We start from the raw sequence: 72089 nt of genomic DNA, 5'->3' as shown, positions 1-72089 counted from the left end.
AGACGTGCTAAAACCCCATCCTTCAGCTTGATGGCTAGCATCAACTTGTCAGCTCTCTTGGGATCTGATACCCCAATTTCTAGTCAAGACACTCCAGCTAATAACACATAGACCAGGGATGAGCTTTTTCCACAGTGACCTACTCCAATTAAAGATTTGTGAGCAAAATAAGTGATTGCTATTGCCTTGAATCACTGTTTGGAGTGATTTGCTACACAGCAATGGATAGCCAAAAAATTGTTATAAATCAAAATAATAAGCAGTCCTGAAGAACAATCTGGTCAATATGGGATAAGCTTGAAATACAAATAACACATGAAAACCTTAGAATGGTCAAATTCTAGACAATATCTTCAAAGGTCCTTGCTGGGAAATAGGTTTTTTTAATGGGGTATTTTGTCACTTAAATATACATAAGACATCTGTTTCTTACTTAAACTTGGATAAAAGTCCACACATTCCAAAAGCAAAAACTAAGAAGATATATAAGTTGGCCTACCTGGGGCTCTGCCTAGCTCTGCACATGGCCCAGGAGATAAAAAGTGTAAACCTCTCAGTTGTCTCAGAAGTAGCTGAGTTATTACCATGGGAATATTTTGATCATCTGAGAATACCTATCTGATATTTGATCCTGCCCTTCGGTGAATCTCTTCGGGGTCAGCAAACAGTGGCTTGTAGGTCACATTTAGGTCATTGCCGGTTTCAGTAAATAAACTTGTACCAGAACACCCATTCATTTACTTTTGGCCATGGCTGCTTTCACACTAAAACAATGATGTTGCTTTATTATGATATAGGCCATACAGCCTACAAAGTGAGAATATTTACTATCTCACCCGTCACAGAAAAGGTTTGCTGACTTCTGTCTCAGATGAATGGTTTGGGAGCTGTATGGAGGTCAGGCAGCTAGTTTGGTCTGAGGAGAACTCATTTCCATCATATCCAAAATTCTGCCTCAGAAAAATTCACACTTCTGGTGAGTCCTGTTGTGAGTTGTTTCCTGTCCCCAGGACTGAGGGACAGAGAGGAAGGTCAGGAGAAGGCAGAAAAGGCAGGATACATAGGCCTGGATGGCAGAAGGGTCTGATTTAACGGGCAAGCTAGGAAGGGATTGACATATCTCAGAATGTGAATCAGAAATTTTGTGGCTGCAAGTGACAAAATCCCAACTTCAATACCTAGGGCATGTACTTGGATGTAAGTCCATCTGGAACCAGAGAGGCTCAAATAATTGCACAAGCACTCTGTTTTCCTGCTACATCTCCTTTTCTTAGAGCTGGCATTATTTTCGGAATCCCCCCAGGCAGTTCTAAATTTATGTTGTCCTTCCCCCCCACTCATGTCCCCTCTGGCAACCACCAGTTTGTTCTCCGTATTTAGGAGTCTGTTTTTTGGTTCATTGTTTGCTTGCTCATTTGTTTTCTTACTTAGATTCTACATATCAGTGAAATCATATTTGTCTTCCTCTGTCTGACTTATTTTACCAAGAATAGTACCCTCTTGCTGCATCCATGTTGTTGTAGGTAGCAAGGCCTCATTCTTTTTTTATGACTGAGTAATATTCCACTGTATATATATATACCACATCTTTAACCATTCATCTCTCAGTGGACTCTTGAATTGCTTCCATTATTTTTTCTTCAATTAAAAAAAAAACACCTTGCATTATCCTGGTTTTATCAATCCAATGAGAGATGAGAAAATTTCACGAATATCTTGGGGGGAAGGGGAGGGGTTCTTCATTTGGTCCAGCTTGGATCACATGTTTATCACTGAGTAATTACTCAGGCCAAGATGATGAAACCCTCTGACTGGCTAGGTCTTAGCCATGCCCAGCCTTTGATCTTAATCAAACTAATTAGGAATGAAGAAGGGCATTCTACTAAAGACATATGGGGCAAATATTTTCTTTTTTTTAAATATATTTACCACATCTGTTCATTGGTTGTAGCTGAAGGCTGCCCAATCAATAGAGAATGCCTTGTTAAAATTGAATTTCAGCAACAAATACAAAACATTTTTACTATGGATATGTCCCAAATATTATATGAGACATACTTATACCAAAAAAGTGCTTATTAGTTACCCAAATTAAATTTAAATGCATATCTTATATATTCATTTGCTGTATTTTTATTTCCTATATTTCATTGGCAATGCTATAACCACTTCAGATTTTTCTTCATTGATACTGACCTAATTTAGGGAGTTCTAGATTGAGCTCACAAGATTCTTTTGATGATTAATGAAGGTAATGGTGGCAAAACACTTAATAAGTTTTAATGTACTATAGAAATATAGGAAATTAGTAGTTTTTCTAAGTTGGATTCCCAGGATTTATTTCAACCTTGGTGCTATTGGAAAGTAATCATGTACCATAATCACATAATTCTAAACTGGAAGGCACTTCCTCTCTTTGACAATTAAGTAGATGAATAGAATTAAGCTTACATATATGATTTAAAATAATCATAGCTGAAATGATTGTACCTTAGAGTCAATAAAACACATTTCTTGAAGACACACATAGATCTTCTCTCCATAATTCCAGGGCAAGGGGTGCCTGGGTGGCTCAGTCAGTTGAGTGTCTGACTCTTGATTTCAGCTCAGGTCATGATCTCAGGGTTGTGGGATCAAGCCCCCATGGGGTTCTGCCCTGAGTGTGGAGCCTGCTTGGGAGTCTCTCTCTCAATCTCTCTCTCTCTGCCCCTCTTCCCTGCTCACACACACCCTCTCTCTCAAATTAAAAAAAAAAATTAGGGGTGCCTGGGTGGCTAAGTCGGTTGAGCATCCAACTTCAGCTCAGGTCATGATCTCACATTCAGTGGGTTCGAGCCTTGTGTTGAGCTCTGTGTTGACAGCTGGGAGCCTGGAGCCTGCTTCGGATTCTGTGTGTGTGTGTCTCTCTCTCTGCCCCTCCCCTGCTCACACTCTGTCTCTCTCTCTCTCTCTCAAACATAAATAAACATTAAAAAAAAAGTTAAAAATTTTTAAATGATAATAATTCCAGAGAGAATCAAATGTAATATTGACTACTACAAATTATAGTGAATCTTAGCCTCTGTCTCAACTTACTTCCAAGAGATTTGGCCCACAATTCTGGTTTGGAGTTTTTAAAGTCTGCCTCTATCCCTACTGCCAAGTTTTAATTACTTCCTGCAGGGGGATCCTTCTTTTCTTGGTCCCTGAGATTATTCAGAAGAGAGACATCTGCTTCCTGCTAAACTAAAATGCCACTTCCAGCCACAAAGGTTTTTTTTCTCTCATTTTATTCACCAACCAGTGAAGAACCAGGTCTATTTTCTTTGGGGGGGGGGGGATAGTCATCTGCTCTACCACTGAAGCAATTAAAGGCCTTTACCTAGCTTCACTAATCCCCAAGTGGACTCTTTTCTTTATTCTCTTAGAAAAGTGGAAGGTTTAATCTGCATATAATGGCCAAGGTTAATTAAATAAAACCTCATGGCCAGATTTCCCTGGAAAGCTGAAAACATGGTATCTTTTCCAGCCTGGATCAGTTGAAGAAGTAAAGTGATGGACTCTATTGCAATAGAATTACTAATTAAACTCAAAATACACTACTTGAACCCCAACATTGTATGCAGGCATGACAAAGAACTGAGTTCTGCACAGGCAATTAGGAAACAGGGCACTACATAATGTGTTAATTATTTCAGAAGTATAATCAGTGCAAGAAAATTAGAAAAGGAGAGGCGAGCATGGGATAGAGTCATAAAGCAGAATTCAGAGAGCTTTGGGGTGAGGAACTGAAGTCCCCTCTCTAATGACTTTGGCCGATGACTGTGGGCAAGTCATTTAAAACCCTATGTCTTGGTCTCCTTATCGCTAGATGGGTGTGAAGAGATGGGCGCAAGTTTCTTGCAAAAATAAGAGCTACACAGTCTTGATAGCTCTTTGAAAACTGCCTAGTACCCAGCCGATCTGAGTTCTGGATTAGACACAGTTCTCCATCTCTGTTTGCTTTGGATTCTTTCTCCTCTGTCAAAGACTTTCTTCAAATGGTTGACAGTCATTCTTACTTAAGAGCCAGGCACTAAAAAGCTGTTTGGAAGCATTGAGTACAGACATGGTTTTCAAAATAAGGTGATTGCTTTGCATCAGCTTTTGGCTGAGAGACATTCAAAGGTCAGTCTGAAGGTCTTTATTCAGGGACCTTTCTCGTTTTCCAGATGGTGCTACCAGTTCCTGCTCGAGTGGCATATGCCTAGCAGCTTGTAATGTGGCCTCAGAACACTTATTATTCATGTTCTTATGAACATGCACGTGTTCTGTTCCAGGTCCATTCTCCATTTTCCCACATGTCTCAACTCCAGAACATCTTTAGTTCAACTGCTCCAGAGAATAAATGTGGAGTCTCTTTTGAGGGAGGAGGAGGGTAATAACCTGGCTGATTGGGGTCAGAAAAGGATCTAAGGTTATAAATGATTTATATAATGTCTTAACCAATGATTTCATCCAGTTTGGATTGATGCACAGCCTACTCTTACACATGGGAAATATAATTGCTTCCCCCCCCCCATAGTTACCATTTTAAGAAAATTGGGTTCTAGATTCTTATAATTGCACATCATTTTTATAATTTTAGTATGGGGAGGCAAGAGGAAGAGGGATTTCCAATATCTGTGGAAAATGAAGAGAATAATCACAAATTAGCTCAAAACACTTGTAGAAATTTGAAGAGCATATTTACTTTAGGGTAGAATCCAAGTAGATACGCTCTCAAAATCCTTTTTTTTTTTCATAGAAAGACACCTCTTTATTGCTGTCTTTTACTTGGCTCAAATATGTGTTATGGTGGTTTTGTCTGTACAATATTTGACATTCTTCCAGTTAAGAAGTGGAGTGTAATTTCCCTCCCCTTAAATAAGAGCTGGCATTATTGACATGGCTCTCACAAACGTAGGAAATAACACTTGATGACTTCAGAGGCTAGGTTATAACAGGTGGGTCTAGGTCTCCTCGCTCACTTCTCTCTGAGACATGCACATTTGGAGGGTGGAACTATTCTGGAAGAAGTCCGGCTACTGAAGCTGCATGTTTGCAAGACCATGCGGGGAGACCATGTAGAGACAAATATAGAGAGGTGTTCGGGGAGCCCCAGCTATTCTGACCTTCATCTATTTATGTCTTCTCAGTTGAAGTGCCATACATGCAAGTAAAGAAGTTTTGAAGATGACTCCAACATCAGCCATTCTGTGACACCCAATCAACTTACAGAAACATGAGAAATAATACTAGTAAGCAATGGTGGCTGTTTTACATCGCTCGGTTTGGGAGGCCTGTTATGCAGGAGTAGGTAACTAAATACTTAGAGTGTTGGTCCAAGTACTCACCCTGTGAAGAATAGGACATAGCCATGGAAACCAGTTTTCTCTCAGGTGGGCTCAACTCTGCCCCCATTCACTTTGCAATCTTAGAGAAGACACCTTACAAATTCTTCAAATCACAGGTTTTTCATTTGTAAAACGTGAATTATGATACCCTGTGAGCAGGGACTTAGTGTGGATTTACTGAGAGAAAAAATATGGGGAAATGCTAGATACTATAAAACAAGACATAAAATTGTGACTTGTTGAAATTTTTAAGGTGAGAAGCACTTCCCATGAGTGAGTTCCCTGAAGGTTTTCAAAAAAACTTGGCCAAGGCTGTATCTTTGGATGGTTAAGGTTTGGGGGAAGGGAGGTAACTTCGGTCCATGTAATCAAATTAATAACTTAATACTTGATTGCATTTTTCTAAATGCTTTTTTTTCTAAATGCATTGACATGTAAATCACAAGGGGAAATAATTATATCTTCTCCATACTAAGGAAAATGTCAGTAAGACCCAAGAGTGGGGACAGTGGACATGTTGTTACATTTAAACTGAAAGCCCAGTAAAGATTTGTAGTTGAGGATTGGATGTGTTTTTAATGAAATATCCGCATTTATGTCACCATGATAGGCATTCCTAATGATCAGGTCACTTACTCACCATCATATTCACACATTGTTGTGTTGTTTTGTTTTGCAGCAGTAAGATGGGATTTGCAATGATTTAATGACAAGTTCCAGGGCTCAGCAGATTTAATGACCAATAAATAGGAGTGGCAATACAGTGTGACAGGTACAATCTCAAACTACAAAATTAGATGTGCAAAGAGCGATATTTTATTTTTCTCCCACTCAATTTAATTTTCCTTTGAGCACCCATTCTACCCTGCACATGGTGGTGGAAAGTTCATCACAGTTCGTTTGTGGTTTCCCCTATCTGGGATTGTATCTGATGTCTGGATTACTTAAAATATTGGGAGAATAATTTGTTCCTTTATGTCATCTGTGGTTGATAGACTTTGTCCCTCACTTTTGGAAGATGACATCATTGCATAAAATGCAGTGATCTTAAACTTTAGTGGACATCAGAATCACCTGGATTGCTGGGCTTCACCCACAGAGCTTCTGATTTAATAGATGTGGTAAGGGAAAAAAGATTTGAGAATTTGCCTATCTAACGGGGTTCCTAAGAATGTTGATGTTGATGATCCTAGACCACACTTTGAGGACCACTGACCTCAATATGAAAAATGTCAGATTTGCCTTTTTTTTTTTTTTTAATTTGAGAGGGAGAGAAAGAGCATGCTCGAGTGGGGTTGGGGCAGAGGGAGAGGAAGCTAAAAGTAAAGTGTTATGTTGTGAATTCAATCCAATGTGGAAATTGTATGTGCCTACTTCATGAAGAGCCTAACTTGTCTTAGGAAAAATCTCCACCACAAGAAACTCCATTGCTCTGTATCAAACACTAGCAAAATGAGAAAGGTGATTCCAGGAGGATATCCAGGAAAGGAGTAAGTACATTTCAGGATTTTAGCTTTAATGTACCTTAGGTCATTCATTCATTCATTCATTTGCTAGTTTCAGAAGCTATCAAACAAATCAATAAAGTTTCATGTGGATAGAGAGAAAAGCTTTGTTCCCCCTTTATCTCCCTACTTACTCACAGAATGGATTATCACATGCCCCATACTGCGTTAAGAAAAAATAGAGGTTTTGCCGATGATTTGAACAAATGAAATCTATCTCATCTTTCTCTCCTGAATCTGAAGCAACCACCATCACATGTGCCCTATCATTTTGCTTTGTGTCTGCAAATTGGATACAAATCATGAACAATCTACGTAAAAATATAGATGGAGGATAGATAGATATATAGATAGATATGTAGATGTAGATATATAGATTTTTTATTAAAAATTTTTAAATATTTATTTACTTTTGAGAGAGAGAGAGAGACAGCGTGTGAGTGGGGGTAGGGCAGAGAGACAGGGAGACACAGAATCTGAAGCAGGCTCTAGGCTCTGAGCTGTCAGCACAGAACCCGATGTAGGGCTTGAACCCACGAACTGCAAGATCATAACCTGAGCCGAAGTCGGTCCCTTAACTGACTGAGTTACCCAGGGTTCCCTAGATTTTTTAACTCTGATTCTTTGGGGGTGGGGAACACTGGCCACCCCATCTGTCTGTGAGTGCTTTCTCTCTCTTTCATTCTTTGCAGTCCATGAGCTGCATATTTTATGATTCCATTCTGCACACCCAACCCCCTTATTTATTGAGGTTTCTGTGGAATCTCTTAGGCCTACATGTGTGCTTTATTGGTTTGAAATGTACTCTATTTTAAGGTGTTCTATTTGGGAGACAAATCAAAGAAAGAGGAACAAATACTATAATTGATCATGAAAATTGACAAAGTGTAATTTTGAAATAAAGAACAAGACCCTGCCTTGGACACACACACACACACACACACACACACACGTGTGCGCACGCACACACACGTGTGCGCACGCACACACACACACACACACACACGGGTTAGAATTCCTTGGTGCTCAGCTTTATGTCCTCTTCCCACTCTATTTGGTCTTACTGCTAAACCTGGTGACTGACGTGTCATAAGACTTGATTACAGAAAAGATCACAGAATGGCATCCATGTGTTCCAGAGGCAAACTTATTAATGAAGCAGAGCTCTGGTTTTGCAGTCACATACTTGGGTTAAAATTCTGGCTATGCCACATGCAAACTATGTAAACTTGGGCAAGTCACACAGGTTAGCCTTGTGACTTACCTTCTCTTTGCTTCAGTAAGACGGCGTGATGGGAATGACGATTCTTGTCTCCCAGATATGGACCTCGGTAATGTATATAAAACAGCACAATATCTGCACAAATACTTAACAAATCATAGTTGCTGTTACTCTGCGTGCTCTGTTGCCTTTTCTGTCCGGCCATGTTTTGTCTCCAAAGAGATTAAAATCTCCTTTTCCTGGCCACTAGGTGGAGAAAGCAAGCCTTCTATAGTAATTGAATTAAACACAACGCCAAATCATCCTGACCTAAATAGTACAGACATGTAAGGGGGAGACAATTTTTTTCTTTTTTTTCTTCCTCTTTTGCAGAACTTCATAAGGCATGAACAGAGAATCTGGAGAGATGTTTGGGGAATTCCTGAGGAAGTCACAATGAAAGTGTTGGACTTTTGGTGCGATTCTGCCTTCAGGCACTGGATTTCACTTAAGGATGGTCTTAGGCAAATCACGAAGAAGTTCACAGCTTTCCAGCACCTTCCTATCCTCCATGCCCTGATAATCTCTTTTCACTTGCATTTCAAACAAGCACCTGTCCAGTGTTCTTTTCTTTCTTAAGATTCCTGGAGACATTTGCATTTTAAAACGAATTTCCTTGACAGGTTACCTTTCTTTAATCTATTGTATACTAGTAATGAGAATCCATTGTACTTACTGAGAGCTGCAGTGAGGATCATTTAGTTAATACATTTGAAATCACTTGTGAACTTTAGTTCTATACAAATAAAAAAAATTCTACTCATATTGGAGATAGAAATTCTACCTTGAAGGAAAAAAAGATGAGAAAGTCAAAAGATTCTTGAGAAGAAAGTCCGAGTTGCAAGGGGAAGAAGTGATATGAAAGCATATGGTTGAAATCCTGCTGTTAAACAGCTCTAGGTCCGGGGCGGGGGCGGGAGGGGGGGGTGGGCGGTAAGAGGAAAGGCGTCTGTATTTTTGGAGATTTACGTGCATTTCAAAGTATTGCTGAAGATCATCCACATTCATCCCAGTTTCCACCCGATACTGAGTCTACAGGAATTTCTAGGCAAAGCCATTGTAGCCTCTTGCTGCACAGGCTCAGGCACCGAGGCAAGATTCATATTTCTTGGCTTCTGTTCCTTGTCTTCTCCACTTGTTCTGAAAGTCTTCTCACTTGTTTCCACTCCTACATTTACCCTCTCGGCGTTGACCCTTCGGATGATCAACCATTTGCAATGTTAACCCATTCGGGTCATTCGCATCTCCCTAAGAACGATCTCATCATCTCCAAAAACTGCAGTGACTACCCACCTCCTTGACTCAACTTTTAATAATCCTTACTATTCCGGCAAGAAACACATGATTGCCTTGTATATATAAGGATGCTCAGGGCAGGAAGCACCCAAAGATTTTTCATTTTTTAAAATGTTTTACTTATTTGCTTTGTGTGTATGAGTGAGAAAGTGAGGGAGAGAGAAAAAAAAAAAAAGAGGGAGAGGGGAGAGGGCCAGGGAGAGAAGGAGAGAGAGAATCCCAAGCAGGCTCCACATAGTCAAGCGCAGAGCCCAATGTGGGGCTTGAACTCATGAACTGTGAGGTCAGGACCTGAGCCAAAATCAAGCGTCGGATGCTTAACAGACTGAACCACCCAGGTGCCCCAAGAATTTTCATTTTTATCCATACTTTCACTTATGGTAAAACATTTTCTATTTTCTATAATGGAAAATAACCAAGTTGCATACCAAGTTTCCAGTCTGTAATCCATGTAATTTTAGTGCAGAAATAAAAGCAAAACCAAAAAAAAACAAAAAAAAACAAACCAAAAACCAAAAAACTAATGTCTTACACTTTTTTTTTAAGCAGCAGTCTCATTGCCTTTCCACTAGTGCTCTTTATTGGTACTTTTGTTGTTCTTTTGATTTTCCTATGCGATCTAAGGAGGAAGGAAAAAGACTACAGAGAAATTTTAGTTTAATGTTCAGTAAATTTCCACTCTAGGACCTGCACAAAAGTTCCCAAAGGCAGCCAAGAGCATAGCTGGAGCCCTGGAATGATATTCCATTTAAATGTGATTTGAAATAGCACACTATTTCCACTAAATTTACTTTTAATGCATCTCATAGAATGGTCATTTTTGCATAATACACACACACACATACATACACAAAAGCATCTAGGGCCTAAAATATAAGATATTAATATAAATTCCATAGTTTTTCCTTATAAGGTTTTCTTGTTCTCAATTTATAGTGTCAGTTTGCAATCATTATGTTCTGTATGCATGAAACATTCACATATCATATCAAGTATCTTATGAAGGGCTTCCCCCAAAACAGATTCTGAGGCAAACAGATTCTGTTCAGATTTGGACATAAGCATTTTGTCAGAATTACAAGTAACATGGGTGGATGAGGGGAAAAGAGATACAGAGAAGGAAAGCAGACAATAAAGGCTATGTTAGAAAGCTGGCTCCCATATGGACAACTGGGGCTTAATCTTGTGGACGGTCTCTGGAAATGATGCAAAATGCAATCCTCAGTTTTTATCTGGTGCATTTTTGCCCCTAGAGCTGTCAGTCATTGATTGGTCAAGGACTTCCAAGGGAAGGGACGTATAAATTCTCAGCTCTTCCTATCAGATTTACACGCAGGCCGAGTGGATTTACAGCAGTTCACCAACAAAAATGCAGGTGCGGGCCATGGCAAGACAGGCTGCCAAGAGCAGAAATGGTAAGGTGGTCGAAAATAAAAGGGGTGGAACATTGATGTGTCTGCTATCCCAACCTGAGGCAAAACATTGCCTCATGTATCACACTCCATTCTCGTGCCTACATTTGTATCAAATCCCCAAACTAAACCACACATAGTCAATTCTATCTCAATAAAGCTGGGAAAAAATTAATACAGAATGTTCTCTCTCCAAAAATCTCCAGACCCACCCAAACAGCTTCATTGGAGATTTCTACAAAACACTGTAAAGAGAACGAATAACAATTTTGCAAAATCTCCTCCAGAAAATAGGAGGAAACAGTTCCGAATGCATTTTATGAGGCCATTATTATGCTAATACCAAAATCAGATGCAGAAGGTTCAGAGACAACTACAGGCCAACATATCTCAAGAACTTAGATTTTAAAATTTCTTAACAAAAAGTTATTAAACTAAATCTAATAGTGCAGTCAAATGCTCCTCCCCTGAGCTATACCCCCTTTATCTAATAATGAATAAAAGTTATACACCATTACCAAGTGGCATGCAAAACTGGCTCAACATTTGAAAATCGGGGTGCCTGGGTGGCTCAGTTGGTTAAGCGGCCGACTGCGGCTCAGGTCATGATCTCACAGTTTGTGGGTTCGAGCCCCGCATCAGGCTCTGTGCTTACAGCTGGGAGCCTGGAGCCTGCTTCAGATTCTGTGTCTCCCTTTCTCTTTGCCCCTTCCCCACTCCTGCTCTGTCTCTCTGTCTTTCTCTCAAAATTAAATAAATATTTAAAAAATTAAAAAAAAAAAGAAAATCAAACAATGTACAGGCTAAGGAGAAAAATCATATAAACGTATCAGTCAGTACATAAAAAGCATGTGACAAAATCAAACATTGATTCATGATAAAAACTCTCAGCAAGTTAGTAAGGGAAGAAATTATCTCAACTTGACAGAAAATATCTACAAAACCCCTATAGTTAACATCGGATTTGGTAGTCAAAGACTGCTTTCGCCTAAGCACAGACACCAGGCAATGATATCTGTTCTCATAATTTGTTAAATATAGTATTGGAAGTTCTACCCACTGCAATAAGGAAAGAAAAAAATTTAAAAAGCATAAAGACTGAAAAGGAAGAGGTAAATCTGTTTGCAGACGATATGATGATCTACGTAGAAAATTCCAAGAAAGCTACAACCCCCAAACCTGAGAACTAACAAGTGGGATCAGTAAACTTGCCAAATAGAAGATCAACACACAAAGATTAATCATTCTATATACTAACAATGGAATGCAGAACTTGAAATGAAAACACAATACAATTATAATTGTTCTAATACTTAAGCATGCCCTAAAATAGGTCCAGATACTGTATGCTGAAAATTGCAAATTTCTGTTGAAGAAGAGAGCATTCGTGTTCATAGACTGGAAGGTTCAACATATTAACGATGTCAATTCCCCAAACTGATCTATAGGCTTAGTGCAATTCCTTCCAAATCCTAGCAAGAGATAGTTAAGATTATTGCCAAATTTACACAGAAAGGAATAGGTCCTAGAATATCTAAAACATTCTTGACAAAGAATAAGGTGGGACTTACTGTACAGCTACAGTAATCCAGAGTATGTGGCACTGGTGGAGAAGTAGACACCTAGATCAATAGAACAGAGTTGACAAAACATAAACGGCCAAAACAAAGCGTCCAATTGATTTTTAAATGTAAGCGAAAGAGGGGCGCCTGGGTGGCTCAACGCTTAAGCGTCCGACTTTGGCTCAGGTTTTGGCTCAGATCGTGATCTCACGTTTGTGGATTCGAGCCCCGCATCGAATTCTGCGCTGACAGTTCAGAGTCTGGAACCTGCTTCGGATTCTGTGTTTCCCTCTCTCTCTCTCTGCCCTTCCCCCTTTCACGCTCTGTCTGTCTCTCTCTCAAATACATAAAAAAAAATTTTTTTAATAAATGAAAATGAAAGAAATTAATTGGAAGCAGAATAGCTTTTAGTTGGGAGAGTTAAAAAAATGATTTCTCCATTTTATCTTGTGTAACTAAAGCATGTCACTTTCCTGCCTCTTGACAACATCTGATTCGATTCCATTTCCTTTGAGAAGCATGATAGAGTCGTGGGTGACAGTGCAGTCTGCGGAGTTCAAGTACGTGGGTGTGCATTTGACTCTTCCACATATCACTTCTGTGACTCTGAGCATATAAGTCTTCCTCAGTTTTCTAATCCATGAATGGGAATAATAATAACATCTCTGATCGCAAAGGACAGTCAGAAGGATTATGTCAGTCAACCCGAAAGCTTGTAGAATAGTCCTCACTACATGGAAAGAACACTATAAGCATTAGCTGCTTTCTAATACCTAATTTTTAATATTTTCTTACATATATTTATTAGGAAGATGTTTCCCAAACCCATATGTTAAAGATCTATTGATTGAAAAACATAAGAATGCCGCTTTTTGATCACTTGCACACACAAGGAGGTGATGAAACACAGGTGCATGCTTTTGGAATTTTTTTTTCCCCAAGGGAAGCTGCTTCCAATACCATTTTGCCCATGAAATAACATATTTGGCTTATTGGAAGAAAACAATAGGCATCCATCTGAGATCTCAGCTTGGCACAAAGGGCAGAATTGGTTTGCAACAGAAATCAGAGTGGAGATATAAAGTGAATAAAAGATTAAATATAGATAATACAATTATGCACTAGGATGAGAATAATACCAACAACAATAGTGCCTTAGAGTACAGATTTTTCCCATTCATATTAGAATTCATTTCTAAAGCTCATAATGCAAGACATGTAGCCCCCAAATTAAATATTTCTTTCCTGGTTCTGAGAAATAGTGTTTTTAAACTAGGAATTTTCCTGAAATAAACTGTTCTTTTCAGCATCCAGCAAAAACCAGGAGAAAATGTAATTTATTTGCATCACATGGTCACTTTCAAATTATTCTTCAGTCAATACATTTAAGAGTTTTATTTTTCATTTCCTTTGGCATCTATTCAAACTGTATGCCTTGATTTTATGCATACTCTAAAAGTTAAAGTTAAATTTCTATTTGTATTTTGCATAATCAACCTAATGCTTAATCCTTTGTGGTCTTTTTGGCATTTCTATAGTATTTCTTTAAAATCCTGATCGATTTCAAAATTATCTTTGATTGTTTTCCAACTTATAAATTTACTCTACTCACCTATACTGTTATCATTGCTAGATAACAACAAGACTATTTTGTCTTTTTTTTTTTTTTTAAGTTTGTTCTTCTATATAAGTGATCTCGGCTTCTCCCAGAGACTTTAGAACTGGCATTGTATTAACACTAACTGGGGTGCCTGGGTGGCTCAGTCGGTTAAGCATCCCACTCTCGATTTCAATTCAGCTCATGATCTCATGGTTCTGAGATCGACCCTCCATCAGGCTCTGCTCTGGGCATGGAGGCTGCTTGAGATTATCTTTCCCTCTCTCTCAGCCTTGTCCTGCTTGTGTTCTCTCTCTCTCAAAGCAAAACAAAACAACAGTTATTAACTAGTTTGTTGAGTCTCGTTGCTATTGCAATTCCAAGACTAAGCTAGCTTTCCTCTTGTTAATTTGGTACCATCACCACTACCCTCTAAGAGTAGGAACTGTATTTCCTGGATTCTTCTTCAATTTATGGTCTCAGGTTGGTGTTTGCTGGTGAAAGGAACTCTTGTCTGATTTGAAAAGTGGAAGGAAAGCTGAAGGCATTTTTGGAGGCGGGTATAGCCAGATATGTACGGAGATGCAATTCATAACAGCTTCCTGGTGAGCTCCAGAATATGAGCCACTTTTCAACTAAAGAAAACGGTAGGAGCTTCTCAGTGATTCTCAAGAAAAATGTTGAGGAATTACCAAATGTGGTGCTTCAGTCTGAGATTTTCAGTGTCAATTTCTCTGATAGCTCCCCTGTCCTTTCTGAGTAGTTTTGCTGACTCTCATACTTCTCACTACCACATGAACCCCTGTTATGCCTGGAATGCATAGTCATTCTTGTTTTCTTGACTGAAACCTGAGATTTGAATGTAACATCCCAAATATATCCACGAGTCCTCATCAAGTAATCCAAGTGAGATCATTAAAAAATATTTTCTGCCTTATGGTACTTGCCATGCTGGTCTTCTCTTAATGTTACCATATGACTTCCAAGGTTTCCAGTGCCCATGAGGATGCTCCTGAACCCCAGTGATGCCCATGCAAAGTTTGCCATCTCCAGATTGCTCCAAACTTCTGAGGATGACATCTTGAGGACCTCTTGGGGGCCAAAGCTGAATAGTAATCCATGTAGAAGTAGGAGAATGCCACTGTTCCTGCTTTTAATGTATTGTATTCTTAGCCTTCTCTCTTTAGCAGACTCCCCACCTTGATTCTTTTATTCTTGAAAGCCCCCATGTATGGTGCCATTAGTCAGCTCAGCCACATAAGTTGCCTAGCATTGGGCAGAACTTCAGCTAACGTAGTGACTTCACTAAGTGAATATAGATTATTAATTATTTTGAATTCAGTGTTTAGAAAATTCAGGAGCAGTAGTAAAAAGAAAGCTGAAACCTGCCTCTTGGGAAGAGCATAATGGTAAGGCTAGAAACTTAGAGCAGACTGCCAAGGCTTATATGTCACTTAAACCACTTACTCACTGTGTGTCTTGGATAAGTTACTTAACATCTCTGTGTTTGTCTGTGAAATGCATAGAGTAACAGTATTCATATAATAGGGTTGTTATGAGAACTATTCATATAATAGTGCTTGTGTTCAAACTAAGTAACTTTGGCAAAATCCCTTTGCATGACTTTGTTTCAGGATCCTCAGTGGAAGTTGTATTAGCCCTTCTAACTCTAATATTTCATGGATCTGTGTGTACTTTCTCTGTCAATTAGGGCTGTGATCAAATTGGAAAACAACAACAACAAGAAGCCAGACTGATTTTACCCCTGGCCATGGCAAGCTGTATTGAAACCACTAACCCCGTCACTGAACTGCATGCTGGGCAGTAAATTTTGAGAGTAGATATTAAATAATGGGGGGACAAAAAGAAAAGAAAATACTTTCCCAGTTAAAAACGTCCTCTAGAACTAAGTGGTGTAAAAACTGATCACTGAAAATCATCATCAAACCTTTCCTACCATCATTCCAAGTAGAACCTATGAATTTACCCTCTAACCAACTCCCAGGTGATGCAAATGCTACAGGTTCCTGGACCACAAGTTCAGTATCGCTGCCTTAGACTATTTGCTTGGATTCTTATCTGTCAAGGAGAATGACATCAAACAACGCCTTACACACACAGGTGGAGAATATTGGTCTTCGTTGGTTGATCATAAACAAAATTCATAGCATTGTCTTTGTGAAAATACATGGGAGAAATTTTTACTGAATCTTGAATGGGATGTGGAATTTCAAACAATGGAAGAAGGGATGATAAAGGAGAAGTGGTGGAATAAAGAGTACCTCAGACTCACTGAAAGGGAGAACTCAGGCATGGAAGCATGGCGGAAATCAGCTGTTGGTCCTGGTTGACAGAGTGGAGCGTGCTTGTATTAACACAGCCTACTACTTATTTTCCACACTAATTGTGTGCTAGTCAGAGAATCACTTCCATGGCCATATTCCACATTTATAAACAGAAAGAGAATTTCCATTATTTAAAGATTTAGGTTTTACTTTTAGCCTTAATTTTAAACATGGATTATCATACTGGGAGTTCCAAAGACAAACCATTCCTATCTTCTTATTTTCATGCAGAGTCACTCATAAACATGAGGGGCAAGCACCATTGTTTAATATTCAATTTCAAGAGCATCACCCTGGTTATAAAGTATGTCGTCATCTGGGAAGCTTTCTTCTGTCTTCAATATTCAATAACACAAATACATTTTTGTTACTATTACTATAAAAATGTATGTGGATGGTAATGCATTGAGGTCTCAGTTTATTTTTGTTCACCTCACAAATTCCTTTTTTTGTGTGTGTTCCAAGGCCCTTTTGTAGTCGACCTAGGTTACCCACTGTGAACTTAGAACAAAGGCTAAAAAGTACTCAGTTATTGAGACACAAACTACTGGCTGAAATGAAAAACAAAAGTTTGGATGCAAGTTTGCTTAGAAAAATTACTTTCTCTCAGAGGTGAGTGAAAAATGACCTGGGTTTGAGAAGGCGGGTGGGGGTTGGGGTAGGGAAGAGGGATACATGGAGAGGAAAGCATGACACTGAGACACTTCCAGAGCAAGCACTGACCATTGCCAAGAGGCTTTAGTAGCTAAGTGACCTCTAAATTGTCCTCCGTATTGCCTTCCTGTGAAAATGCCAATCACAATCAGTAGGTCTCATGTGTCAATAATTCAATTTGGAATGATTCTACCAGTCTCAGTCTTTTTCATTCCAGTCTTTTTCCAGTCCAGAACAGAAGTAAGCACCCCTCAATGGAGGATGTGTATACTAGATATTTCCTATTTGCCCCTCCAGATCCAATCTTCAACCTTCTTCATCTTGATGCTTGTCCACGGAGGCTGACATGAAAGGTGCATGCACAATGGCTCCTTTGACTTCTGTTTCTTCATTGGGTATGCAGGTAACAGCAGAAAATCAGAGAGTGTTCAGGTGTGTATTCCTGTGTGTTTTAGTAGAGTGGCTGGGGGTATCTACTAAACATCACATCTCTGGTTGACAGCCTGTCTTAGCCCATTAGGGCCTCTATAACATTATACCATAGACTGGGTGGCCTATAAACAACAGAAATTTACTTCTCACAGCTCTGGTGGATAGGAAGTCCAAGATTGAGGCACTGGCAGATTCCATGTCTGGTGATATCCCACTTCCTGGTTCATAGATGGCCATCTATCTATGTGTCCTCACATGGCAGGAGAGGGTAGGGAGCTCTCTAGAGTTTCTTTTAAAGGACACTAATCCCATTCATGATGGCTCAAACCTCATGATTTAATAAACTCCTGAAAGTTTCACCTCAAAACATAATCACATTAAGGACAAGATTTCAACATATAAATTTGAGGGGATCCGCATACTCAGTCCATACTCTCTCTATGGTCTGAAAACATCTTTCTCTTTCTCCTTTTGGTAATGGCTTTCCACTGTCACTAGTTTTGGGGAAACTGCAAGATTCCCTACTAGTTTCTTTTTACCCTGTATACACGTTTGACTAATACTATTAGGGATTTAGGATTCTTTAAAGGGGATGGTAGTATGAAGAGATAGTCTCTACCATGATCAAGGTGGAAATAGTCCCTTGCAGTCTGACAGCCCTGAGTCAGTGGAGACAATAGTTGGGCAAGACCTTGATTTATTTACAGTTCATTAGATGGACACATTTCTTCAGAATAAAATATATGCAAAGCATTTTCTAGGCTTATAGGTATAGGGAATATTGAGGATGGATGGAATTTTAAAAACCATAGTATGTTTCTAAAGGCCTTGAAATTTAGAGGAGGATAAGTATGCATGCACAGAATGATGTCTGTATGGCACAATGCAAGGAATGAATCTAGCAGAATGGGACTGTTGCACCAGGGAAGGACAGGTACACTGCTGAATATGCACCAACCAAATCTAAGATACCAAACAGGACAACAGTTACATATTGGGTTCTATTTAAAAATCCCACCCTCCAGATGCTATTGGTGGTGTTTAATGGGTCTTTCCACAGGCAGTGAACTGTGGAACAGAGCAAACAGAAGTGACATTTCTTAGTTTCATTCCAGGAGGGTGGCTGATGGGAACCCTTTTACAAAGGTTGGGGAAAAAACAGCATCGAGTTTCCAGACTACTTGCAGAAAAAGGAGAGATGAAAGAGAGAGAGAACCCAAGAGCACCTGCTAGTTTTTTTTTTTTAATATGGAATTTATTGTCAAATTGGTTTCCATTCAACATCTAGTGCACATCCCAACAGGTCCCCTCCTCAGTGCCCATCACCCACCCTCCCCTCCCTCCCACCCCCCATCAACCCTCAGTTTGTTCTCAGTTTTTAAGAGTCTCTTATGGTTTGGCTCCCTCCCTCTCTAACTTTTTTTTTCCCCTTCCTCTCCCCCATGTCTTCCGTCAAGTTTCTCAGGATCCACATAAGAGTGAAAACATATGGTATCTGTCTTTCTCTGTATGACTTATTTCACTTAGCATAACACTCTCCAGTTCCATCCACATTGCTACAAAGGGCCATATTTCATTCTTTCTCATTGCCAAGTAGTATTCCTTTGTGTATATAAACCACAATTTCTTTATCCATTCATCAGTTGATGGACATTTAGGCTCTTTCCATAATTTGCCTATTGTTGAAAATGCTGCTGTAAACATTGGGGTACAAGTGCCCCTATGCATCAGCACTCCTGTATCCCTTGGGTAGATTCCTAATAGTGCTATTGCTGGGTCATAGGGCAGATCTATGTTTAATTTTTTGAGGAACCTCCACACTGTTTTCCAGAGCAGCTGCACCAGTTTGCATTCCCACCAACAGAGCAAGAGGGTTCCTGTTTTCTCCACATCCTATGAATATCGACCCCAATTACTACACAGCTCCTTTCCTAAAGGAAGAACATAAAAACTATTCGAGGTGAGGTGTTACAACAATAAAAAAATTTTTTTAACTGTTCAAATTCCCTCTTTCTTACAATTTCTCCAGTATCTCACTCCCCTTACCTCAGACCTGATCTAATCTTTATTTTCACCCTCATTCTCATCAGTTCCTCGGGTTGAATAAGTTTACTTCTTTCTTCTAAAGCTAACCCAGTCCTCTTGTTCTCACTGTATCAGGTACCTTTTATCCTCAGTATATTCTTTTTCATCTATAACATATCCCATTCTCTTCTATAATAGAAAGACTATTCTCTCAACTCCCCCCAGCATCATCCCATAATCCCAACTCGTTTAACAATTATTTCCTGACACTTCCTATGTTCCAGACGCTGTCAGAGACACAGGAGACACAGAGAGAAAGACACTATAAATAAAAAAGAATGAATAAGAAAATTTCAGAAGATGAAAGCATTCAGAAATGCTCCAAGGAGGTGACATTTGGGCTGATGCCCAAGTGGAGAAAAGGGATTAGTCCTGCAGAATTCTTGAGGAAGAATCTTCTAAGCAGAACAGGTCTGTGTACATGTACAGAGACATACACCTGCATATACACGTGTATTTTTACCTACATAAGGAAAGATAAATTTCATTTGACTTCATTTCCTAACACTGCCTATTAAAGGACTTCCTTTTCAGTGCCCATTGCTGGGGTACTATGTTTCCATGGTAATTTGACATAAGACAGAGACTAGCCTGGCTTATATCGTTTTAGAATTATCTGATTTTATGTTGCCCAGAGGGAGTCTGTGGGAGCTGGGATAATGTATGTCCTTGGCCAGCCTCCAAATGGGCACTCTAGACAAGGTTAAAAGGGAAATTGAAATCTTCCCTGACCCCCAAATTTACAATCTCTTGCCAACTCCATCTCCCTAACTCCTCACTACTGTTGAAAACTTACACTGTTGAATGGGAAAATAGAAGCCTTTACGAGAAAAATCAACCTGATAGTCTAAACTTGCTCTTAACTCTGCTATTCCTGGAAAATACCCTCCTGTTCTCGCCTCTTGAGTTCTTGCATCTTGTGATATGTACCCTAGAAGCACTGAAACCTCGAGCTATTTCATCACCTTGGCAGGAATGGTGTTCCTTGAGTCTTCCACCTTCTTTCACGTCCTGGTTCAATAGATCAGATGTTATTTTTAAATGCGTTGGTCTTACCTTTCAACCAAACTAAAGGTGAAGTCAATTATTCTAAGGCCAAAAAAAAAAAAATGTGTTTCAGGAAAATGAAGGAGGGCATCGGTTGCCAAGAAATATGAACTAGAATAGCTTGGACTTTTGATCTCTGCCTGCTGATTAAGCCGGAAGCCCAAAATAGATTCTCTTAATACCATCTGTGACCTCCTCAATCCCTTAGCTTTTTCCTTCTATTCAAGTCATGTTACTCAAATTTTCTCTTTGAAAGTCACTAGTGGCAAATGACCTTTCAGTTAGCAATGCCCAATGGTCATTTAACAATCTCATCTTCAACCTTCCAACAGTATTTGATGTTGTCAACTACCCCCAGCTACCTGCAGTTCTACTTCACTTCATGCAGTAAATGGTGTTATTCTGTTTGTCCCTTTATCTCCCAGAATCCTCCTGTTAAGTCTCATTCACTGATTTGTCTACTATACCCCATTCATTTGAGGGAACGCCTTTTCCTCGTTGTGTTTCACCATCAGTGATGTCAAATATCATCTCAATGAGAACAGCCCCAAAGTCTAAATCTGTAACCTTAACCACTAATGACTCAGCATTGCATTGTCAATAGTTTTCCGGTATTTCCTTCAAGGTATTTCTACTAGCACCTTGTCCATTTCTAGCTCCCTTATGGCCATCAGCCTGGACAAAACCACCAATGTCCTTCTAAAACAAGTGTCCTGGCTTTAGTCTCATATTTCCTCCCTTAGGTTTCAATGACCACCTCCCTCCCCACCTCACTTCCTTGCATTCTGTTTGATTGCCTCCATGCTTTAGCATATGCTTCTGTTTAATGTGACTTCTTCCCCTCCTCTCTTTTCCTAGAATTCTGGTTACTGGTCTTATTCTCTTTTCTTTAGGTGAGCAGCGGCATGGTAATTTTTTTTTTTTAAGATTCTATTGTTAAGTAATGTCTATACTCAATGTGGGGCTCAAACTCATAATCCTGAGATCAAGAGTTGAACAATTCACTGACTGACCCAGCCACGCACCCCACATGGTAAGTCTTTTGGTTAATATTTCCAATTGGCTCAACTCCTTTCACCACTCTAATGAAAAACTCTGTCCTGTTTAACAGAACCTGGACTTTAATTAACATGTTAAAGTCAGGTTTATTATCTTCATCTCAAACTTAGATGTATGTCTGTATTCCTCATTTTCTTCATGGAATCAATATTTCCCTATGTCTCAAGAGCAAAATTCAGTTCATCGTTGACTGCTCCCTTAACTCTCTACCTCTTAGAAGCATTCAGTCAGCCAATTTCTGTTATTTTCCTTTCTAACTTCTGATCCCTAACCTCACTTCCAACCATGAAAATCCCTAAGTATTAATCCTCTATACCACTTATTCTGGTACAGACTTCTTGATAACTGTAGCCAGAATTTTGTTTATTCTAATTGCAAATATATATCATTATTTGCATTTTAGCTGCTTAGAAGACAGCCAGATAATTAGGTTTTTGAGGTAAAAAAGAAATAGGAATTTATATGTATTCTTTTCTCTCTTCAATATTGTTTGCTTATGAAATAGTAACTCTGCAAGAAGTTATAAACTGATTTAAGTGGTATTCCGCCACTTTGGGTATGTTGGGCTTCGGCTGCACAAAACATGGGCCTCTGTTGCTATGTTAAGCAGAAAGTGGTTAATCAAGAGAATGAGGTGAATAAAAAATTAGTAGAAGAGCTTGTGTCTTGGGCTGTGCCACGAATGCCTTTCAGAGAAACACTGTGGAATTAGTTCACTAGGGGAACTGTAACCTCAATCAGGAAGTCACTAATGGAAATGTGAGCTCCAAAAACAAACCAGTTTGATCAAATTCCAGGGACCAGGAAGCCCCTGCCATGTCTCTAGAGCTAACTCATGCCTACTACATATTTACTTGGGGAAAAAATGTACTTTGCCTCTTGGCACCTATAAAGACATTGAACCATAATGCTGTGACAAAAAAAAAATTATTTCAACCATGTATATGCCTCATTTTTATGTTCCAAGTCTCACAAAATGAGTCTTATTGGTCGAACCTAAAGATATGGAATTCTAGTAAGAAAAAAGCAGAGAAATGTAATTATTAGCTAGTCATGCTCTGGAGTACACTGGAGCATACTAAAAAGAGAGAAAGACTCTTGTTAAAAGCCAATCCATCATAAAGATAGTATGGCGGTTCTTCAAAAAATTAAAAATAGAGTTACCATATGATCTCATAATTCCACTACTGGGTATTTAGAAATGAAAATGAAAACACTAATTCAAAAAGATAGATGCATCCCTATGTTTATTACAACATTATTTATAATAGCCAAGATATGGAAGCAAACTAAGTATGTATGTGTGTATAAATATATATAGATATAAATATATATAATGGAATAGTATTCAGTCATAACAAATAAAATTCTGCCGTTTGCCATAATATGGATGAACCTAGAGGGTTTTATGCTAAGTGAAATAAGTCAAACAGAGAAAGAAAGTACCATATGATTTCATTCATATGAGGAACTTAAGAAACAAAACAAAAAAAATAAAAAATAGACAAACAAGAAAAGACTCTTAACTGTAGAGAACAAACTGGTGGTTGCTATAGGGGAGGGGGGTGAAGGATGGGTGAAAGAGATAAAGGGGATTAAGGGTACACTTATTGTGATGAGAACCAGGTGCTGTATAGAATTGTTAAATCATTTTTTGTACACTTGAAACTAATATAACACTGTATGTTAATTATACTTTTATAAATAAATTAATAGCAAGCCAATCTATCATAGCCATGGCAAGCATTCTGGAGGACATTTTTTTTCCTGATTGCAAAATTAACACAATCTTATTATTGAAAATGGTAAACCGGGAAAAGCATAATAATGGAGAAAAAAATTTAAATCTCTAATTAGTACAATTAAAGAAAATTACTAGAAGATTGTATAATTAATCATAATTCTATAATTATTAGAAAATTGTAATGTATATTTTTCCATGAATAAGTTTCTCAAAACTTTGTCATTAAGGGATCTTACATTCATTTGTTGTTTTTGAGACCTTTGCCATTTGAGAATTTCTGTTACGATTGGAAAATGATTTTGGTGCCCCTTTGCAATCAATGTATATTGTATTTCAAAATGTCATTAAAAAAAAGTTCAATTTTTAATTGACTTGGAACTTCCAGATAGGAGTCAGGACAACAATAACCCAATGCTCATCAACTTCTTAAAATTTCCACAATGGATTTAATTCATAACCTAACACTTTTCTTTACTTTTAACTTTGCTTTGCAAAGTGCTACAAAATACAAAAAAATATTAAATGATCTAAAGAGTATCATACATTTTTAATTAGCATATGTAATAAATAGATAACATGTGATATATTAAAAAATTAATATAAGAAAATCTCTTGCCTAAAGGAGAATTGGTCGGGATTTTTAAAATAAAATTCTATAAGTAAAGTTCAAGAATTTCATCATAATCAAATCCTATCTCCTGATATTTTGATTGATATTCCAAAATTGCTGCGAATATTTGTGAAAGCAAATGTTCCTATTTCACCAGTACAAACTCCAAGAAAAAGAATATATTTGAAGAACTTAGCATGAGTAAATATCTCCAGATAATCACGTCTCAAACTGATTCTGCCACAATCAATGCAAAAAACCTGATCTATAATTAAAAGCAGTTGAAACAATGAAACACATTCATTAGTTGGTTGTACCACAGGTCTAAAGCGGTTGGCCGGGGGAGGTGGGCTGAGAAAGCAAAGAATATAATACTAGCTTTCTCAGACTATCTTCCCATTCTTCTTCAGAAACTGAATTGCTTGCCACTGGGATACTCAAACGCTACTTGATTGCTCAGGGTAGAGGTGTTATGGACTGAACTGTGCCCGCAAACCTGCAAATTCATATGTTGACACTCTAACTCTTGGGATCTCAGAATGTGACCATATTTGGGGATAGGACCTTTAAAGACATAATTGAGTTAAAGTGAGGTGGTTAGCATGGGCTCTAATCCAATCTAACTGGTGTCCTTATAGGAATAGGAGATTAGGACACAAAGAGAAACATGAGGGATACTAATGCACAGACAAAGGCCAAGCGAGGACACAGCAAAAATGTGCCCATCTGCAAACTAAGGAGAGAGGCTTTTGAAGAAATTAGGCATGCCAACACCTTCACTTTAGTCTTATCTCCAGGGCTATGACAAAGAAATGTCGTTGAAGCCATCTATTCTGCGCTATTTTGTTAGGGCAGCCCTCGCAGTCTAATACAGGGAGAAAAAAAAGTAAAAACTCACAATTTAAACACATAAATTTGATTCTTCTTTTGGTGTAGAAAAGTTCTTTTCAAATGGAGGCAATTTTGCTCCTGCTAGGGGACAATGGGCAATTCTGGAGACGTTTTGATTGTCACATTTGAAGGGGGTGGTGGTTTTCTACTGACATACGGTGGATAGAGGCTATGGATGCTGCTACCCACAATGTACAGAACAGTCCCCTGCTTCCATAATAAGGACGTATCCTGCCTGAGATGTCAATAATGCTGAGGTTTAGAAACCTTTCTGTAATGGCACAAACTTACGACAGGTTTGTGATTTGGGAATGAGGAGTTTAACTATTTTCTTGCTTGTTGAACCTGCAAACTAATTTCTGCAACAGTTAGCTATCTTGTGTCAGATACTTTGAACAGTTAGATACAGGATGCTTTCATAATGATCTCCCATCAGGCCAGTTGGCCCTACCTGTGATGAACACACTAGACTGGGAACTGTCCATTTTACAATTAGCGGGATGGAAACATTTCTGCCATTTCTGTTCTCACAAAACATAGAAGACAGAAACTAATTCCATATGTCAGATGTGTCCCCCTTTAAAGATGAATGACAAATAGACCCATTCTTTTTGCCCATTATTTACTGGACATAAACTTATTAAACCAATTAATCATTGAAGCAAATTAAAAAATGCTTTCTTTAGTGGCAAGGAATACTGAAATTGAGTTAGAACAGTTTTTTTTTAAGACAAAGATTATGCAGTTGCTTGAAGCTTAATTTCTATCACTTATGTCATCTGATGTTATTTTCCTGTTCTCTTCCTCCTTTACCTTTATCTGTATTTGTTCACCAAGAAGAGCAAGAAATGAAATGATGTTCAAACTTGAAAAGCTTAATTAACACACGGATGCTTTGCTCCCTCCTTAGGTGAAGTTGGACCTTTGCTTCTGAGACAGGCAGGGAACCAACAGATGGAAACAAGCATTTTCTCTAATTGAAGCTAGAAGACAGAGGCAGCCAGCGCTGAAATTGCCATGTCTCATCTGCTTCCAATTTACCAAATTGGGTCTTAACTGGGGACATGGCATCATTTGGCCAACCTCTCTCTGAAATTCAGCTGAACACAGTATAAACCCTGAAACTTTTGAGGTCTGGAATGGCCACTGACTTGATTTAGTAGTGGAAATGGGGGCTATGATAGCTGCTTGTCTCATGCTCCATTTTCTTTCCCACTGTTATGAAATTAGTTTTAAGGAGGTGAGGATTAAATGTTATAATTACAAAAGAAAAATTGTTCTCAACCTGAAGTAGGTAGAAGTATGTGAACTAATATGATTTACTATCTTCCTCTGGGGAATAATTAGTATTCAGATAAAATATTTAAGTCAATTTCTGATAGAATTTAGTAAGATTAAGATTTCTTCTGGGGAGTTAGTTACTGATTCACACAGTAAACTATTAGCAGTCTTAAATTCTTTAGACATTTCTTTACTACCTCTTTTGTTTTCCATACAAATGAGAAATTTAATTTTGTATGCTTAGAATCTATTCTTTTGCAACAAATTTGAAATAAAACTTTAATACTTGCTTATTATTAATATTTCTTAGAAATTTTTATTATAGTATTCCACCTCAACAGAAGGGGACCATCCTCCTATAAGTTGGAAAGAAAGGGCCATGAGCTTTAATGACTTAGCAAACATGTGACAGTATTACAAAAGAGACTCAGATTTCCACTTCTAGCTATGGTGAACTAACTGATAACAAACTTGGCCTGTTACCATAAATAACTAGAAAATTTAGGGTTGGGGGAAGAAGGCAAATCATTGTCTTTCAGATATTGGCAGACAGGCAATACAGACTGTGATTCTTGAATAAAGTAAAGAAACAATGTGAAACCAATGATTATCATGGCTCTGTGATTAGACATACTTTCTGGACAATGGTGTAGGAAATGGTGAATCCAAATAGAGCATGCAAATCTTACTGAATTGAGAAGGCAGAGATTAGAGTTAGCAGAAACTAAGGCAATTAAAACTTTTGCGACAGAGTGCATAAGAGAGTGAATTATGCAGAAAACGAGCTCCAGAAGTTGGCAATAGTGGTCTCCTTATGTCTGTGGCTGAATACCCAAATGTGTATGCATGAGGCAAGACTGCACAAAGCTGGACCAGAAAAAGGGATCTATAAGGTAAATAATCTCTAGAATTCTTTTAAGAACATAAGGAAAAAAGAACAAAGAAAAATAAACAAAGTCTAAGTGACGTGTAGGACACCAACAAGTGTACCAACATGTGCAAAATATGAGTCCTATAAGATGAAGAGAGAAAGTAACAAAAAGAATATGTAGAGATATAATGACTAAAAATCCCCAAATTTGATGAGAAACATTCATCTGTACAAGCAAGACGCTCAATGAATGTGCAGTAAGATAAATAAAGGAGACTGACATCTAGAAACATCATAATAAACTATTATAAGACAAGAACAGAGAATCTTAAAAGCTTCAAGAGAGAAGCAACACATCACACACAAGGGATTTTCAATGAGATTAATAATTGACTTCTCATCAGAAATCATGGATGCAAAAATGCAGTGGGATGCATATTCAAAGCATTGAAAAGACTGTCAATCAAGAATTCTATATCCAGCAAAACTATCCTGCAAATAAATGAAGGAGAAATTAACACATTCTCAAATCAATGAAAACAAAGTATTCATCACTAGTAGACCTGGCCTATAAAAAATATTAAGGAAAGTTTTTCAGGTTGAGATAAAAGGACACTAAACAACAATTTGAATCCACACCAATTAAAAAAGAATACAAATAAAAGTAAGTATATAGGTAAATATAAAAGACCAACATGAATATATTTTTGTTTATAACTTTTTTGATTCTCCTATTTTATTTAAAAACACAACTGCATAAAGCAATCATTATGAAACTGTGTTGATGGGCCTAAAATATATTATTTGTATGGCAATAATAGCACAAAGAAGGTAAAGAAATGAAAATATATTCAAGCAAAAAAATTTATATACTATTGAAATTAAGTTAGTATTAATTAAAACTAAATTTTTATAAGGTGCACATTGAGATCTTCAGGTTAACTATGAAGAAAAACTATTTAATTGAAAAGAAAACATAAACTGAAGAAAAAAATGAACAAAAAAGATATAAGACATACCAAAAATAAATAGCAAAATGGCAAATGTAAACTTCAATACTCCAATCAAAAGGCACAAATTGGCAGAATGGATTAAAATCAAAAGAAAACAACAGCAAAAACATGACCCAACTATGTGCTGTCTACAAAAGACACACTTTAGATTCAAAGACACAAATTAGTTAAAATTAAAGAATGTAAAAATGATGTATCAAGCAAACAATATCCAAAAAATAGTCCAAAAAGTAGCTATAATAAAATCAGGAAAGTAGACTTAAAGGAAACAATTGTTACTAGACACAAAGGACATTTAATAATGCTGAAGGGGGTCACTGTATTAGAAAGACATAACAATTAGAAACACATATCCATCTAATAAGGGAGCCCCAAAATACAGGAAGCAAAAATTGACATAATTGAAGGTAGAAATAAACAACTTAATAATAGGTAAAGAGTCCATTACCTTACTTTCAGTAATGAATAAAACAACTAGGTAGATGATCAATAAGGAAATAGAAGACTTGACAACACCTAACAGACATATATAGAACACTCCGCCCACAATAACAGAATACTATTTCTTTTCCCACGCATATGAACATCCTCCTGTATAGACCATATGGTAGGCCGCAACAGAAGTCTCAATAATTTTACAAGATTTGAAATTATATATTTGTTTTCCAACCATAGCAGAATGAAATTAAACATCACTAACAGAAAAAACTTAGGGAAATTCACAAGTATGTGGAAATTAAACCATCCTCTTAAGTAACTAATGGGTGAAAAATATATTACAAGGAAAGTTAGAAGATACTTTAAGGTGAATGAAAACTAAATACAACATACCAAAACATATAGGAGGCAGGTAAAGCTCTGCTTAGAAGGAAAATTATATGTGCAAATACCTATATTAAAAACAAAAAAGAAGAAGGAGGAGGAAGAAGAGGGAGAGGAGTCATCATCATCTCAAATCAGTAACTTACACTTTCACCTTAATATAAAAACAGAACACAGGAAACCCAAGCAAACAGGAAGAAGGAAATGTAATGATTATAGTGGAAATTAATGAAATAGAGAATAGGATATTAATGACCAGATTCAATGAAACTAAATATTGTATTTTTGAATAGATCTACAAAATTGACAAACCTTCAGCTACATTGGAAAAAAAAGAAAGAAAAAAGAAAGAAAGAAAGAAAGAAAGAGAAAGAAAGAAAGAAAAGAAAAAAGAAATACATTCTGAGCATTACTATTGATTTTACAGAAGTTCAAATAATTATAAAGGAATATTACAAACCATGATATGCTAACAAAATAAGTAGTCTAGGTGAATGGACATATTCAGAGAAAAAAACCACAAACCAGCAAAACAGACCCAAGAAGAAAGAGGAAATCTGAATAGACCACAAAACATAAAGATACTGAGTTAGTAATTGAAACACACACCTCTGGGTGCCTGGGTGACTCAGTCGGTTAAGCATCAGACTCTCGATTATGGCTCAGGTCATGATCTCACTGTTGTGAGATCCAGCCCCCTCAACACATCCAGCTCTGTATTGACCAGGCTTTGTGCTGACTCGGCTCCGTGCTGAGCATGGAGCCTGTTTTGAGATTTTCTTTCTCTCCCTGCCCTTCTTCTGATTGCACTGCACTCTCTCTCTCTCTCAAAAAAACAAACACACACACAAACAAAAAACACATAGCTAACTCATACAATGGTGAAAAACTGAATTCTTTTCCCTTAATATCAAAAAACAACATAAAATGTCCCCCAAGAACCAATTTTTTTTTCCTTTGGTGGCAATATCTCTCCTGTTGAGACTGTATGCCTTTAAAGCTTCTAATTTACAACTTCTATTTTAATTTTAACAGCTAGCTCTGATTGAGACAGTGTGATAGGTGCTTTACGTTATCTTATTTAATCTTCAGTATCAATTCTATTTTACAGATAGATTTAGAGACTTATAATAGATTGCAAGCTGTAAAGTAAATTTAGATGAATTTGGAATATGGTTCTGCCATTTTCTATGTGACCTTGTGGCAAGTGACTTAACTCCTCTGTGCCTCAGTTTCCTCTTTTGTAAAATGAGAATACCGATAGTATCTACTTCACAGGGTTGTTGAATGTAAGAGATATAAAACACTTGGAAATAGTGCTTGGAACACAGTAAGGCTTTATAGAAGTTGGCCATTATTGTAATTGTTGTAAGTTACATATGTAGCAAATAGTAAAGGCATGATTTGAAACCACACATGGTAGACATGGAGATGCATGGACCACGTCTCGCTTGAAGGAAGGACTTGCTTTCCCACTGAAGGGGACACGCTAAGCAAAAGCCTCTAGCTGACACCAAACTACAGGGTCTATCTCTGTTACAGAAAGTTTCCTACCCAAGGTCCCACAATTTCCAGCACATTCCCACATTCAGTGACTGAGTGACGTCGGGATATGAAAGTCTAGCCATTATGACCAGAGTATAATTCTGGTGGGTAATATTTATTGTTGAATTCCTTGCCTGGCCACCCAAGGCTCCACCCCACCTTCTTTACAGTTCAATTTCATCCTCTTCCCAATCCTACTTCTGCCCTCTTCCATTCATAGAGGTTGATCCCTAATAAATGTCTTGCTCCCCAAACCCTGCCCTATTTCTGCCTCTGGGCAATTCTACCTGTGGCACTACACTAACATAGCATTTAGAAACCATTCATGGAAAGAAATGAAATACTGTGACATTTAGGGTCATTCTTAAATGAATAGTAGGGGAGAACTAATAATATTTATTGAACTATCATTATATGCTATGCTAAGTGTTTTTATTTCACAATTAAAAAAAAAACTACAACAATAACTACTATCACATTCATAATTGGAGGCATAGAGTAGTTAAGTAGTTTGCCCAAAGTCCCCCAGCTAATACATATCCGGTCTACAATATGAACCAAAGTCTATTTGCCTTCAAAGCTCATGACCATATCATATGTTATGCTGCATTTGAAGTAGCTCTTAATTAATACATAGTGAAGACATTTTAATGCAGTAAGTTAAATCGATAACATTTGTGTTAGTTGAGGTGCGAATATGCTCATAATAATCCCGATGATTGTTTTGAGACACTTTTCCAAAGACATTTTTTCCCGATAAAATCTTGAGGTTAAATACTATAGATTTTCCTGATTTTGGTATGATAGTGGTGTCAGGTGAGGAAAATTCTTTGGATTTTTTTTTTGTCCCATAGGAATGGTTTTTTTTTGTTTGTTTGTTTTGTTTTCTTTTTTGAGAATCTTTATCATTCAGAAAAACTAAAAGAAAGCTTTCTGAGATCAGTTCTATGGTTTTGCAGTACTCCCAACTGGAAACAAAGACAATTATGCTGGTGAAAAAGGATGGCCACCTGAAATCGAAAAATACCACTCTTGCCACACTCCAGTGACTTTAATACTATTCATAATTGAAAGTCTTGTCTAAAAAGCAATTAGCCGGCCCTTGGTTAAGGGGCCATCCTTAGAGAACCACTCCCTGCTCCAGTCTTTTCTCTGTAACCCATCTGGTTATGCTATTTCCTACTTCTTGCACCATCCCTACTTGAGACCCTGTAATAGATTTCCATTATTCTTTGGCTAAAGGAATTTAATATGGCCCATAAGCCTGAACATAGTCTTGCATAAAAATAAATATTTGTTGAATAAATACATGAGCAAATGAGCATGCATCTAGAGCTTTAGGAATATGTCTTACAATTATAATTTTGTGTTATTATTTTTGTATGTACCAACACCCAGCTATGGGATCATTGTTAAGGTGTTTTTATGGGCTATGGTGTTGTTTTTTGGCTGGAATGAAGCATGGAATTTCCCTGCTCTTGGAAACAAACAAGGAAGATGGAGAACACCTGGCTGGATTGCCCTTCAGAATTCTGCCATGTAGGATTAAGAAAAGCTCCTTTGGCATCACAGGATCACATAGCAATGGAAGATTCTGTGAGTGCAATAGATACAGTAACTATAGCTGGCCTCATATTTCTGGTTTTGCCTTGGTAAGATTTATTCAGGTGATTTCAGTGATGAGGGAACCTAACTCTGCTTGTCCTCTGCTTCTTCCCCTCATCAAAGTGCTTGCCTAAATCAAAATTTCAAGATTTGCAATTCATCAAGATGATTCTATGAGTGCATCATAAATTGGGCAGATTAGATTTTGTATATCTTTAGCTCCACAAATCATCATTTATGAGTTTCACCGTTGGGTGCAGAGTGATAAGAGAAATGTGGGAAATATGGGGACCAGGGTGAGATCATTTCATTTGAATTAGACAAATGAGACCGTGCTGGAAAGAAACACCCAATGTCTCTGGACAAATTTATGAAGTCAAAACAAAAAATAATTACAGTGCAGAAATGGCTGGTGCTGGATGAACCTGCTTCATTCCTAATGTTGGTTGGCAGCTCTTCATCCTGATTATTCCATCTGGAGATAATTGTGTGATATCATCCATAAAATTAAATCATAAATCAACCCAACTAGTGAATAGGCCAGCAAGCTGCTGAGAAAGCCACACGTAGGGAGTGAGACTTCTCATCTTAATGAGAGGTATGGGAGCGAAATTAAGAGAAGAAGACATGTAGAGGGTGACCCTCAGCATGTCCACAGCCTCACTTGCTTACAGCTGCCACCAAAGCCCATGCCTCAAAAGGGTCAGAACAGCCAACATATTGCCTGCATTACCCACTTGCTGATGAGGAAAGAACGTTCTGTTCATGAAAGAAAACATGTATTGCTTTTTAAGGATTTCTGGTTTGAGTTGTAAATGCCCAAAATGAAAGCACTTTATTTCCTTTTTTGATGAAATGTTAACAGTGATAGAAAGCTTGTAAATGCAATAAGAATCTTATACATGAGCATTTGGTCTACCATCTTCTCTCGGCTTAGCTTTTGGAGGTTTGAAGAGTACACACCGTGGTCTTTGTTAGTAAGTGAGCTGTGGTCAATTTGCGGGTTATATTTGGAAAGCATTTTTCAGAGGGCAAGGTATAGTTTTAAGGCAATTAAGTATGATGCATAAAAGTGTAAAATAATTAAGGGGCACATTAATTGTATTACCGCATCAGCAAGTGGGTAATGCAGGCAATATGCTGGCTGTTCTGACCCTTTTGAGGCATGGGCTTTGGTGGCAGCTGTCAGCAAGTGAGGCTGTGGACATGCTGAGGGTCACCCTCTACATATCTTCCTCTCTTAGTTTCACTCCCATACCTCTCATTGGTTAAGTATCCACCTCTTGACTTTGGCTCAAGTCATGATCTCCTGGTTCATGAGTTTGAGCCCTGTGTCAGGCTCTGTGCTGAGCCTGCTTGGGACTTTCTCTCCCCCTACCCTGATTTCTCTCTCTCTCTCTCTCTCTCTCTCTCATACATACACACAGACACACAGACACACACATAAATAAATAAATAAACTTTAAAAAAAGAGTAAAATAATTAAGATAAAGACAAAGGTATTGTTTAAATGGCTGCTGTTGATTTCCACAAGCGCATGCTGGGGTCAGCAAGAGAGAGGGGTCAAGAGTCAAAGGTCATCCCAGACTCCCTAATAGCTCATGCTGGAGCAAATGGACTAAGGACATGTATTTCTTTCAGTTGAGTCATTTGAGATGATAAATCCCATTGGCTTTGGAGATTCCACTTGCGACCATAATAAATGCAAAATCCAGCTGTACATTGAGTCTCTGAATTTTCAAAGTGGTAACGGGAACAGATGTTGAGAGTCTGGAGGCTTGTGAACATCTGTGGTAGGAAGGTCACTGTGCCACTCAGCAGAGATGCAAGTAGAAAAACAATAATGAAGATAAATGCTTTCTTGTGTTTTTTTTTTCTTTTTTTCCCCCCTCTAAATAATATTAGGACCAGCAGAGCAAGAAAAATCACCAGCTCTGAAAAATGCATCTTCTTTTGTTTCATTCTCAGTTGTGTTGAGTACATGTAATGAACATACATTGAAAGCTATATATTTGTAAGTGTAGGAGTCTAGCTGGTTTTAGACAGTTCTAAAATGTGGCCAAATCAGAATATGAAAAATCTTCTTAGGAACAGATTCCATTTACCTATCTTGAATTATTTTATTCTCTTCATCTCCTGCCTCCCAAGAATCTTTGTTGTCTGTTCTTCATTTTGGCAAAACCCAACCAGAAACCAGAAAACCACATGAACCAATTTTATGGTAATGAACATTAGAATTCCATTTTATCAGGTTTATCGTATTAGTCAGGAGTCTTTTCAGCTGCAAACCTCAGGAGCCCAACTCAAACTAGTCTAAAGAGAAGGAATGTATTGTCTTATGTAAATATATCTAGATATGTCTCGAGAGGTAGACTGATTCAGGCATGGCTGCCTCCTTCAAGTCTCATATAATCCTCTCCTTTCCCTCCCCTTCCTTTTCCCTCACCCCTCTCTCCTCTTCCTAACTATCTCCATTTTCATTTTCAACTATGGGTTCTACTTTTTGTTCCTCTGGTTTTGTTCTAAGTTAGTTATGGCCTTTCCATAAAAACAAAAAGCACTAAGTGGCTCCAGGCCTTAAGATCCATGATTTCCCAGAGGAAAAGAGTATATATTTCTCAGTCATCTCAGCAGACATAGTGCAAAGGAGTCACGGAGGGACACGGGGAATCATGGAAGATAAGGTTAACTGGACTGAATGTGTTGCAATTTCCTCATAGCAGGAAGCTTTCTGAAATTTTAAAGCTGTAAAATGAAATGACTGGATCTTAATTTTAGAAAGATTGCCAGGTGGCAATGTGGAGAATGAGTTGGGATTGGAAGAAACTTGATTCTGGAAGAGGAGTGCAGGAAGCAGAAGGTGAAGGGTGAGGCAGAAGGACTAGAAAGGATAAAAAGCAGAGTCAAAAGGCCTTGGAGGAATACAGCTGAAGCAACTTAGCAACCAACTAAATGTGGACAAATGAAGATAAAGGGAAATTAAAGACAACATCAAAGTTTCCAGTATAGAAGACTGAGTGGATTTTATGGTCATTCACTGATAGGTGGAGACATCACCTAGCACTGAATTTGAAGGTGCTCCTTCTTTGTAGGTATTTAAAAGTAATTTTTCTCTCCCCCTGGGTAGAAATACCAACACATCTGATACTTCTTGCATTCCACTCATAGCAGAGAAATTATGCAACAGATTTTAGTCAACATTCAAGTTTGGAACTAGGATAATGTTTTTATCAATGGAGCCTTTATTCAATCCTTCAGGCTAACTCCATTAAAAGATATCAAATGTGTGAATATTCCTTCTTGGCTTTGAATAACTCAGAATACTGATGTTATAAGTATTAGATTTTCCTCCAAATAGTGTGTGCTATGATTGATTTTTTAATTGTTAGTTACTTATTATTAATAACTAATTACCTGGAGGAAGACATTTAGGAAGTATCTGATCTAGCCCACAGGTGATGCAGTGTGCAGTACCTAACATGGTAGGCAAGGAAGAAAAGTGGGACCAGTAAAACCTTATTGACAAAACCAGATGGTGGCCAACTTTAGTTTGCCAATTTAATGTTTAAATATTGAGTCATATTATCTATTTTGATTACTGAGTTTTTGGTACTTCTTGTATATATGTAAGTATGTTTGTTTGTTTGTTTGTTTGTTTTGCATAAGACCCCACCGTAGTCCCAATTTTATTGGTTCTAGGCCAACAGGATTTTGTCCCAAATACAAGCTCAAGGTACTGTATTCGGGAGGGAAACTATATGTAGAAAGACTGAGAGCCAGAAGAGTTTATCCAACAGGTCATCAGTATAGAAGTCCAGATTTTGGGGGGAGGCAGACTTACTTGCAGAGGGTTAGAAGAAGCACCATTTGGAGAAGAAGTCTATTTGGAGACAACGTCTTTCAAACAAAGCCAGAGGTATGACTATTAGTTCTTTGGTAGGCTTCCTGGGCCAAGAATATGCTCTTGAATTTTCTGAAATGTGCTGAACAGGAAAAATAATTTATGAAATGTGATATTTTATTCTGAGCCTTGCTACTAAAAATGTGGTCTATGGATCAAGGGCATCAGTAGCAACTGTTTGCTTGTTAAAATGTAAGTTCTCAGGCCACATCCCTGGCCTACTACATAAAATCTGCATTTTAACAATATGTCCAGGTGGTTTGCATATGCATTGAAGTGTAAGAAATAGCCTCCAAAGTGGAATACAGCTTTAAAATAATAAAACCTTGATTTATTTGTTTTATCTCACACTTTTACCACTTTAATATTATTTCTATATTATAAGATGTATTTATTATATTACTACAGTACTGCATACAGATAACTGTATCTACTGTTATTGGGGATATATTCACAAACTTGATTTTTTTTTCATCTACAGAAATATATAACCAAAAATTTTTGAGGACCACCACTTGGCAGATTTCAGCTCTGACATGCAAGTGCTTGGAGACAGAAATAAAAGAGGAAAGAACAAAGCTTAGAGTATTCTAATCTTTTGGAGTGACCTTCAAGGTTAGTCTGTTATCCCAAGGTCATGATGACTAATTACTGCATCTATGAATTAGTTAAAATACTCATAGAGCCATCCAGGAAACTTCTTCATTTAAGTTATCCCCAAATGGTTTATTATTTTCCTTTAATACCTGATCCTGGAACACAAATTGGATTTGCAAATCAATGCCTAGAAAAGTTTCAAGTGATAAAGAACAAAGCCGATTCAGAATTTTGTGCAATCCTTTGTTAGACTGATAAAAGGAATCTTGGTTATTCATTTTTAATTGCTCTTTTTTTGGGGGGTAAACAATGAAATGCAAATGCCATGGTCATTAATGACTTGAGAGACATTCCATCTTCTTGGAACAGCGAAATTCATGCAGAGAGGTATATCCCATTTCTGAGCCGCATTCTCCTATGTAACAAGCAGTGCTTTGACAACCATCTAGGCCCAAAGTCAGTTTCTTGTGTTTTCTTGCCTACTTTATCTTCTATCTCCCCTTCTTTCTCTTTTCTGTCCTATTTGCCATGCATTTCAGGTTATAGGTGACTCACGTTGCTAGAAATAAAAAAAAAATCAGTCGCTGGCTCTTGGAAAGATATTAATAATAACATTTAACTTGAGGACTACTGAGGATTACGTAAGCAGACATTTTCAAGTAATATTTAAATTTATTACTTTCATATATCTGAATGTGGCTTCAGGGGAAAATTCAAATGCCAAGTCCTAGGCCAAGCGATTTTCTTTTCAGCCTTTGTACTCAGGCTGCTCAAGAATGCATGTTTATACTGCAAAGAAACCACATTTAGGAGATTGCCTCTGTTTTCCCTTCCAATTTACCATATTGTGCTTTACTCTTGCAGGATTCCATCTGGGTCTGCACATGAATCTTGTTTATGAATGCTTCCCTTTGGCTTTTCAATCACTGTTAGTAAGTCCCTTTGGCAGGCGTCCAGAATTGCCCCGACTCATATTAAATTCCAGTTTTTAGTGAATTATATTTCAGTGATTGTCGTTAGCACTCAAATGCTACAATTACGGAACTTTCTCCAAGAAAATAGAAAAATGAAAAAAAAAATCGGCCTTTGAAAGTTAAAACGTGGGAGGCAGAGTGAGCACAGGATTTGGAAATCAAAATTGGTTGTTTAATAACCTTGGACAAGTTGCCTAATCTCTGTCAACATCATCAGTAAAATGGGAACGCATTTACTTACTTTATAGGGCTACGGTGATTCTTAAATGAGATAAATAAAAGTAAAAAGTACTTCTTACATGCTACGAACATAGAAGCTACCTGCATGCTAACTGCTGATGTTCAAATCAACACATTATTTCTGAGCCAGATTTAAGAAGTCTTTCTGAATATAGCCCAACCGACCAATCAGCAATACCTAAGAAGAAGGTTATGTCAGGTAGAAGGGCATTCATCAGGCATGCAAGTATCGAAGAAATGTGAGTATCAAAAGAAAAGCACTGGCAGTGAATTTCCTGGCATGATGGAACAGAAAGGGCGCCTTAATCAAATTCAGGTATTTCTGATTTCCCCCAATGAGTTGATGCAATGAAGTATCATAAACTGATGCTAATTAGCATTTCAATATTTGAGGTTTTTAACTCAATAGTTTTCAGCCTTGTTTGCTCATTATGCTCACCTAGGAAGTTTGTAAAAAAAATAATTCCTCCTGGGGCGCCTGGGTGGCGCAGTCGGTTAAGCGTCCGACTTCAGCCAGGTCACGATCTCGCGGTCCGTGAGTTCGAGCCCCGCGTCAGGCTCTGGGCTGATGGCTCAGAGCCTGGAGCCTGTTTCCGATTCTGTGTCTCCCTCTCTCTGCCCCTCCCCCGTTCATGCTCTGTCTCTCTCTGTCCCAAAAATAAATAAACGTTGGAAAAAAAAAATTAAAAAAAAAAATAATTCCTCCTTCCCACCCACTACCTGGCAATTTTTGAGTTGATGGCTCTGGGGTAGGCCTAGGCATCTGTATTTTATAAAGTATTCCCAGGGCAGCTGGGGGGAGAGGCGCTAATCTAATCTTTCTTTTTCTAATGTGAAGCTGGCCAATCACCTCTTTGATTCCTGTGTGAGTCTTTGTCCACATCAACAGAATGGGATGACTAAAGAATTTTAAGTATTTACAGGCCCGTGGCTGAGATTTCCCATGATGAATCCCTAATGTGACGTTTGTGATTTGGTGCCCTGTGAAGTTTGACAACAAAAATAATGTGTGCCTATCATGCCAGAATAAATGTTACTGGTCCCTGTGATAGTTATAATTCGTACTCTGAGTGTGCAAATCACATTTCATGGGCCATAGTTTCCTATCTCTTATTTCATATGAGTCAATTCCTTGAGGTTTTGTCATTTCTAATAATAAAGACTCTCTTCCTCTTTGTTCTTTCCAGTCCCCTTCCTCTTCCTTTCCTTTTTATTCCTTCCTGAATAATTTAGTCTGAAAGCCATCAGAAGCAAACAAGCAAGATTGGCATCTTTGTGTGCAGGGAGTCACAGGGGCTCAGAGCAGGATGTCAGAGCCCAAGCATGACATTCACATAGGGTGAGGAGCAGGAGATGGCCCAACGGAGGTGTCTGAGCCTATGGAGAGGGAGGTGGAAGTCCACATGGGCAGGGGGGTGCCCAGGGTTGTGATGAAATGAGATAGTAGCAGAGTAGAAGTCAAATCATATGGACCAATTATGATCCTACTTCCAGAAGAGCTGAGGGATGCTTCATGAATGCTTGAAGAACTTAATAACTCTGGGCTTGTTGATAGAAAAAAATATCAAAATAGTGTCCACATGAGCTATACTTTTAGCACTAAAAATAGCTGCTCTGCCAGTGTTCTCCTTATATCTCTATCTCGGTCGATGAAGTGAGCATATCTATTCATCCAGTTTGCTTTTATTAAGAGCTAACCATGTCATAGCTACTGTATTAGACTCCAGCTATACAGAGAAAAATGACTCAATTCCTCTTATTTGAGTTTTCCCAGAAGCAGTCCATAGGCAAGGACTTGGATGCAGGCGATCGTTGGCAGGTGACCTCAGGACGCACAAGTGGCAGAGCAGGGAAGGTGAGACAAGAACCCTGGAAAAGCCAGATGGGTGTGTATTTATGAACAGGTCATTGCTACAGGAAGCTGAGAGTCATTCCTACTGGGAATGCTTGAAAGAATCATGGAGAACATACCTCAGAGTTGTCCCAGTGAGGAACAGGGGAACTGGGCGTGCCATATTCTTTTGCCACAACAATGCCTTCCCATTCTGTATGCTTTCCTTACAACGTGACCTTGAACCTCTTTCATTTAAGAACTTGGGTTAAAAAAAAAAAAAAGAGCTTGGCTTTATGCTTCCTCCCCTCAAATGTGGGTGGACTTGTGATTTTGCTGGAAAGGGTGCTCTACAATTTCAGAGGCTATCACCTAAAGAGCCATACGGCTTCTTCCTGTTTCCCTTGGGATGCTCGTGCTTGTGTATCCACGTTGCGAGGAAGCCCAAACTAGCCCTCCCAGAGAAACTACACAGGGGCCACACATGCCAGTCAGAGCCAGTGAGGACCAAGCCATAGCCGGTACTAACTGCCACAAAAGTGAGTGGGCAAGCCTCCTGATGATTCTTACCCTCAGTCATTATCACCTGAGCTTTTGCATCTCCCCAAACGGGGCCCACATGTCATGGAGCAGAGACAAGATACCCTCCCTCTGCTTCTTCCAAATCCCTGACCCCCACCGTTGGTGAGCTCCCAGTTGATATCAACATTGTTGACTTGTTCTAAGTTCGGGGTGGTTTCTCATGCAGAAGTAGATAACCAGACACTGGGGCATTTATCCATCAGTACCGGGCCCTTGCTGGTTTGAAGTGTTAAGTCCCCGGCACATTGAGTCTGCCCCAAGTGGTGGAGCTATTGCCTCCAGCCTTGGAGAAAAAGACAGCATTTAGGCATTCAAAGTGGAAAGCTGTCCGAAGTACTTTTCCTGTCCTCTGCAGCTACAGGTGGGTGCTGAGGTGGACTGAGGACACAGGGGCAGAACAATGCCACACCTACCTCAGCTCCGGCCAAATTGCACACGTGACCAGATGAAAGATAAATAAGTAAACTGACAAGCTGAGATACGCTAAATCCAATGACAGAGTTAGCATAGGGCCCCCTGGCAGCTCAAAAGGAGAGTCTCTTGGCCCAGACCACAAGGTCTGAGGAAAGTTTTCCAGAAGAACAGTTAAAAGGAGTGCTTTAGGATGTGACAAGGAGAATTTGGTAACCTCTCCAATATGCCAAACTCCTTTGGAGAAAAACATTTACAAAGACATCTGTTTTCAGGAAGGCATTATGTGAGCCTAGAAATGAAATCCTGGTAGGTTACAATTAAACATACGATCGCTATTGGCTTGCTTTTCTAAGAGAACAATGTGTCAACCTGTACAAAGCTTGATTTAATGACCTGGCTTATCTTTAAGACAGGGAGGGATACTTTTGCTGTTTTGGTGAGTAGTGAGTAAAGAGTACATGCTTTTTCATATTGAAATTCTGTAAATTCCTGCTTCTTTCAAAAAGGTATCATTTTCCAAAAATTGAAGATAGAGAAGCGGAAATAGAAACATGTGATTATCCTCTGGCTGTCCATCTGAATATGATGGCTTTGTTAAACACTGCTTTTTCTAGCTAAAATTCTGACCCTCATAATACCTGATTTTTCTGGAAATTTTCACAATATTTAATAAGCTCTTCTGTTTACATACCCTCGCAGGAATAAAGTTTCGAGTATCTTTAATCTCTTGACTCCAAGTAAATTTTTCATTAAAGTATAACATACAGAGAAGTATACAAATCATTTTGGTTTAATACCTTTTTCCAAATTGTACACACTCATGTAACCAATAACCAGATCAATAAACAGAATGTAACCAGCACCCCGGAAACTCTTGAGCTCGCTTTTAGGTACTATTTCCCCAAAGGCAACTACTATCCTGATTTCTTTTTTTTTTTTTTTTTTGATTTATATCATAATTTTATTTTCAATTCTTTGAGGAACCTTGATAATGTTTTCTTTTTTTTTTCTTTTTTTTTTTTTTTTTATATATGAAATTTATTGAGGAGGGCACCTTTTGGGATGAGTCCTGATTTCTAACCATAGACTAGCATCCCCTGTTTTAAGCACTGTCCGGGTGAAATCACACCATGGATATTGGTTTGGGTCTTCCTTTGCTCAACATTAATTTGCTGAGATTCATACATTTTGTATGTAGTTGTTTATTTTGATTGTTTGGTTTTCATTGACATTTGTTAAAGTGTTTTTCACTGGAAAAAAAAAAAAAAAACAAGAGGTACATAGTGATCATCTCACATCCTGACATTCTGCTCCCAAATGAGGAAAGTCTTTATTAGGAAGAAAAAAAGAATAAAAAAAAAAAAAAACCCACAAACTTACTGAAGCTCACTGCATTACAGTTAGTGTTTCCTCCGGAAGTCTGGCAAGGACGTAGGAAAGGGAGTGTATTAGTCACTCAGAGAGTTTTGTCCTCAGATGTCCGAATGTTGTAGTTGAACAATTCCCATTGTAAGGTAGGATTAATGCTGTTATGCAATCTCTGTGTTAAGCTAAAGTTTAAATTCAAAGTGCTACCAATGATACTTATTTGCTGGCATTATCATAGTTTGAGGTCATCACCTCTGTTAGGGCTGGGAATTTGGGGCCAAGGATGATGAAGGAAGTTTCTTCCTAGAATGAAACATGTCAGTGCCTTAAAAAGACGATGCAGAAAGATAACGTTAGTTTAGTGATTTTTACTAATACATTCTACCATACTGTGATAAAACTGCAGAAGCTTCATCTTCCTTGCTCACAAAATAGCGATATGCTGGTTGAACCTGCCTCTACAGGAAAAATAAACAATTTTAAAATGTGCAGACACTTGAAAGTCCAAAGGCAATCCCTCCAGGAAGTAGATTGCCTCAGGGGAAGTGGGCAACCATCTGCCAAAGAAGTGTAAGCAAGACTTATTTTAGGGGTGCTTGGGTGGCTCAGTCGGTTAAGTGTCAGACTTCTGTTCAGGTCATGATCTCACTGTTTGTGAGTTTGAGCCCCGCGTAGGCTCTGTACTGACAGCTCAGAGCCTGGAGCCTGCTTCAGTTTCTGTCTTCCACTTTCTGCCCCTCTCCCACTTGCTTGCACTCTCTCTTTCTCTCTCTCTCTCAAACATAAATAAATAATAAACATAAACATTAAAAAAATTTTAAAAGACCTTAATTTAATCACAGACTGAGTAAGGGCACAACCCTAGTAGCTCTGGCCACGTTTCATTATCTCCCTGTACTCCTAAATTCTTTGCAAAGAAAGCCCAGCTAACTGTGACTTCTGTATGTGTCTGAAGTATAATAGTATGTTCTGAAAAGCTAGAGTGCTCTTGGGCTGGTTTACTAAAGGGAGCCAGGAGACAAATAGCAGATTAAATTGCTCCTTTTTCATATTGGTCAAATTTCCCCTGCTGTATGGTTTTTAATTTTTAGTGCCCTATTGTAAGATGGTTATTAACAAAATTGAGTTGGTTTATGAATTATCAACCATGGTGGGGAAAGATCTTGGGGTGCCCAATAATTGCCCCTAAGATGTATTATGCACTTAGGACGTACCAGACATCCTCCAGGGATGATGGCATTTAAACCTCCCAATAACCTCTGAGGTCGTTACTAATTATTATGCCTATGTTTTCCCACACAAGGAACCAAGGCTTAGAGAAACTCACTCCCCCAAGGCTATAGCTGGAAAAGCCAGCTTTGATCAGTTGTCTGGTCAACTCTGTTGGTTAGAGTGTGGTGCTAATAACACCAAAATCACAGATTTGATCCCTGTATGGACCAGAAACTTATCTTTAAAAAAAAAAAAAAAAGAAAAAAGAAAGAAAAAAACAAAAACTTCACACTGGAAGAGCTGATTTTGAATCTTAAGTTGTCTAATTCGATGCTCATAAACACCAAACCACACAAACTCATGCACATAGTAGTGAAGGACCCTATGATTATAAAATGGATATCTGCCTCATAGCCTTCTTAAGCTATTTGATTTTTTTAATGTTTATTTATTTTTCAGAGAGAGAGACAGAGCGTGAGCAGGGAAGGGGTAGGCAGAGGGAGAGATAGAAACTGAAGCAGACTCCAGGCTCTGAGCTGTCAGCACAGAGCCCAATGCCAGGTTCCAACCAACGAACTGTGAGGTCATGATCTGAGCCATCCAAAGTTGGATGCTTAAGTGACTGAGCCACCCAGGAGCTATTTAAATGAGATGACCCATGTAAAGTGCAGACCAGAGGTCTTGACCACAGTAAAGCCCTCAATAAATGTTACCTACTCTTATTAACAGAACAATGGTGAGAGAATGACTAACCTGGAGAATTTAGTGGGGATGTGGCCGTGGTCTTGAAACTAACATTCTTGTAGGTAGCTGTGTATAAGATGGCAGTCAGTCTGGTGGTTGGAAGGGCATTGTTTTAGAACCAGGGCACTGGAATTGGCAAATTACTTAACTACCTTGAATCTCTTTCTGTGCCTTTATGATGGAGACAATAATTGCTATCTTTCAGAATTTGTATGAAGCACATATAAAAAGAGCCCTAAAAATGTCTGGCACATAATGGAAACCTTGCAGAGGTTAATTTCCTTTTCAACAACTTCCATGTCTCCGGACTTGGGGATGGAATTGTGATCAACCAGAGGAAATTTAGATTTGGTCCCAAAACCATTATCTGAATGAGTTTCCGCAAGAGAAAGTTCTGGTTCATGGTGGAAGTTGACTAAGTATTTCAGATGAGGGACGGGCTGGGTGAACTATTTGACCCCTAAATCTTTAACTATCACAGAACCAACAAAATACTTATACAGTCTTTGAGAAAGTGCCCTTGAAAACACTCGAGCCACAAGCAGTTTTTAGTAAATCTCAGGATCCAACAGCCTTGGTTACAGTAAGCAACAATTATAAGAAAATGCATCATAGACTCATACGTCCTGTTCATGGTTTGCTTCTGGCCATCTTCTTGGCTTAGCTTTGTTTCCTCTCTAATTTGAGGGGCTGATGCTTTTAGTTTTCTTAGTCACAGCCATGTAGGATGATACTTTATTAAAGTAATTTTCAGACATTCTGTAATTTTCATTTCTCCTTTTCAAACCAGGAGCTGGAGACTCTGCCTTTCCTTTCCTTAGACGTTAGCCGAGCAAAAGGTAATGAAATGTGAAGGCAGATGGGAAATAGTGGAATGGCTTTGAAGGTAATAAAAGAAAGAAGAAAGGTGTCTTCCAGTCTGGGAAGGGGTGAGACGGCACTGATCCTGTAAGCAGAAGAGACGTACCCCCCCCTCTGCTGGGAGCAGCCCTGGGGAGACAGTGAGGTCTCAGAGAGAGCTGCCTGATGGACAACCTGCAGAAGTGAGGTCTCTGAAATCAGCCAGTGGCACCGAGTAGAAGCAGCAGTCAGCAGTCCTGGAGGAACAGAGCAAGCCCTGCCAATGGGCATCTCACTGTGAGTCAGCAAGACCCACTGACCCAGGACAGTGACTGGTAGGTCCCTTCCGTACTGCATTAAGACTCTAGGAATTCCTGAACTCTGATGGAGGGCAGCATCCCTAAGGGCTAAAAGCCAGCTTTCCATCAGCTTGATGACATGAGGGCTGAAGTCTGATTTAGGCTGATTGCTACAAAATAAGAAATTATGATGATGCCCAACATGCCTGACTGTGTAGCTACCAATTTCTACCTTCCACAAACATAAACCCATTTGAGAGTTTCCAGTCCAAAGTCATAGTATTTGGGTTTCCCATAAGGCTGAGAAAATGTTGCCACAGTAAGCCAGACAAAAGTGAAGACAGAGAGACCCTGAGAGATACTAAGCAATGGATCCAGCCAGGGTACCACCGTCAGTGGGGTCGAGGTGTGTGAAACCCGTAATTCTAGATTGCCTACCTCATAATTGCTCCCTCTCCGGATTTGAAAAATGCTGCCTTAATATGATACCCATTACTTCAAGCAAGGTTTTATTTCTGCTCATGGTATTTATGGAAACCTGGTGGAATGTGGCAATGCAATGGAGCTCCCTGGTGCCTTTTAGAGCCCTGCCCACCCCCTACCCCCCACCCACCCCCACTCCAATGCTCAGCGTCCACATAGCTTCTGCCTGGTTCTGAGAGCAGGGGGCTTAGAGAAAGCGATTCATGATTGAAAAGGACTTTAGAATCCTGAGATGAAAGTGCTTGGTGAGCCTGAAGTGCCGCTCCTTGAAGGATTACCTCTGTTTACGCTTTGGCTGCTACTTGGTCGTGTTTAAGGGAAAGGCTGATTTCAGAAATTGATCCCTTTACCCTTTGAGCGAACCAAAGTGGGCAGAATTGAAAAGGATTTGAGACTGCTGCTGGCAGCTTTGTTGTGGAGGCCTGTTATCACCCTGCATGGGGACAGTGTTCCAGGCTTGGCTGGCCTCTAGCAGCTAATGAAGGCTCCGGTAGTGTCACCTTAATCTCTTTCCTGCTACAGCCTGCACACTTGAAGGTGAGTTTGAGAGATGAGCTCCTGAGAAAGGAGGAAAAGGGGCGGCTGTCCAACAGCACACTGTCCAACAGCCCCTTGGCCCCACCTCTGGTCTGGCTGCATTCAAACCTGTGACAATGAGACAGCGGGTGTCCACACCATGGGGCTCTGACAGGATAGCAACCAGCTTAGGTTGGGTGGGGCTAGGGAGACACGATGGGGAGGAGAAATGGACTCCAGGAAGGTGCTCACGATCCTTGGTCACTGCAGGATGACAGGCCCGTCTTCAGTCTTCACAAGCTGCAATGTCCGTAGGGCTCCCTCTGCCTCGTTCTCCTGCCTTATTGCCACCCCTCACCTCACACAGACTTGCCTATCTTTGGCAGCCTTGCTTTTCTTGTAATTGTTATTTCTTCTTTGTAATATCTCAGCGGACGTAGAGTTTGTTAGAGCTTGAAGGGACTTGAGCAATCATCTGTTCAAATTGCTCACTTCATAGAAGGGGAATCAGGGAGTAAGTGACTCCCCAGCCTGATGGCAGAGCCAGGAACAAGGATTTGGATGTTCTGAGTCCTCTCTAGGGCTCCTAATAAACTCTCCTGCTCCTCCGTTCTTTCACCTCTTCACTCTTTCCCCCCAACAAAGATGTCACAGAGTAGGAAATCAGAGTTCTTTTCCTGACTGTTCCCAAACCACCATGTGACTTCCTGAACATCACCCAGTCTTAGACCTTCAGTGACTCCATCTTCAAAATGAAGGATCAAATTAAAGCATTTCAGGGACAGTGACAATTCCATGCGTTCACCAAATCCCACTCATTTTCCCTCTGGGCATATAGGAAGACGACATTTTCCAGCTTCCGCTCTCTTGCTTTGGACCAGATGACTGAGTTTGGGCCAGTGCAGGGGTTGGCAGTAATGCAGTTCACCCAAGGCTTGGTTGGAATCCATCCTCCTCCAAGCTCTCCATGCTCTCCATACCAAGGTGGAGAATAACAGCATGGAGTACTTTGCTCTTCACCCACCCCCCCCCCCCCCCGGAGAACAAGGCCCTTCCTTCTCCACATCTAGGATGTTGGAACATGACATGAAAGCACCAAACCTTTGTTAATTTACTGAGAATTAGGGATTGTTAGTTACAGTAGTGAGTATACCCTAACCAAATCTCTCAGATCCCTTTCAGCCACAATGTGCTAAGGTTTTGCTTATTGTTGTTAGTTTATTTTATTTTCCTTCACTCAACAATTCTTAAGCACCTGCAATGTACCAGAAACTGTGTCAAGATATAGTGCCTCATTTCTGTCAGAAGACTTATTGCCCCAAATCTGATTTAAACGTGATTGGGGGAAATTCCGTGTATAAGGCAAAACCTGCCTTTGATTTCTCAGACTTTCTTCCCACCACCGTGGTAAAGAGGACACTGGGAGGAACAGCTTTCAATTGCCATTATCCAGCACCATTTTAAGAAAGTCTCAAAGCAATTATTAAGTACCAGTGGGTAATGTTACAAAGGAATGGGAGGTAAAGGTGTTTCAAATTACGGGGCTAGTGGGGCCCAGCTGAAATGATTCAACGCTATCCACTCCAGGGGACTGGACTATGTGACCCCATTTAGAAATACCTGTATTGGGCCCTTTGAGTTCTTTGGAAAACATCTTTAAATCAGGCCCATGGACAAGTACTATCTATCCTCATTAGAACTGTCAGTTCCCTACAGGCTGTGGTGTCCACTCCCACTCTCAAATTCTTTAGGTACATTTTTCTTCTCAGCATTGCAGCTGAGCACATCCATCTGGCCAGTGAAAGAATATAATAGGGCATATTTTCAGCATGACCAATTAGATGTGCAACTCCCATTAACAATAACAGGACTTACGCTCCAGATTCTTCCTCAATAAATCCGGCCTTTCCCCTTATGAGCAACAGATGGGTTTTCCACAATGGCTCATTACCTTCTGGCACAGCTCAGCTGCCAGAAGTGAAATATAAAGTTATTTATGGATGGAGAAAGATGCATAAGTCACTGTGGATTATTTTCTGCCATCTTTTTTCGTTTATTTAGTTAGAGTTTTCTATCGCTCAAGATGAACACGTTAGAGAAAATGGTGGTATCCCCACTGGGAATGAAGATGGATGTCCCTTCAGCTTGGTTACTTTTTCTGATGGCCACAGATCTCTAGGGTGATGCTGGGTTTCCCACAAGAAATGGTAATTGGGATATTTCCATAGAGAAGATACCCATTCCTCAAAAGATTCTCTAGCCTCTGACAGGCCATCTCTGTGAAATTTGGTCAGCGAGGGCACAAGTCAGTGCCACTTAACTGCATGTGATACATTTGAGAAAAGAAAACAAATTGCTTCTTTAAGGAATGCCAATATATTTAGCATTTGACATCACAGCCAGATAGAGGTTATTCATCTGTCATTTGGGGGATAGGGGCAGGGAAATGGGCAACAGAGACTGCCATGCTAGATGTTATATGGGAAAGCAACACAGTAAGAGGGTGAAAAGGCGTGAAGAAAAAGGAAGGGGAGATGGAAAAGGAGTAAGAAAGTAGCACTGAGCAGGCTATGCTATGTGAGCACATGATATGCCCCTTCTGTCCAGTTCTTCCTTGCTCAATTATGTACATGCCCCCTGCCTCAGTTTCCCCATATTAAGAATGAAAATACTAATAGGATATTGAAGGATTGATATGAAGAGTAAATGAATTTATATTAACAAAACACTTACGACAGTCCCTTCCATATAAAAGGTGTCTGTTTTTATATAAAGAAACTCAAACTTGCAGTGAGCATTAATTGCTCAGTCTTCTCATGGGGTTTGATAGATTGCCAATTATAGGAACATTCTTGCCCCTCACACCACAGGAGATACATTATCAATCCAAGTTCTTCTTTTGAATTTTTCAAATGGGTACAAAGGAAAGATGGTCAGTCTCTTAAGGTTAACGCTGTGAGTTATGAATCCAGATACTAACAGAAGCCATGTGACCTGCTTTGTGGAGAAAGCTGGTTACCCATAGAAGAGATGAACCCAGTGCAGAGACAAGCAGAGACAAGAGATGCAAAGTTCTAAGCAGTGTTCCCATTCCGAGTTTTACTGGTTTCTAAGCCAGCCATGTCCATGCCCTTTCTGCAGTTTGTTTACATGAATTAAGATGCTCCCTTTCTGGGACAGGAGGAAGGGCACAACCCGTTCATATTAGGTTTCTGTCACTCACAATAACAACAACAACAACAACAAAAAACAAAACAAAAGCAAAAACTAATTTTACTGGGAAAAGACCAACTTTCACTAGAAAATATAACTCCCTGTGCCCCTACCCTCTTCCTCTCCAACTTGTGCTAGACAGAGAGAAAAAGAGAGAGAGAGAGACATCGATTGACCATGGGGTGTAAGGAAGGTAGAAGTAATTTTAAAAAGACACCTGAGGAAATGTAATCTTAGGTTACTTCTTAGTCTGAACAACGCAAGTCACAGAATCACAGGGTGCCAGGGCTGAGCATTTCCTCTCAGATCTCATTCACATGATATGATTGCAGACTTTGCCTAGACTTTACTGGACCCAGTGAAGCCATTTCTCCTGAAGTGATCAATATCTGTAATGATGAAGTTCTGCCTCATATTGAAGCAAATCAGACTTAATGATGTCTCCTCAGCATTCCTAGCCCTTCCTTCTAGAAAATTATCAGTTTCCTTCCTATTCATGTAAGAGGATTATAATATTTGAACAAGGTTTTTATTTCCTTATAAGTCATTTCTTCCTTGGGACCAACAGCCCTACCAGAAGCATTCCATTAGATATTACTGAGAGATAAACTTTAGGATATGAGACAGCCATCAGGGTTGGTGGAAAGAACGTTTGCTTAAGGTCAGACCAATACTGTGTTAAAGTGTTGCAAGGCTGATTGGAGTCTATCATGTGAAAATAGAAAGAGAGAGAGAAAAGGATAGGGAGGGAGGAAGCGAGAGAGGGAGAGAGAGAGGGAGAGGGAGAGGGAAAGAGAGAAAGAGAGATAGAGAGAGAGAGAGAGAGAGAGAGAGAGAGAAAGAGAGAGAGAGAGAGAGAAATGATCATAGATCTCTGACGGTCTTTCACCAGAAAGAAGAGGTCATTGCACTGTTGTGATTTCAGATATTGGTTACCTGACTCTTGCACCTACTAAACTAGAAACTAATTGGTAATGCATAAATCCTACTTAATTTTTTCCCCTAGGTTCATTTCCTTTAGAATTGACAATAATTAAAACAGATATGCTAAATGGTACCTTGTGGTGGATAATTAGAGTTTTCATTTAAAATACTACATGCTGCAGGGAGTTTATGGAAACACTAAATACCTTCCCTTTACAACCATTTTAAATGAAAAGACAACCTTTACGAAACCTCAGTTCCCTGGAGCTGTGAAGGAGAAACTAAGCACTAGAACATAGAAGATGTCTCTTCCTTCTACCTCAGGTTTTATGCCTCTGGTCCAAAAGGTTTGATTCTAGCTGGGATTTTATTCCTTCTTAGAAAGGAGAAGTGGGGGGGGGGCACCTGGGTGGCTCAGTCAGTTAAGTGTCCGACTCTTGATTTTGGCTCAGGTCATGATCTCACGGTTCATGAGTTCAAGCCCCATGTCAGGCTAATAGTGGGGAGCCTGATTGGGATTCTTTATCTCCCTTTTTCTCTCTCTGCCCCTCCCCTGCTTGCATTCTCTCTCTTCCCCTCTCTCAAAATAGATAAACTTTAAAAAAAGAGAGGATAAGTAGTGAAACAATGATAGATTGTTTTTAAAAAAGAAAAAAAAATACAATCAGTGAAACAAACAGGCATAAGCTATAGCTATAAAAACAAAATGAAGGAAAAAAGAGAACAAAAATCTACAGCACTTACTGAATTTCAAAGGGCTGACACATTGTCCGTATAATATTGGAGGCTATGGGAAATACCACTGGACATTCTGGAAGTCCTAACAGGTTTTCAAAGGTCTCTGAAAGACTGAATAATTAGGGCATAGATAAATTTCTGCTGTCTTTATTTGAATAGCAATAGTAGCTGTGGAGTCCAGAGCACCAGGGAACATTGTACCTGGATCATATTGGCTTAATTCTTTTGTATCTCTTAAGCCTTGGCACAAAAATATTGCTCAAATTATAGTTAGATGCCATGGCATGTTAATTTAAATGGCTAAAAATCATAAAATCTGACACTGTTAAGTCTTAGCAAGATGTGGAGCAACTGGAACTCTCATACAATCCTGGAGATGATAGAAAATGGGACAGCCACTTTGGGGAACAACTTGGCAGTTTCTTATCATGTAAACTTCCATATAACCCCATGATCCTACCGCTTGGTATTTACTCCAACTTAAGTGAAAATATATGTCCGTATCAAAACTTCTATATGAATGTTTGTAGTGCTTTTATTCATAATCACTAAAACCGGAAATAACTCAATGTCCATCACCGGATGGATAAACTGGTATAACAACATATGGGCATACAGCTCAGAAATAGGAAAGACAAATTACCGATGCATGCAACTATGTGGACTAACCTCAAATTCTTTATTCTAAGTAGAGAAGGACACAAAGTACAACTACTCTATGATTCTATTTATATGACAATCTGAAAAAGGCAAAATTATAGAGACAGAACAGATCAGTGATTAACATGGGCTGGGGTGGCGGAGAGGATGGACTACCAAGAGGAATGAAACTTTTTGGGGGGTGATGAAAATGTTGCATCTTGATGTTGTGGTGGTTTCATGCCAATATGCATCTTTCAGAATTTATAGAATGGTATACCTAAAAAGGGTAAGTTATATTGCATAGAACTTGTATATAAATAAAATTGCACTACACAATGAACCACACCAAAACTCGGGCTTAAAAAAATACCACTTATTGTCAAGGCCCTGTGGGTTGGCAGTGTGGTTGTGGACCGTGGACTTGGCTGGACGCAGCCGTCTCAGCTTTTCTTGCTGGTGGCCTGTAGGTCTCAGTCCAAACAAAGTTTCTCATCCTCCTTGAGCCTTCAGAATAGCTGGGGCATGTTGTTTTCATGCTGATAGTAGGGGCACAACAGCAACTACAGAAGTTCCAACTATAGAAGAATATTTCAAGTTATTTGCTTTTATTCCATTTATTAAATTCCCCTTGGCAAAAGAATGTCAATGATTTAGCCCAAATTCAAGAGGCTGGGAAAGAAACACTTCCGGTGGGAAGAACTATGTAGCAAACGTGGGAATTAAGTGTTGGAACAATAATCCCATCTTTTGCAAAGCTCTTTATTGAACCACAATTTAGTAGTATGCCCCATGCTTCTATAAGGATGGTATTAAAAAATGGCCATATGAAGATAATGTTTGCTTTTTCTGCCTTATCACTGTTAAAGATGTGTTTTTTTAACTTTACTCTATTTTCATTTTACTGAGGATCCTTTCTATCAATTCTTAGAATTTAGACCAGACATTTATACTGTGTTCTGAAAAAAAATAGGGTCTACTTTATTAGACATTAGACATCTATAATTCATCTTTTTTATTTATTTATTTTGAGAGAGAGAGAAAGCACCAGCAAGGCGGGGGGGGGGGCAGAAAGAAAGAGAGGGGGAGAGAGAGAATCCCAAGCAGGCTCTAGCACAGAGCCCCAATTCGGCCCCAATCTTCCAATCTCCAAGATCATGACCGGAACCAAAATCAAGAGTTGGACACTTAACAGACTGAACCACCCAGGCTCCCCATCTCTAATTCATCTTGATTCCACTTCATGTTGGTAACGTCAATTTTAAAAATAAAAGTCAATTATTTTACTAGCAAAATGAGTTTATTCAGGAATAGCAGAGGGATGGCAATTTGGGACGAGCAAATTATGGCAAATCATAGGTGAGTCCAAAGAGACAAAGGAAAGGTCAGTTTTGGTTACATTTCAGGGGGAAATTTAGAAAGATTGTTTTGAACAAAAGTTCACTGAAGAAAAACAAAAGTTGGAGGTTATGATGGTTTTTCATTGCCTGCAAGTGGTGGTTAGTGGTTCCTGCAGAGGCTGGGAGAGATATTTCTGTTTCTTAAAAGCAAGAGATAGCCAAAGGTGGGAGACATTACAATTCCAGACTTCAAGCTGTATTACAGAGCCATAATCATCAAGGCAGTATGGTACTGGCACAAAAACCGATACATAGATCGATGGAACAGAATAGAGAACCCAGAAATGAACCCACAAATGTATGGCCAACTAAGCTTTGACAAAGCAGGAAAGAGTATCCAATGGACAAAAGACTATCTCTTCAGCAAATGGTGTTGGGAAAACAGCACAGCAACATGTAGAAAATGAACCTGGACCACTTTCTTACACCATACACAAAAATAAACTCAAAATGGAGGAAAGACCTAAATGCAAGACAAGAAACCACCAAAATCCTAGAGGAGAAAACAGGCAGCAAACTCTAACATCGGCTGTAGCAACTTCTCACTAGACTTGTCTCCAGGGGCAAGGGAAACAAAGCAAAAATGAACTATTGGGACCTCACCAAGATAAAATCTGCACAGTGAGGGAAACAATCAACAAAACTAAAAGGCAACCAATGGAATGGGAGAAGATATTTGCAAATTACACATCAGATAAAGGGTTAGTATCCAAAATCTATAGCACTAATCAAATTCAACACCACAAAATCAAATAATCCAGTTAAGAAATGAGCAAAAGTCATAAATAGACACTTTTCCAAAGAAGACATCCAGATGGCAACAGACACATGAAAAGATGTTCAATGTCAATCATCATCAGGGAAATACAAATCAAAACCACACTGAGATACCACCCCACGCCAGTCAGAGTGTCTAAAATGAACAAATCCAGAGACTGTAGATTATGGCGAGGATGTGGAGAAACAGGAATCCACATGCACTGCTGGTGGGAATGCAAACAGGTGCAGTCACTCTGGAAAACATTGTGGAATTCCCTCAAAAAATTAAAAATAGAACTACGCTATGACCCAGCAATTGCACTACTAGGAATTTACACAAGGGAAACAAAAATGCTGATTCTAAGGGGCACATGCACCCCAATGTTTATAGCAGTGCTATCAACAATAGCCAAATTATGGAAAGAGCCCAAATGTCCATCGACTGATGAATAAAGAATTTATGGTGTGTGTGTATATATATATATATATATATATGTTATATATATACATATATATGTATATATGTATTAAATATATATATATATATTCAATACAATATTACTTGGTGATCAAAAAGAATGAAATCTTGCCATTTGCAACAACATGGATGGAACTAGAGTGTATTTTGCTAGGAGAAATAAGCCAATCAGGGAAAGACAAATATCGTATGATTTCACTCATATGTGGAATTTGAGAAACACAACAGATGAACATAGGGAAAAGGAAAGAAAAATAAGATTACAACAGAGAGGGGGGCAAACCATAAGAGACTCTTAACTCCAGAGAACAAACTGAGGGTTACTGGAGAGGAGGTGGGTAGGGGGATGAGTTAAATGGGTGATGGGGATTGAAGAGGGCACTTGCTGAGATGAGCACTGGGTGTCATACGTAAGTGATGAATCACTACATTCTACTCCTGAGACCCATGCTACGCTGAATGTTAAATAACTTGGATTTAAATAAATAAAAATAAGATCTTACAAAATATCTCCCATAAATACAGGAAGGGAAAAAAAGGCAAGAGATGACATTGCTATGAGAAAAGTGTCCACCCTTGTCAAGGTAAGAATTCTTTCTTCTTCCTGCAGGACAGGCAGGCTGCAGTGAGGGCTACGTGCACGAGAGCTCCCCCTTCAGGGCTTCCCGACTCCATCGTTATGAGGGTTCCTTTACCCATTTTCACAGTAGCCAAGCTCAAAGCTGATTGTATTGCTCACTTGAGAGAGCCATGATGTTCTAGGTTTCTTGCATGTTTCTCCCCCCTCTGCAGGATTGTAAGCTCTTCATAAAATCTTTATATGTATCTGCCTTATTCTCTTTGTGCCTTTATTGCAAAATTCACAAATATTTTTTTTGAAAATAGGCAGAGATACAGAAGGAGAAAGATCATGAATAATGCAAAGAATAGTGGATAGGGAGGTAGAATATTTACAGTCTAATCATTTCCTTGGAATATACATGTGACCTTTGCAAATCTCTTGATCTCTCTATGCCTTGAGTTGCTACTTACACTATAAGGCTAATTATGTCTCTCTTTATTTACTTTTCAACATGATGGAGAAAACATGTGAAATTGCAATGCATTTTTTGGGGGGCACAATTCACTCTTTGGTCATAAGCCATTTTTTTTAAGTGAATACACAAGTGTGACTTTGGCCCTAGAGGAAGCCCATATTGTTCTATAAATGGAACAAAAGCCTCTCCTTGATTCTTCGCCATGGCTTTGTCTGCCGAGTGATTCAAGAGATTTGTAATAAGCAGGAGAAGGTACAGCTTCAGCTCACATGTGGTTTCAAATCTGTACAGAAGGATGGCAATCCTTCAGTTTCTGACAGTCATGAAATGAACTGGTGGTCTCAGGATGATTTTAAGTAGAAATCTTGCCATAGTCGCAATAAGATCCTATGGGATTTACTGTGTCAAGACCAAGGTTGAATGAAGTGCAGGGGATAAAGGAGCTTGACTGGCCACGGAAAGGTAGCATCGAGGTCACTGAGTCACTGAAATGGTATACACGCCAATCCTTAGGTGAGAATGTGGGGAGGTGGCTCCCAGATGAATAAAATTAGTTCCCTGACCTGCACGTACTCTCCCCCACACCCACAGTGCCACACAAGGCAAACGTCACAACTTCTTGGAGTCTCTTTTTTTCCCATCATAAGAAGCAAAAAAGCAAGAAGAAAGTGACTGAAATGGACAATTATTTAGCATTTATAGAGAAGTCTGAGCCATACAATTTATAATCTACATGAGCCCACAGTGCATGTTTGCTTTTATCAAAGTTTTAAGATCCCTGTGTTTTCAAGAAGCCTTAGTCAGTACAAAATTACCTAAAGCTCAGTGCAAAATTATACCTTAGGGTTCTGTTTTTCAAAGAGCACAACAGGTAGGAAAGTATCAATCTATCTATGTCTGGTAATTTCAGTGTTAATTGACCAGCCGTCTCCCTTCACAGAGAGACGTATGTGAAAACATAAACCTGCATCAGAATCACCTAAACTGCGTATCAAAAGTGCTAATTGGGGGCCTCCTGGGGACATCTTGACTTGGAATTTCAAAGGCCCCACCTGCAACTTTAATTTTACACAGTACCTCAGCTGATATTAAAAGACAACGTTGGAAGAACCATGATAAAGATGAGAACCATGAAAACCATGATTTAAACAGGAACTGCCCTAAGTCATGTTTCACAAACCTGGTTCTCATCTCCCAAGGTGCATTCGACTGCAAAATAAGCATGGAGCATTATCCCATTTTTCTTCTCTTTTAAAATGGTCTAACTTGGAGGGCGCCTGGGTGGCGCAGTCGGTTAAGCGTCCGACTTCAGCCAGGTCACGATCTCACAGTCCGTGAGTTCGAGCCCCGCGTCAGGCTCTGGGCTGATGGCTCAGAGCCTGGAGCCTGTTTCGGATTCTGTGTCTCCCTCTCTCTCTGCCCCTCCCCCGTTCATGCTCTGTCTCTCTCTGTCCCAAAAATAAATAAACGTTGAAAAAAAAATTTTTTTAAATGGTCTAACTTGGTACCATTAAGAATGTCTACTTAAAAATATTAAATAGAATGCAATAGTAGCATGACTTTTCCAGATAAAACCAGAACCTGCAAAAATCATCTTTGCTTGTATGAAGCTATTTTCAGGTGTACTTCCAAGTTTCTTTTGCACTCCACACTTCCTTTAAAGGGCTTTGGGTGGAAAGCTTGAAAGGCACAGGGAAAGATACCGAAGGAGAAGCTGTCAGGGTAACAACAATTCCTTGTACATGTATTTATTTACTCTACAGACATTTGTGGAGCACCCAGTACCTAGAAGGCACCCTGAAAATATGACATGAGGTCCTTACTTGAAAAGGCCCTGAACAACAACTCTGATATGAAGTGAGCATGTGCTGTGGGGCCCATGGTAGAGAATGGGTCAGTTCTGGCTCTGGGACAGGAGTGGGGAGTTAGTGGATCAAGGTTGTCCTGCTGTTGGGCATCATGGGGGCTCAGCTGAAGGAACAGCATCTGTGCCAGGCTGTCAGAGAGGGAAAGGATTTGGAACAGTAGGGATGGGAAGGATGTCTTGGAGCGAAAGAACAAACACGAGCAAAGAAAAAACGGGGGGCGAGCAACTTTATGAAGTGCCCTCTGCAAAGTTCCAGTCACCACAGTATTTCCAAGTGATCTTTTCGCATTTAAAAGTCATTTTATATTATTTTAAAAATAATCTAAAAACAGGGAGGGGGACAAAACAGAAGAGACTCATAAATACGGAGAACAGACTGAGGGTGGCTGGAGGGGTTGTGGGAGGGCGGATGGGCTGAATGGGTAAGGGGCATGACGGAATCTACTTCTGAAATTATTGTTTCACTATATGCTAACTAATTTGGATGTAAATTTTAAAAAATAAAAAATAAAATAAAAAAAGTCATTTTGAGCGAAGCCCCCTCTTAAAATGCTGCCACTACCTTTTTGTCCTCCGGCTTTGTTATATTGTATGCATTTTATTTTAAATACTTAATCACACTGGTGCCATATTAATTTGTTAGTTAATCTAATTAGGCATGGTTATTTACCAATTGAGGTGCTTTCACCAGGGAAACAGACTCTCAAGGGGTGGGTGGTTAGGTTCGATTCAGAAACCTACTTTTTGCTGTTGTCGACTATCTCAGATCAATACCATGGAGGCTGGGGATTGTTAATTTGCTTAATGGATGTTAGAAATTATTTTTCATCAGTGAAAAAAACTGGTGTTCTAAATATGCAGACTGATTAAAAATGCTGCACAGGCACTTCTGACCTTGCAAATTATACTCTGAGGCCTACAGGTCTTGTAACATATGTCACCGCTTTTCCGGGAATTCTGTTGCCTGAACAGATCAAGGTTAGCTGAATTCCAGTATTGGAATGTCATTGACTGATTCCTTCACACAATGGAGCTTGTCTGAAGGCCTGAAACAATGGAGAACTGGGACTTCATAGAGCTTGTAAAACATCCGTGTGACCAGTTTTTTGTGCTGCCTTTTTAATAAACGGCTGTTTGGCAGAATTGGGTTTCACACTTGCTATCTTTTTAACATGCCAATTGGTAATGGAATTGTAGGCACAAAACAAACAAACAAACAAACAAACAAACAAACAAACAAAAGGCAAAAATGAAAAAAGGCAAAATCCTACAGCCTTCCCCTGCTCTGACTCTTGGAGACTGACTATAAATATTTACCAAAAAAGAACTTAATAATTGTGAATAACTGAATAGGGTTGCATTAGCTCATAACAAGATCCTTCCTTCTCTGATTCAAATATTCCTTATCTATGCTCTCATACCCTGTATGTGCACCTGTAATATTTCACTGTGATTATGGGCTTACTCACCCGTCTCCTCCTCTTGACCACGAGTATCCTGATGAGGCAAAATGATCAGCCAGTTTCATAGGTGCACGTGCGTTGGGTGCTTTTTGGTAAACAAAGGTAGACAGCTAAAAGTATGAAATGGATGAGATTTAGCTACATCATATTCCCCATCTTCACTCATAATATTGTAATAGGCATATATATGGTTATTAACTGGAAATCTATTGATAAATACGTAATCCCCAAAATAAGCCACATAAATCATTCCAGTGGCTCACCTTTTAGTCTATTTAGGTATTCTAACCTTGCGTGGGGAAGATTCAACTGAGGAAACCTGCCAATGTGTCAGACTCAGGGTGATGGTACCCTTTCAGCGGGCATCGGGCAACAAGAATCCTCCAATTTCACAGAACCGTGTAGAGATTAACTCTTGATATCATTCCTCAGTGTAAAGGGTACACACATCACTCTATTCCCACATCTATTCACATAAGCCTGGGGAACAGTTCTCAACAGCCAAACCATAGATCCTGAACACTTTTAGTTTCACCAATGCAAACCAATTCCCAACATTTATCACAGCATCAAGGTACTAATTTCATGAATAGAAACTCATTGCTGATAGTCACCATGCTAATTGGAAAACCTTTGTTGTTGGTTGAGGTAAAGATAACAGATGTACTTTAATAAAAATGGTTTCTGATAATAGGCTATCAGATTAACAGCTTAGCTGAGCAATCCTGGAGTAAGAATCCTTTTTTTATTTTTTTTAAGTTTAGTTATTTATTTTGAGAGAGAGAGAGAACACAAGCAGGGGTGGGGAAGAGAAACAAAGGAGAGAGGGAATCCCAAGCAGGCTCTGTACAGGCAGCGGCAGTTCAGAGCCTGACTTGAGGGCTTGAACCCACGACCTGAGCCGAAATCAAGAATCATATGCTTAACTGACTGAGCCACCCAGGTGCCCCCTGGAGTAAGCATTGTTGAGTAGAATGCATTCTGTACCTGGGTTGAAGCTTTATCCAACTAACATTCAGAGAATGTCATTTTTCTCATGCTAAACTATTTTAAAGACAATTATACATATCTTGAACCTGGCTACAGGGACATCAGTTCATTGGACTTTATAACCCCAGGGCTTTGCACATTGTCACACAGTGGGTTGCCAATTCTCTAGTTGTTGAAATTAACTAATAAACAACTGCATGAAAAAAAAATGCATGAATGAACTTGTGACACATTTTAATCCTTACCACCACACCCCAGTGGGATATTATCACCAGATTATAGATTAGAAAACTGACACCTAGAGAGGTTCAGAAAACTTCTCAAGGTCTATCCACTTACAAAAAAAGGACCCGGTGTTCTAACCAAAGTCCACCTGCTGCCAAAGTCCATATTCTTCCTACAGCACAGGTCCACCTCCCACACGCACTGAGCTATGGGAGGAAGTCCATGGTATATTTGACACAAGTAACAAGTTTGATTTGTTATAGCATTAGACCACGAGAATGATGAAGAAGATAATTTGGAAAGATGGATTTGATTTATCTGAGGACCAAATGCTTTATTTTATAGGTAGGGAGTGGTTCATCAAAGATTTTTTTTCTATTTTTGGTAGAATAGTGACCTAATTCAAGCTATGCCTTAAAAAAATATGGATCTGGGAGTAGTTTTGGAAATAATTTAAAGTAGGAAAGAGGTAAAGAGAAGGAAGCCTAAGCAGAAAGCAAATAGCAAAGAGAATGAAAAAGGAATAGATGGGAGAGAAATGACTAAACCTAAAAAGACAGAGTGTAGTGACTTGTTGACTGGAGATGGAGGAAATTAGGGTAACTCACAATTAAGAGCTTGGGTTAGTGAACAAATTGAAAATGTAATAATGGTTCATATGGGTGCAAGCTGTCTTCTGGAAAAATAAATTCCAGGTTCGATGCCAAGATAACTTTTTTTTATTAATTTATGTCATCCTGCTCAGACCAAGTCATTTGTTCCTTTGTTGAGTGCTCATGGCTCCAATCTTCATAGCCCCAGGTTTAGCTGTCATCAAGAGAGATACACACCTCTTGTGACTCTCAAAAATATAATTTCCAAACTGTTTCTTAAAACCCACACAATTATACAAATAGATAAGGAACACGTGTCAAAGTTTTAATGAGGGAACCAGCAGGATGACAAAGCCAGTTCGAACGCAGATGAAAGGAAATGAATTCATGCGTTACTTCAAAAGAGAAAATAAATGTATAGTCATTGAATGAAAAAAATGTTCAAGTAATATTTATATGTTAAATACTAAGCTGATTAATGTCACACAACACAATAAAACAGCCTCTGTGGTTATCTTCTCTAATAGACAAAAGTCATTTGCATTGCTATCAAGAAAACTCTTTTGCATACCTATGACATAGAAATAATTTGCTTTCGTTTTTTTTGAAATTAACATTTTTATAGAACTGTAATTTTGCAGTTGTAATATGTATATGCCCTAATTAATAGTATTAGTCAGCTACATTCTTCTGGAGAACCAGATGATCCTTAGGCAAGCTTAATGTCCTAGCATGACATTACAGGTCATAATAATCTTTTTGTTTTATTTCCAAACTTTGGATAATTTCTTCATGGGACACATGTTGTCTTCCCTCCCTACCATTCACATTTTTCTGAGAAATCCCCTTCCCCTGACTCTATCCTCATTATTTCAGGACAGGTCACCTTGTTAGTGACAGACAGTCCCACTCCCAGGTGGCTTCAGTCCAAGGCTGTGCAAGTGGCTCAGGAATGAGCTAGAAGGATGGGGATTCCTGTTTCTCAACTTTTCTTACTTCGCCCAAAATTTACCAAATTGAGTGAAATCATGTTAGGTATATTGATTTCAATTTGTCAACTTGCAATTGATAAAGCTGGATTTTTAGCAGTGATTGTAATAAAGATAAATTACATGAATAAATTGGATAGTCAATCTCCACTTTATTATATACAGTCAAATATGAACATACAAATCAACATCTTTGTTTTTAAAAAGGTTTATATAAAATCATATCTCTAATAAGGTGTTAATATCCAAAATATATAAAGAACTTCTATAACTAAACATCAAAAAAACAAACAATTCAGTTAAAAAATGGGCAGAGGACCTGAATAGACATTTTTCCACAGAAGACATATGGATGACCAACAGACACATGAAAAGATGCTAAACCTCACTAATCACCAGGGAAATGCAAATCAAAATCACAATGAAATATCACCTTACACCTGTCAGAATGGCTAATATAAAAAAGACAAGAAATAACAAGTGTTGGTAAGGATGCAAAGGAAAAAAGGAACCCTTGTACACTGCTGGTGGGAGTGTAAATTGGTACAACCACTGTGGAAAACAGTATGGACGATTCTCTAAAAATCAAAAACAGAAATACCATATGATCCAATAATTCTACTACTGGGTATTTAACCAAAGAAAATATAGATGCTCATTCAAAAAGATATATTCTTCTCCGTGTTTATTGCAATATTATTTATAATAGCCAAGGTATGGAGGAAATCTAAGTGTCCAACAATAGACAAATGGATAAGGAAGATGTGGTATGTATACACACATTGGAATATAAATAAACACACACACACACACACACACACACACACACACACGAATATTATGCAGCCATAAAAAAAGACAGTATGGTACCATTTGTGACAACATGGATGGACCTATACAATATTATGCTAAGTGAAATAAGTTAGAGAAAGACAAATACCATATGATTTCACTTCTTTGTGGAATCTAAAAAAAACAAAATAAATGAATAAACAAAAGCAGAATCAGACCTATAAACCCAGAGAACAAACTGATGGTTGCCAAAGGGGAAGGTGTTGGTAGGGTGGGCAAAATAAGTGAAGAGAAGTGGGAGACACAGGCTTCCAACTATGGAATGGATACGTCATGGGAATAAAAGATACTACATAAGGAATATAGTTAATGGCATTGTAATAGTGTTGTATGGTGACAGATGACACCTGAACTTATGGTGAGCACATTATAATATACAGACTTGTCAAATCACTATGTTGTACACATGAAACTACTGTCACACTGTGTGTTAACTCAAACAAAACAGGTTTTCATCTAATGCCATATCATAAAAGACATTTTTATGTTGAGATTGTTTTACCTTTAACTTTTATCAACATGTCTTGGTTTCTGTTTTTTTATATAAAGGTATAAGGTGGTCAATAATATTTTCTTGAGACTCTCCTTTATTCCACAATTATGTCCTACTTTCTTTCATGTTAACATACATTCTTTTGTGTGTGCATGTAGATGTTTTTGTTTCTTTTATTTTCTCCTTAATGTTTTTACCACGAAAAATACAAGTGGGCGACCCTGTGTCGGTTCCTTATTTGCTTGCTTGTTTGTTTGTTTGCTTGCTTGCTTGCTTAGGGATTAATTTTCTTATAAAAGCCAAGCCTGAATCATTCTAGAAAATCTCAGAAAGCAAAACCATGTTGATGTTGCCATAGTTCAGACCCTGGCTTCAAGCCTTATAGTTTCAGAAATTACACCAAGTGTGAGTTAGCAGTTACTTCACTTGGGGTAGACTCGCATGAATCAAGATGAACCTGTAAAATGCAACAGTACACATACAACAAAAATATCAATTGATTAAATTAAAGTTTGGATTCTAACTGCAGAAGAGATGAGATAATTAAGTTCAGAACTGCTTCTCCCTGAACTTATACCCTCCTTGGTGCCAAATTACAACGGGGGGGGGGGGGGCAGTGAGCAAGTAAGTTCTTTGAACCACTTGAGGTTGGCTCCAGGATTCCAAGATTTGAATGGTTGATAACTTCTGGCAGCTCACCACTGGGAAGAAGATAGACATGTCAGGGAATCCTTTCTCTTGATGATGCTTAAGTGGATATTGCAAGTATTTATATCTATGCATCTTTTATTGGCCACCAGGGTAAAAAGAAAATCAAAAACAGAAACAAAAGAATCTCTTTTTTTAACTGCTTTCTTTCCTTTTTAAAAAATTTTTAATGTTTATTTATTTTTGAGAGAGAGAGTGACAGAGTGTGAGTGGGGGAGGGGCAGAGAGAGGGAGACACAGAATCCAAAGCAGACTCCAGGCACTGAGTTGTCAGCACAGAGCCCAACACAGGGCTCTAAACCATGAACACAAGACCACCACCTGAGCCGATGTCAGACGCTCAACCAACTGAGCCACCCAGGTACCCCATATCTTTCTTTTCTGATGAATGTAATTAATACCTTCCATCAGAGTTCTCCTGGACTGAAAAACATTCTCCATTTTCAGGAAATCTTTACACATTTCTATTCTGACCCATAAAGACTGATGTAAATGTTTTATTCTAAGATGATTATCTTTCTTTGATATCTTTTGGGTTTTTGGTTTGTTTTTGTGTTTTTAGGGAGCATTACTACTCCTGTCCACCTCCTACTACATGCAGAGTTACAGAGATTGACTGAAGGCTTATCAGATGTATAAAGATATTATCCCACGATGGGCCTTCAGTCTCTCTCTGTATCAAACTAAAACTACTCACTGCTACAGACTGGATGTTTATGTCCCCTCAAAACCCATATATTGAAGCCCTAATCCTCAGTGTGACGTTCTTTGGAGGGTGGGTCTTTGAGACGTCATTAGGTTTAGATAAGGTCATGTGGGTGGAGCCACCTTGATGGGACAGTGCCATAATAAGGGGGTGAAGAGACCAGCGCCCCTTCTCTTGAAGACTCAGCAAAGAAGAAACCCCTGTAAACCAAAAAGTGGGCTCCCATCACAACCTCATCATACCTGAATTCTAATCTGAGACTGAATGCCTCCAGAACCTTCAGAAATAAATTCTCTTGTTTAAGCCACCCAATGTATGTTAATTGTTATGGCAGCCCAAACGACTAAGACATTCCCACTGATACACTTTTCGGAGCCCTGCTACCTTGACACAACATTATTTTGGTAGGGGGTGGGAGGGAGGCTCTGGGTCTGTGTGTAAATGATATGTCCAGATTTTAATACTAATATTTTGCATTGTGCCATCATTTGCTTATCTCACGTCACTTTGAAGAATTGTCTTTATCCCTAACGTATTCCTTCTCTGTGTATTAATTTTGAGTTTTAAAAATCTTACTTGAGTCCCTCTGGTTTTTCTTTCCCAATAGTTATTTTTGCTCTGTGGCTACTTAAAAACACACAAAGAATAAATACAAAGTTCTTGACATTGCAAATACATATTTTTTTCTCCCTTAGGAATTAGCTCAGTACCCAAATTAAAGCTAACATTTATGAGCTAACACCCTTACCTGTCTCTGTCTTAGACAGTCCAAGTTGTAAACTTATGTGAATTATGAATAATAAAAGTAATTCCCTAACTTACAGTAAGTTAGACCATGTGAAATTGCAAAATTTCCACTAAAAATGTTTTGACCTATAAAAAAGGAAATTTCACATGGTTCAATCTGGTAGTTTTCACATATAACAATTCTTATAAGCAGTATTTCCCCAGAGCTCCTGAATTATTTATGAAGCCAATAAAAATGTTATGTGTTGGAGAAAAGGTGCAGCGAGGCCAGGTTTGGGGGGTGCTATCCTGAGTTTGAGGATTTTCCTCCTACTCCAGAGTCTGCATCATAGTCACAGAGCTGAAAAAGCCATACATCGCAGAAGCTGCTTGATATTGTGCTGTGGTATCTTTGAAAGATCCTTGATCAAGGCCCATGTACCTCTTGAATTATCTATTAGAAAACAGATGCTCTCTGATTTCCGTGTGACTTTGTACACTTTACACAGGTAGTAAGTCTCTTCCCCAACTTCCTGTGAGCCCCTTCTTCACAATTCCTAAGGCTCCCGCTTCACCTTTAAAAAATGATCTTCTGAATACCCACAATGCTTTGTTTCTCTAAAGCCCTCAGGCATTCTGGGGTTTTGATTGCTTCCCTCCACCCGCAATCCTTGTTTATTATTCATCAATAATGTGAGCGAGTTCTTTGCCAAATTGAATAATAGTTTTCCAATACTGGAAGAGTATTTACTCAGTTTTTGTGTTATTGATAATGAAACAGCTACAGACATCCGTGTAGGCTTATCCTGAAATATCAGTATTTTCATTATGTTCTTAAATTTAGAACAGGGATTGAAAACTCTGGCCCTCTGGCCAATTCTCCCCCCATTCATTTTCGTCAGCAAATGTTTATTGGAATACAGTCATGTCCGTTCTTTTACATATTATCTATGTCTACATTTCTGCTACAACATCAGAGTTAACTGTGACTCAGGACATTTGATTCACAAAGTGGGAAATATTTACCACATGACTATTTACAGAAAAAGTTTGCCAACTTCTGGCCCAAATGGACAGCAGGAAAAAAATAAATGGAAGGCTGGGGCCCATATTTTCAGTCAAAGAAAACAGGTCTTTCACAAAGCTGAGAAGCTGTTGTGAGAAAGATCTTAGAACACTTTCAGAACAACCACAAAGAAGGGTAAAACACCTTTGGTTGATCTGTATTTCCTGGAATTCCAAGAAATGTGGCAGACCAATTGTCCTCATAGCAGATATTCAATATACTTCCTCTAGATGCTTATTAAAAAGAAATTTTCAATAGGAAGAGAGAGTGAAGAGGAACCAAGCTAACCTTGAATGGGTACAGATGATCTCCTTGCCTATAATTTCATTACGTTAGCTTTTGAGCTTCACAGCATGCAAAGAATTGAGCAACTCTCAGAAACGGAAGCATAAAACAATGGCCAAGAGAGCGTCCCTCCCAAAATTTCGCCTTTCTTTTCTGAAACACAACGGCCTTAGGCTTCAAAGATAGCCGCAAGTCTACTACTTTTCCACAGTTCTTGTTCAATGTTTATAATTCCCAGAATAGAAAAAAAAAAAAAAAAAAAGGAGATCGCAAGAGCAAATGAGGGCATATGTGAGCTCCAGAAACAACAGACGTCTTAAAAAGATAAATGATATTATAAGAGAAAATTGGCAAGGTAATTCTCAAAATGCAAGCCCTTAATTACTTCTTTCTTTTCTGGGTATCCAATCCAATTATTGCCGGAAACAGGAACAGAAAATTCTTCATGGTGTATTTAATATTATTACTATGTGGCAGACTGAATATGAGCAAACCCATATTTATACTGCTAATACACCAATCAAAGTGGTAAACTAAAATGAGAAGCTCCCGTCAAATCTCTCAAGATGTGTAAGGTGCACTTTGCTACGGGCGGATTCATTCAAGGTTAGCATCACCTACTATCATGTGTCTTACAATGGCTCAATTCTCTGATTATTTTCCTGTTCTGGACATGCTGCTAAAATGTAATTTGTTTTGATCCCAGAGTGTCATGCAATCTTGGCAAAGGCCTGGATTAATAAACACAAATGGAAACACTGGCACTGAAATCCTGCGACAAAGTCTCTATAAGACGGTCATATACATCATCTAGAAAAGGTGAATTTGTTGATGATTAATAAAATTAAAAAATATAAACATAAAGTTAAAAAATCCTTATGGAGAACTCCCAGAGCTCTGCCGTTATGTCCAAGGATCCTGAGGAATCCATTTGTGAATAATTAACAGACAATATTTTTTCAAATGCTTTTGACTTTAAAACCATGTATTTTTGGAGTAGCCAGTGGCAACATACTTTGGAAGAAATAGCCTCGCCTGGAGTTTATATACTCAGGATACTAAGGGAAAGCCCTTCAATCTTAAGTCCAACCATCACCTTCACACAGTCCAAAACATTTTTAAACTTGGGAAATAAGAAACAGATCGCTGTACTCTGAGTCCTGAGAGGACCCATGGCGAAAGTGTCAGCCTATTGTAAAAGGAGTAGTTGTTTTGGTGATCTGTGCCCTGACTGGGGATTGACAGCTCAGAACACTCTCAGGAGAGAGCCTGTTCTTAAGAAACTTTCAGACCAATTTTGCAGTCCTGGTAAGTGTGGATAAAGTGAAGTCCCTTTCAGCTCTTTAGGATTTTAGCGTGATTATATCTTTACATTTACAGAGCATTTTTTTCTCAAAAGGCCTTCAGGCATTTTATCAGCTGTGTGTGTGTGTGTGTGTGTGTGTGTGTGTGTGTGTGTGTGAGAGAGAGAGAGAGAGAGAGAGAGAGAGAGAGAGAGAAAGAGAGAGAGAGAGAGAGAGAAGGAGCTTTTGTGAAATGAGCTTTTTGTATTAGTCCTCTTGGGCTGCCATAACAAAATACCTCAGACCAGGTGGCTGAAATAACAGAAAAGTATTTTCTCAAAGTTTTGGAATCCCGAAGTACATGATCAAGGTACCAGCAGGGCTGGATTTTTCTGAAGCCTCTCTCCTTGACTTGCACATGGCTGCTCTCTTGCATGATCATTCCTCTGTGAGCACACACTCCTTGGATCTCTTCCTCTTCTTAGAGGATGCCAATCCCATTGGATTAGGACCCATTCTTATGACTTCATTTAACCTTAATTACTTTTTAAAGGGTCTGTCTTCAAGTACAGTCACATTGGGGGCCAGGGATATATGGATTTCTAGGGGACACAGTTCAATCCATAACAATACATGATCATCATAGATCATTCTAACAAAATAACAAAGTATGAAAAAGAGAGTAAAACTTAAAAAATCATCTAATTCCCTATCGCTCAGAAATAGAAACTCTAGCCTTTAGGTGAGGGTCATTCTACCCATTTCTCCAATCATTTGGATGAATCACTGGTTTCATAGATTGTAAACAAGGGGAGTAGATTCCAATCTATGTAAATGGATTTATAGTATATAATTTACATTTTAATTAATAATTTGAATTTTTAGTGATGTTAAACTTTACCTTGCAATTGATTCTAAAGCAAGTGCGTGACTCTCAACAACAGCCAAATGATGGAAAGAGCCTAAATGTCCATCAACTGATGAATGGATAAAGAAATTGTGGTTTATATACACAATGGAGTACTACGTGGCAATGAGAAAGAATGAAATATGGCCTTTGTAGCAACGTGGATGGAACTGGAGCGTGTGATGCTAAGTGAAATAAGCCATACAGAGAAAGACAGATACCATATGTGTTCATCCTTATGTGGATCCTGAGAAACTTAACAGGAACCCACGGGGGAGGGGAAGGAAAAAAAAAGATGTTAGAGTGGGAGAGAGCCAAAGAATAAGAGACTCTGAAAAACTTGAGAACAAACTGAGGGTTGATGGGGGGTGGGAGGGAGGAGAGGGTAGGTGATGGGCATTGAGGAGGGCATCTTTTGGGATGAGCACTGGGTGTTGTACGGAAACCAATTTGACAATAAATTTCATATATTAAAAAAAAAAATAACGTTCCGAGTCTTCCCATGATTAAAAAAAAAACAAAACTGAGAACAAACTGAGGGTTGATGGGGGGTGGGAGGGAGGGGAGGATGAGTGATGGGTATTGAGGAGGGCACCTTTTGGGATGAGCACTGGGTGTTGTATGGGAAACCAATTTGACAATAAATTTCATATATTGAAAAAATAAATAAATAAAGCAAGTGCGTGTAAGTTATTGTTTTTTCTAACGATTTTTACATTGCCCATACAGGATATTTATTTTCATGCGTAAATGATGTCTCACTAATTCTTCTTATGAACATCATACTTGAGGCTTTCTAAACTAGACTAGAGGAAAGAAAAAAAAGGAGAAACTGTGTATGTCAAGTCATTTAAACCATCCAGTAGATGTAAAAGAAAGGGTGAAAAATTATGAAGCATTTGTAGTTACTTGCAAGAGTTACTTCTGTCTGCTTTAATAGAGTCTCTATAAGCTTATAAGTGGTGTCTTGTTTCGATTACTAAACCAAACACTATGTACGACGGCATCTAGCATAGAACCATAATAGCCGATCATAGTGGAGACTCACTAAATGTTTGTTGAATTAGAACTACATCTTACTTAATCAGGGCCACAAGTATTCTATTTTCTGAACAACTGTAGAAAAGAATGGCCACCTGTCTTCCCAGTTTGGCATTTTGTGTTGGCGTCCTACTGCACAACTTCTGCTCTGACGCCCCTAGGCGGTGGTCTAATGGAGCGGGTTTTTACAAAGATATTAAGTTCTATAGTCATCTATAAATTAAACTGCAATTACACTATACTTAATGTAGCAGAAGATTATAAAAAAGATTATAAGGACAATTAAGACTTTGATGTCATTTTTGTATTTTTAAAATGTGTTTCTTTCTTTTCTTTTCAATGTGTTTCTATTTTAAATTCCTTGCTACAAATGATGATGGGATTAAGCTCCCATAATTACTAATTCCTCTTCCAAGCACTTAGTTTTTGTTATGTGCATGTGTGCACATATGTATTCTGTTCTCTGATCATAATTTCCACTGCTTCTTAGATCCATTCTCTATGAATTTATTGTTCACCAACAGTCTTTTTGCTTTGTCTTCTGCATTTCCAACTTCATCAAAAACAAAATTCTCTTAGCTATTGGAAACTCACAAAGTACTTCTATTCCGTGAGGAATTTGTAAGTACTGCACGGCTATAGTTCTTGAATGTTTGAAAATGAATATGACCGAGGCGCCTGGGTGGCTCAGTCAGTGAAGCATCTGACTTCAGCTCAGGTCATGATCCCATGGTCTATGGGTTTGAGCCCCACACTGGGCTGTGGGCTGACAGCTCAGAGCCTGGAGCCTGCTTCGGATTCTGTGTCTCCCTCTCTCTCTCTGCCCCTCCCCCACTCACACTCTGTCTGTCTCTCTCAAAATAAAAAATAAATATTAAAAAAAATGAATATGGGGCGCCTGGGTGGCGCAGTCGGTTAAGCGTCCGACTTCAGCCAGGTCACGATCTCGCGGTCCGTGAGTTCGTGCCCCGCGTCAGGCTCTGGGCTGATGGCTCAGAGCCTGGAGCCTGTTTCCGATTCTGTGTCTCCCTCTCTCTCTGCCCCTCCCCTGTTCATGCTCTGTCTCTCTCTGCCCCAAAAATAAATAAACGTTGAAAAAAAAATAAAAAAAAATGAATATGACCTTTACAGTGACAACTTGATTGGACACAGCATTCGTGGGACACAGTTTTTTCTCTAGGAATTGTATAGACCTCACTCCTGTATTCTGGCTTTGAATGTTGAAGTAGAAAGGTTTAAAGCCAGGCTAACATCCCCCCCTTTCTCTATCTGAATGCTTGAAGAACTCATTTTCAATAAATTTTGAAAGCTTAGCCAAGTTTGCCTGAATGTCAGTCACATTCAAATGGTGAATCCATTTTTTTCTTCTAAAAAAAATTTTGTTTTCAACTTGCAGGTCAAGTCCTCCTTTTCAAGGCATTTCTTTGAATGCCTTTCTGTCTCATTTATCATGCTTCTTACCTCACCAAGAACATTCAGGGGTAGTAATTTTCCTTACGCTCAATCAGTTCCTCCGTCTCCCACAATATTTTCTTTCTGGAATTGGTTTGATCATTCTGTCATTTCCTTTGTGAGTTTCTCAAGACTTTCTTTATGTTTGTTACTCTACTGTCAACCATGTTTGCTGTGTTTTGTCATGTTCAATTAATTTATTATGTCTATAATGGAATCATTTTTCTTCTCAATTTGTGGCCTCAATTTTGCAATCTCCATTTTTATTTCATTCCATTGTTTTGTTACCTGTGTCTTTGTTGCATTCATGTTATTATTCCAAACCATAAAATACTCATGAAAACTTACTTCTGTTTTTTGGACTTTTTTTTCTTCTAGAATGGTTTCTTCATCCATTTATTCCTTCTTTTCCTCTCTTTTTTCTCATTTTATTCCATTTTCCTGCTAAATATTTATAAGTTGCTACAAGACTACTCTTCATCTGATTCCTGTTTAACGCAGGTTCTACTCTCCAGCTGTTTTGTTTTAATATAGCGTGCTTGGATTTTCTTGGGCCTCCTTTATTCCCACCTTATCCAAGACATGTCTGTATTCCTCTGTAATCTACAGTGTGAGGATGGAGTTTTAGGTTCAATTCATTTTTCATACCCTGAGATATGTAAGATAAGATCAACTGGAACTGGTCTCCTTTAATAAAAGTTACTAACTTTCTACCTTATAGCAGTGGTACCGGAAGTAAAAAATCTCTTATTTCCATGGTTGAGAGTTATCTTAAGATTCAGGTTATTCTACCAACTGATCATGGAGTTGCAGCGTCTGCACTTAAGTCAGAGTTCACTGTGGTTATCTGTTTTCTAATTCTATCCCATCTTTCCTAGTACACATTTCTGCTTCTCCTGCCATTCCTCGGGCCACGATAGAAAAAATACAGGGATATCTCTTTATTTCCAACTTTGGGGCAACCTGGTACTTTTAAGGTTTGCTCACTAGTACTATTTGGAGTGCAGGGTACAAACAATGCTGAATCATTTCAGAGTCTTCTCTTTCTTCCCTTGCCCGTGCTTTTTGGTATTTACAATATTGGGCTGTGACCATATTTGAATGTTTGCCTTCTCTTCGTTGATTGAAAATTTATTTTGACGTTCACATATCTCATTGGATAATATCAGGTGGCGGGGACTCAATTTCCCATCATTGCCTGAAAGCCCTCAACAGTCGGGCTTAATTCCTCTCTAATGCTTCTGAGTGATAGCTTTGTCGTCT

Source organism: Lynx rufus, unplaced genomic scaffold (assembly GCF_022079265.1).
Source record: "Lynx rufus isolate CCGP_SWC_20201006 ecotype Redwood Valley unplaced genomic scaffold, mLynRuf1.p SCAF_5, whole genome shotgun sequence".
Taxonomy (NCBI): Eukaryota; Metazoa; Chordata; class Mammalia; order Carnivora; family Felidae; genus Lynx; species Lynx rufus.
This window is presented reverse-complemented; position numbering follows the sequence as displayed.